The sequence below is a fragment of the Sus scrofa genome, chromosome 12, assembly GCF_000003025.6.
Source record: "Sus scrofa isolate TJ Tabasco breed Duroc chromosome 12, Sscrofa11.1, whole genome shotgun sequence".
In the NCBI taxonomy this organism is placed as follows: domain Eukaryota; kingdom Metazoa; phylum Chordata; class Mammalia; order Artiodactyla; family Suidae; genus Sus; species Sus scrofa.
Genome location: NC_010454.4, coordinates 4,050,842 through 4,121,150, shown reverse-complemented (window position 1 = coordinate 4,121,150; position 70,309 = coordinate 4,050,842). Strand labels below are relative to the sequence as shown.

Below are 70,309 nucleotides of genomic sequence, written 5' to 3'. Positions count from 1 at the left end.
GACCTTCCTGACGACTGTCTCAGGGACCTACCAGCGCCTGGAAACATCTCACAAAAATCCAGAAGCCTCTGCACCCCCGTTTGGCCAGACAACCCCGAGCGCCAGAACTTTCTGCATTTCCCTCCAGATGGCACCTACCCCACAGCAGTGAGGTGGACCTGACCCCCTGGTCCTCCATCCGAGAGAGTGGGGGTGGGTCTCAGCTCAGCAGCCCCCAGGGCTCCAGACAGCACCTGGTGACACAGCGGGGGCTCAGTAACGATGCCTCCATGATCGGCAATCGCCCTGCAAGCTGTGTGTGTTCTGTTCTTTTCCTGCGCTTCCATGAGAATAACGTGCATGGATTTTGGCTGCAGTGAAAACAATTGCTAGGATAATCTTTGCAGCCATAAGATCATTTTTTTTTTTTGGAAGTGCGGGGCCAGTTGCTGAAGACTGGCCAACAGAATATTCTGCAATGATGGAAAAGTCCCATATCTTCACAGTCCAGCAGGGTAGCCCCAACCCCCTGTGGCTATCCAGCCCTTGCAATGTGGCTAGAGCAAAGAAGAATTAAATCTTACATTGTGTCTCACTGCGGCTCATTTCAGTTTAAAAAGCCAAGCTATTAAACCAGAGGTATCCATAGTGGACGGGTCAGCTCGGCTGGCCAGTCTTATGTGCCAGGAGCTTCTAGCAGGGAGCCTGGGTCCCCTCCTCCAGGAGAGATGGTCTGTCTGCTGAGTTGACAGGTGCAGGCAGGGGGAGGGGCAGCTGGCTGCCAAACAGCTGGCTCAGCTCAAGGAGCGTTCTCATTCCCCCAGCTCCCTCCCCCCAACCCAGGACCTGGCACGTGGATGCGCTGGACACTTGGCAACTGCAGCCACTCCGCTTGCCAGCTCCCACCACCCGGCCCACCCTCCCTTCTCATTCAGCTCAGGGGCAGCAACTTCATTTCCCTTTGCCAAGATCAGGAGCCAGTGTCCTGGCACGTGCCAGCCCTGACGGAGTGGAGAGGAAGCAGCTGGCAAGGCCCGGCCCCACCCCCTCGTTGGGCAGCATCAGCATCCCACCCCCAGAACCTCAGCCAAGCTCAGTGCCTGGGCTCAGGGATTTGCATGTCCGACCCCAGAGGGTCCTCAGAGGCATTCTACTTGCCTGCACCTCTGCTGCCTCCATCCTGGGTCTTCAGCACCTGCAGAGCCCACCTGAGGGGGTTGGTGGGCATGCAGATTCCCAGGCCCCAAGCCCCCACTACCCCAGCCCAGAGATCGGAAGCTGGGCCTGAGAATCTGCATGCCTAACCCTCCCGCAAGGTTCTCCTGAGGCGGGTGGTCTAGGGACCACGTGGAAAACCCTAGATCTGCCAACCAGTGGGTGGCCGGACTGGACCCCGGCTGCAGCTCAGCAGACCCCGTGGGACAGACAGGCAAACAGAAGGGACTGACCGCCACCGTGGCAGCTAGTTGGAAGCTGCCAAAGAGGAAACTGGGCTCCTAGGGCTCCCCATCCTCTCATAGCCAGGACAGAGGGTCCTGGGCCCTGTGGCCCCTGTCCCTAAAGTCAGGGAGGTGAGAAACAGGCTGCAGGGGGAGGATGGAAAGCAGAAGCCATCTGACCTTGGCCTGACCCCACCCTGCAGGTGACCCTTTCTGGAAGGGCCTTGACTTGATCCCAGAGGGTCTGCTCTGATGGGCAGGTGCCACCAGGAGACGGGGTGGGGTGGGGTGGGGGGGACCACGGACACAGAACCGCAGGAGATGGGAGGGTGGAGAGAGAGGGAGCCTCCAGGCCTCCTGCCTTCTGCCTCTGCCCCCACTGCTCCTCCGCATGCTTCCCCCCCCCCCCCCCCCCCCCCCCCCCCCCCCGCCAAAAGGCCCCTGGTGGCTGTCTGCAGAGTAAATAAACACCAGGAACTACCTGCTGTGTGTGAAAAGGGAGGGGGGTGGGAGGATGGGAGGGGGGCGGGAAGGGAGGAAGGAGACAGAGAGGGAGGAAGGGACCGTTTTTTTTTTTTTTTTTTTTTTTTGCAAAGCTGGTGGAGGAGCAGAAAACAAATACTGAACAAGAAAAATGTCTCAAACACTGGTTTCTGCCCTCTCCCTAATGAGCCGGTGGCCTCGGGCCTCCAGCCCCTCTGCTGGGCGAGGGGCAGGGGACTCCCTCCCGGCCTGGACAGGCTCAGGTACCCTGACATCAGCTTGGACACCCTGGGATTCCAGCCTTCTCGCTGCCACCGCCGCCAGGGACCTTCTCCAGAAAGGGATGGTGTTCTTGGCGTCTGCCCTCCTCCCGGGCTCCCCAGGGGGCAGGGAGGAAGCATCGCCCTCCAGCCTCGTGCAGGTGAGGCTCATCAATCAGGACAGGAAAGGCTGCCAGGCTCCGTCTGAAGCCACCAGGGGCCCCAGCAGCCTGCTGCGCGCGTTGTCATAAAGTATGTTGTCACCTAGGGAAGGATCACACCGATGAAATATTTCAGGAGACAAAAACAAGAGGTGCATTGATTTTTCCACGAGGTCGCACAGCTTCTGGGAAGCCTCTTGTAACTCAGTTGTCGTGAGGTCTCCCCGGACATCCATTTAGCCTGTGATGTCAGCGGCCTTTGACCCAGATGGGCTGCTGCCTTCCCTGACCACAGGCTCTCCTCTGCAGAGGCCAGCCCATCCCCTGGCCTTCCCAGGGGACTCTGGGGACCAGGTCCCAGGAAAAAATTCCTCTCCCGACTCTCCCAAACCGGCTCTGAGAAGGGTCTGCCCAGGAGGCTCCAGGGCAGCCTCTGCTCATCAGCAAAATTTGTCGTTAGTTAAGTCCCTGACTTGTGCAGAAACACCTAGCTCCCTGACCACTGCCCGCATTCCCCAAACTGAACCCCGAGTGCTCTTAAATATTAATGGAAAAGTTAAGGCTGAGCAAAGCCAGTGCTTAGGAGAAAACTGCCATTGAAAAGACAGCTTGTGATTCGTGGTTCCCAAGAGGAGGGGGCAGGCCAGGCTATGCAGGGCCACGCGGGGGAAGCACCAGAGGCAGCCAGGAGAAACATAAGAGCCTGTATTGGGGTTCCCGAGGGAAGGGACGGGAGGGCTTAGGATGGGCTCGTTTGAGCAGTTCCAGGAGACTCTGGGGCTGCCCCTAGGTGTCCGGCTGGGATGACGAGGCCAGGTGGGGAAAGGGCCAGAATGTAAGAGCCTGTAGGGGAGGCGGTTGGAGGCACGAGCTCTCGACGGCCCTTTACTGCACAGAAGGGATCCCACGATCTCCTGCAGACCTACTAGGCACCCAGCAGACAGAAGTAAATGCGCAGTGAACTGAAGGTATCAGCGACTGTTACTGTTGGCTCCTGTTCTCCTCGGGACTCCCAAACATCCTTCTCCGAACCTTCTTCCCAGATGATAAGACTCATCTCCAGATGCTCACCTCTTGCTTCCTGCCAAGAAACAGGAAAGGGGCAGCGGATGTCCCAGAAGAGCCCGGATCAGTATCATACAGTCTCATCCTTACCAGCCAGAAACTTGGGTCTCACTCGCGATCTACTCACAACCTACCTGCTCCGTTTGAGTACAAATGGTTGGGTTTCACAACCCACAGCGCAGTCATCACGGGGGAGGGAAGAGCCAGGAGAGAGGGCAGACGCATCCATCCTGGTGCCAGCAGAGGGCAGATGAGACGGAGGAGGGAGCTGAAAACACGGAGCTCCCTGGCGACATGACAGGTTGGGGATGGAGCGTTGTTATCGCCGTGGTGGAGGTTTGATCCCTGGTTCTGGAACTTGCCATGGGCACAGCCAAAAGAAAAGAAAAGAAAGAGGGAAAGAGAGGAAGGAAGGAAGGAAGGAAGGAAGGAAGGAAGGAAGGAAGAATACATGAGAAAGCAAATGTTATGAGTCTGGGCCATTCTGCATGGGGTGGGGTGCAGGGGGCTTCTGCACAATGTACCCACCAGAGCGTGGATGGGACCAAGCGCGGGGCGGTGATGCATGGCCAGAGGCACCACTCCCAAAACAGCACGCAAAGGTTGGGGTGATTTATCATTTAGGAAGGTCATTTTCAACCGATGACGGTGACCTTGTGGTTGGTGGGAAACCTTTGGGCCTGGAGGAAACACTCCAGCAGCAGCACCTTCTCGCCGCGATGGAGGTACGTTCTACTCTCTTAGAAGCATCTGCCTTCTTCCTCCTTTCACACAAAACCTACCAAGAGTTTGGTCCCTACACACTCCTGCCCGGAGGGATCTCCTCCCAGGCGGGCCGGGCTTGGCTCTTCCCTGGACGGTACCTGTGAAGGTGGTTTCTGGGCTGCAGGGGACCACCAGGACCCAGGGAAGCTCCTGGGTTGGGGAAGGGGGTGATTTGAAGAAGATGGACAGGGAGGTTGGGGCCTGGAAATGACCATGGGCCCAGCCCGAGCCTCCCCTGCCCTCCCCGCTGTCGCTCTCAGCCGGCAGCTGACAGGGTGACAGGTCTGGGTGTATTTTTTCAAGTCTCCGGAAGAGCGGCCAAGGTCAGGGGTGAATGTGGCCACGAGAAATGGTCCGTTGGGATGACATCTGCAAGCCCAGGTCCCTGGAAGGAGATTCCCCTTCAAGGCCTCTGCCTGCACTTTGCCTGACCGTCGCCAGGTCTTGTTTCGAGGCATGACGTTCTGGCTCCAATGCGGCCTTCCTTTCTCGCTTGTAGGCTTTGCACAAAAATGCTCTTTAGTATTTTATTAGTGTTCCACGTGAGCGGGTAAAAAAATCGTTCTCTCTTTATGTTACCGTGTGGTCGGGAAAGGTGAGGAATCAGCCCTCCTTTCAGCTTGTTCTTATGCTGCCCTTGCAGGGGGCAACTCTGCCGTGTGGCCAAGACACACGACTTCAGCCTGACCTCGCACCAGCTTTGTGAACTAAGTGGGCCATGACTCTTCACTCCAGCGTGAAGACAGGCAACCGGCAGCTCCCAAAGGCAAATTACTAGTCCAGGGGCTCCCGGTCCCCACGCAGCCATCTCTGCGGGCCCCCCCGAAAGACCCCCTCGCTCCGCTCAGCTCCGGCCCCTGGGCCACCAAGCCCCTCCCCTTCCTCCGCCCTCCCTCTCCCTCTTTGGGGAACTTGCTCATCATCCCCGCCTCCCACCCCAAGATGAGGTCTCGCGAGAGCCGATTCTACACACCCACCTCCACGTTCAGTTGTCACGAGGGCCGTGCGAATATTTACACCACAGAAATGGGCAAAGGGCTGGGGTCCCCCTCCCCGCCCTCCATCCAGTTCCCTGTATCCCGTCTCTCTTCCACCAGCTGGTTCTGGTCAGAACCCGGGGCTTTTTCTCTCTCCAAGAGAAATGCACCCTTTCTTGGAGCCCCTTAGGCTGTGCAGGGCTGTGCTGGAAAAGGTGGGCCCGCCGCCTGGAGGCACAAAGAACCTCTCAGGGAGGAGGCGGGAGGCAGGGCCAGGAGTTTAACGGTGATGAGCCCTCGAGCTCATTTTCTTCTGCGGGTCGAGCCTCCTTCAGGGCCTCCTTGTAAATGCCAGTCAAACCTTATGATTTTCCTCTTTCATTATTCAGCGAGGAGGAGGCAGATTAAAAATACATGATGGCATCTTCCAGGTCGGATCGCTCAGCGTGGCAAGGGTGCTTATCAAGGGTCCTTGTTCCCGCTGAGACCATGTCTGGGAGGTGACGCTGGGCCCCCACCCCCAGCGACCCCAGCCTCCCCAGACCTCATCTGCTGTCTGGGAAACGCAAGCATAGCTCCTGCCAAAAGAGGCAGGGCCTTTGTGTTTTATTGAAAGAGACAGGATTTATTTTCCTTCTCCTTGGCCTCCTGTGCTTTGAGGTTCCTTAAAGCCGGAGGATTCAGGAATAAGCAAAGAAATCAGATCCCCCATCAGAGGGGCTTTCTGGCTAATTGCCTCGGCGGGGATGAGCTGGGCATCCGCTGGCGCTTTGAAATCTGCTTTCTCATTAGGCCTTATTGATCCGCAGGTGGGACAAGCCCCAGCTCCCCGCCCCTTTCATTTTAGAGACACTTCTTGGAGTGTCGCTCTTTCTTTGGACAGGGGTTCTGGGCAGTGGACGGGTAATGCTCGGGACCCCCCGGGCCGTGCTGGCTCTGTTGCCATCCTGAGCTCACCCCTACCCTGCCACCCCTGCTCAGGCCTCCCTGAGGACAGACCTGGGACTGCTTTGCCCCTGAAGGCACCAGGGGGTGGAACAAAGGCCCCTTGTGCCCTGGCGGAGGGCGTGCCTGGAGAAGGTATATCCCTTTCCTGCACCAGTGTGCTCGAGCCTGCACGTTCAGACCCGCAACAGCCAAATCTGCACATCTCTTTCTGATTCCATGTTTAGCGACATCCCGCTGGCAGTTTGAAATTGGCCTCAGTGGGAGTATTTACACCACGGAAATTGGCAGGCACCACCACCGGGGCTTGTGTATTTCTGGAGAGCCTGTTGTTGGGCATTTACCGGCACACCGCCTCACCCCCCACCCTGGGGCATAACCTGCCCGTCAGGTTCTTCTGCATGGAAGCAAAAGAGCAGGGCCTATCGGAGATGAGCTGGAGCCAGGAAAGGCCAGTGAGTGCATCTGCTTGTCTAAGTACCAGAGCAGGGACCTCAACAGTCCTGACCGGTGAGCAGACTTCTCTTTTTACCCAAACTGATGTGAACAGGGGCTCTAAGGCTAAGTTACAGCCCTAGCCCCCTGCAGAGACCCCCATGGGGTGAGACAGAGGAGAGAGGTGAGACCACAGAGACCTGTCTCCCCCAACCATCTTTAGTCCCCATGAGGAAGGGGTCTCTGGGCTCAGGGTTTTGGAGCAGCGAGGTTGGGGCTGTGATGGGCAGTGCTGCCAGCTGCTGGTGGACACAGAGGAAGATGAGGGAATTTAGCTCCAGTTAGGTCTTGCCCACCTTGGGCAGCCCAGGGAGGCTCCAGCAGAGGAGACGTGGTCATGCCCAGAAACCAGACCAGGACTGAGGGTCAACTGGGTAGCCAGGGCCCTGGAAGGAACAGGTGGCTCCTGGCAATCCACTCCTCTGGCCACGCCGACCCCCGAGTCATCCCAGAGCCATGAATCTCCCACAGCTCCTGGGACACAGCAGCCCAGGTGAGAGACCCGCCCACCTTCCTTTCAATTAAACGGAGGCTCTGGGAGGTTCCCGGGAGGATGAAGCCCCACAAACAGGTGACATCGCCAATCTCACCCCCCTGTCCTCTTCAATTTAATAAAGGGGCCCTAAAGTCGGATTACGGCAGGGAGCCCACGGCCTCTTTAAACCAGAGAATCTGACTCTGCTCAGGGGATATTTGCAATTGCCTCCAGCTTCCCCCTGAGCTCAAAACTTATGTGCTTTCTGTCTTTGCTAAATTACCACCTCCTCAGGTTGGTGCTGAGGGCAGTCCCTGCCGGAAAACCCAAGTGTCAACACTCTTGGCAAGACTCGGAGCCTGTAACTGGTTTGGAAATACTGAGTGGGTTGCTCTGAAGGCTTCAGGGGGGAAGGGGGGACTCATGTCAAATACCGAGGCCCCTTGATGGTGCGGGCATAGGTGGTGGCATGTGCCATTCATGTGAGCCCGTGGCACAGAAGTATCATGAGGATTCAGATTTGGGAACGCAGCCTCCAGAGCCCCAAACCAGCCCTCGGAGCCAAGGCTGCTGCCGGCATCTTCCAGCCACGCCGTGTCCCTTCCTGGGAGGGCCTGGAATAGTGCCAGCAATTGGGACTCACCGGGCACCAGGGCAGGCCACGCCTACACCTGCCTCTGAGGAATTTCTGTTGTCCAAAGAGCGTTCCCTGGACAGAGTGGCTGTCAGCAGCTCAAGGGCAGGGTCCTGTCTCGTCTCCCCCGTGAAAATGGTCGCCCAGGTCAGAGGCAAATCATGGAACCCGTCGGAGCCTTTGCAAGATGACTCTCCCCCGAGTCGCTACGAGCATGAGGTCATGACCTCTTAGACCTTCCCCCAAACCCCCCCAACCAAAGACTGCGTCCCACAACAGATGCTTCCTAACAGCCCCGTGGGTCCCCAGGGAGCATGGTCTCTCTCGGCAGCAAGTAACACACCCAACCTGCGCTGCTGCAGGTGTGCTCCCAGTGGCCACTGGCTGATAGGACACTGACCCTGGCTGCATTCCAAGTGCTCCGCAGCCACGTGGCTAGTGGCTCTTGGACAGGACAGACTTCGAACCATCCCATCACTGGAGAAAGTTGGGCAGCACTGGTCTCCACTCCCTGACCCCAAATCCCAGCGCTGCGGGAAACCAGCCGTGTGAACACGAGCTCATCTGGAAACCTCTCCGAGCTGCGGTTCCTTCGTCTGTAAAATGGGACTGATCGGCGTGATGAGGATTGAGTGAGATGCTGTGTTTTAAGCACCTGACATTATGCCAGGTGTGGCGGATTAAAAAATACACCCTCAGATTCTGGGGTTCCGCTCCCTTCGAGAGGCGGGGTTCAATTTCCCTCTTCTTGATCGAGGCCTGAACTGAGTGAGGGGCTGCTGCTGCACAGAATGCGACAGAGGTCAGGACGCGTCACTTGCAAGACCAAGTCATAAAAGCTTGGGACTTTCTCCTCCTCCTCTTCTTGAGCCACTCGTGCTGGGGGAGGTCGGCCACTTGGGGGTGAGGACACTCGAGCCGCCCTATGGAGAGGGTCACGTGGTGAGGAACTGAGGCCTCCAGCCAACAGCCGTGTGACCTAGAAGCAGCTGTAGATGACTGAGGCCTCGGCTGACGGCTGGACCACAACCGCACGCGTGGTCCTCCCCGGGCCAGCACCCCTCCGCTCAGCAGCTCTCAGATTCCTGACCCTCAGAAGTGGTGTGAGATCATAAATATTTGTTATGTTAAGCCACTAAGGTTTGGGGTAATTCGTTACACAGCAATAGGTAACTAATGCTCGTGGCCTATGGTCTTACTTAATTAATGGTAGCCATTCTAGCCAACTGGCCACAGCGCTGGCCTGCAGGAGCCCAGATCTGCTGGCTTGGGCAGTGGGGTCGCCCAATCGCTCTCTTTCTCCTTGCAAATGAAGAAACTGGCCCTCGGGCCTTGGATGTCGATCTGGGAGGATGGTCAGTGCCGCCACACCAAAGTGGTCATCTGACTCGAAACGCCAGCCGAGGAATAAGAAGGTGCTGGCAAACTGGGGGCCTGGGGCTCCCAGGCTTAGGACCAGCCCTGGGTCCAGTCCGCCTCCGGAAGCCCCTTCCGGCCCCAGAGGGCCTTCCCGGCAGGACCTTGGTGTCACCCTGTGCCCACCCTTTAGCCTGGAGGCTCCAGGAGGCTGGCCAGGGCCTGTGAGTGCATCCAGACTTTGCAAGGGGAGGAGGCCTGAGGCTGGTGGGGGGCGGGGGAGTGAGGTCCAGGGCTCCCACCTTTGGCGCCAGCCCATCCTTAACTCTGTCCTCCCGGAGGGTCACTCGTCCCCGGCCAAGCCACAGGCCTCATCACCTAGGTGCCCCCTGTCTGCTTCCTGGGACACCACCCAGCCAGGCAGGTGGATTGAGACTTGGGTGCACCACCCCACCCTACGCAGGGACCTCAATGCCTCTGAGCGGGCACCTCCACACCCCCCATTGAACAAGGACCCCAAAGACGGGGCACCCCCAAAGTAAGAAGACAGATGGGGCCAAGGTGGCCCTCCGCCCGTGATTCTTGGGGAGCCGTGGCGTGTGCAACCCGGGACTGCACACGAACATTCCGGTCCGGGCTCTGAGTCCACGTCGGGGAGGGAGGAGGATCCTGCCGGCAGGCACTTAACAAATTGGCCTGAAACGCCCCATCCCTGGCTCCCAGACCTCCGGGCACCAGAGAGGGTGAGGAGGGAAAGGCCCGAGCCTGGGCAAGCCGATTAATTGAAGAGGGAGTGCAGGGAGGGGGGCTGCAGGCGCTCCAGAGGCCCCGCCCTCCCGAAGGGCTATGCAAATCAGGGGCCCCGCTTTGCTTTTTCCCAGTAAGTGAAAGTAAGCCATCTACACCGGGGTTAACAATATATATTTATGAGATGTGGCCAGCTGCTTCTGTGTTTTCACATGTGTTTGTTGATGAAAGGTAACCTAAGGGTCAGATTATTATGTAAATAACTACTGAGGAGGTGGCAGTGACCCCCCCCAACTCCCCCCCCGAAGAGTCATCTCTGCAGCTTTCAGGGGGGACTAATGAATATTGGATCTGGTCGTGTGCTGGGCGCCCAGGCCTCTCTTTATGGAGAGAAGGGGCGGAACGGACAGACTCGTCTCCCTGTGGGCTCTAACCAGCCACTTCTCTCTCCACTCCTGCAGGACCGAAGGGAATTCAAATCCCTGGTCCCCTCCTCCCTAGCCCCTCCCCCGGCCTTCCGTCTACACACAGTCAGAGGCAGACAGGGCACCCTTGCTGTGTGCAGGTTACAGTATGGAAACCACTTCCATTGACCAGGCCCTGAAAGCATCAGTCTTGCGTCTCTTGCCCAGAAATCATCCCCAGAAAAGAGGAAAGAAAAAGGGTCACCACAGAGCATGGCCCCAGAGACCCAGGCGGGAGGCGGAACACAAAGTGGTGGGCAGGGGGCGGGGGAGCAGGGGCAGCCCCCAGCGCCCACCTGAAGCTGGACCCAGCATGAGGGGTGGCCTGGGTACCCGCACCCCTCTTGTCCTACCCCAGGAAGGGACAGCCAGCCTCCTTGCAAAGCAGCCCTGACACTAGGAGCAGCAGAGCCATGCCAGGTGCCCAGGGAGGGCAGAGCTGCGGGAGCCAGGGGTCTGGGAGAGGCTGTGCAGAGGAGACCAGCCCATCGGGGAGGGGGGCCCTCTGGCCATCCGGGGTTCTAGCACCTCCCGGCAGGCTGGAGGGAATGAGTCTGGCTGGCTTTGCAGCCTTTAACTGGGGGGCCCCGGGGGCCCCAGCACGGAGGACAGAGACAGCTGATCCTGCAGGTGGAGGGGCCGCCTGGCCCTGCCCGCCTCTCGCATTGTGTGCAGGCTCCCAGGCTCTGAGTGATGGCGTAGTGCCCCTGGGGGGAGGGTCTCTGCAAACGAGATACTGCGTCTCCCTAGACCTTCCTGAGTAAATAAAGGCTAAATATAAATAATGTGCCCACATTGCTCTCCGGCTCTGCCCTTGACTAGAGGGAACACGCTGAAATGGTTGATTAAGAATAAATAAAATTACGCTATTCTAGCTCCTCCAAACAGAAAGGCAGGGCTCCCCTCTCTCTCTGTGTGGCTGAGATAAAGCAGCCCCGGGAGGCAGCGGAGTCACTGCGGCGGGTTTATGGCCGTCTGTACAATTCACCCTGCACGCAGGCATGGAGCAGGCAGAGGCATTTTAATCAGTGATTGTCACATAGGTGGGGTCCTTGAGTGGCGTGGAATCATCTCTCCAGAGGAAGGTGGGTGTTTCAGTGGCGCGAAGCAGCTAACTCAGGATGGCTCACAGGGTCACCCCGGGAGACGAGGGGGCTTAAGGACACACATGAGCCCAGCCTGGCCTTCCTCTGTCCCCTCTTGGACCTGCTGACAAGCACACTTCAGCACCGCACCCTCCACCCTGGCCTCCGGCACGGGAGGCCACTCCATCACTGCCTTCTCCAAAGTGGGAGGCACCTCACCTTTCCACGCAGGTGCCTGGCTGTCCCTGGGCTGCACCGGCGGCAGGAGGGAGACACCCAAAGGAGGCAGCTTCCTTCTGGAATAACGACAGGCTGACAAAGCGCCCCTCGTGGCTGACACTTACCGAGACTTCCCCGAGTTGCCGCGTGGAACATGCACCACCGCCCCTAATGCAGGCTCCGGGGGTGCAGCCACTTAAGCAACGAGAAAGTCGGCTTTGAGAGCCAAAAGGACATGTCTGGAATCCACTGCTTACCAGCGGGAAACGTGCCTCCAGACTCAAACCTCGCTTCCATCAAAGACTGTGCTCCAGACCAGCCAGGCTGGATGGTCTGGGAAAGGGGCTGTGCATCCAGCAGGCGCCCAATCCGTACTCCTTGAACCAGACGTTTGAATTCAGCCGCGGCGTGGGCTTTGTCAGCGTGCATCCCGCTCTCAGGTTCTAGATGACAGGTGATGGACTCAGTCGCCACCTTCCTTTCCACCTGGGGGCTGCCCATCCTGGCTCGGCGTCCTCTGACTCGTGGGAAGCCTGTCCTTCCCCGCTGTGTGAGCTGGGACGGGGCCCTCCCGCCCGCCTGAGAGACGAAGGGGTTGTATCACGCTGAGTGAAAGGAGCCAGACACAGAAGGTCACACGCTGTACGATTCCATTTATGTGAAATGTTCAGAACAGGCAGCTCCGTGGAGACAGAAAGCAGATCCGAGTTTGCAGGGGCTGGGGCTGGGGTGGGGGATGAGGAGAGGCTGCTCATGCCTCCGGGGTTTCTCTCTGGGGTGATGGAACTGTTCTGGAATTAGACAGAGGTGCTGAGTGTCCAACACTGTGACAGTACGAAGGGCCCCAGAATTCTACAATTTAAAATGGGTTTTTAAAAAAGTAAATTAACAGTAATAAAACACGTGGAAAAACTGGTTAATTTTCTGTTATGTGCATTTCACTTCCATGTAAGAAAAACAGAGGAGAGTTCGAGGGGGACAGTCCCTTGAGCCCCTTCCAGGAGTGATCTTCCAGGGTTACAATTTTTTTTTGCTTTTTAGGGCCACGCTTGCAGCATATGGAGGTGCCCAGGCTAAGGGTTGACTCGGAGCCACAGTTGCCACCCTACACCACAGCCATGGCAACACGGGATCCGAGCCGTGTCTGTGACGTACACCACAGCTCACAGCAACGCCGGATCCTTAACCCACTGAGCGAGGCCAGGGATCGAACCCGCGACCTTATGGAGACTGTGTTGGGTTCTTAACCTGCCAAGCCATAATGGGAGCTCCCAGGGGCTATAATTTTGCGTGGTCCTGTCACTACTCCCCTCCCTTGGCCAGACACCCCTCAGCATCACAGCGGCGCCCTGTTGGAACAACGGATCAGCCTGCCGGCTCCTCCTCCCTGCGCCCCCACCTCGTTCTATTTTACACAGAACACTTCCAACCACAGCCTCCTAGGCTTGGAAATTGGATCTGCCAGGGCCCTCGATCATCACAGGGGAGCAGGAGCTCAGGCACCATAAATGAGGAGCAGAACACAGATTTGCTGATGATGGAGAGAGCTTTGGAGAAGAAAAACAACACGAACCAGAAGGAACCCGCGCTGGCCCAGTCATACAGATGATCCGAGGAAGTGGAGTGGACGTGTCACTAACACGCCTCGGTGATGATGACATGCGAAGGGGGCCCATCGGCAACCGTGGAAAACCAGCACGTGCTCTGCCACGCACGGCTTTAAGGCGCGCTGTTGTCTACGCGGGTCCACCGGTGCTTGCGTGCTGACACCTGGGCAGACCGTGAGAGGGGCTGGGATGTGCTAAGGGTCCCCCCCCCCAGTGGGTGAGGAAGCAGCACCGCCTTGGGCACAGAGGGACCTGTGTGGTTTGGGATTAGTTCCTAAACCTCTCTGAGCATCAGCTTGCTCCTCTTGGAGGTATTTTTACTTCCAAGGGCTGTGAGCACCCACATTGCCTTGGGCATTTGGCTAGAGGGAACGCAAAGCTTCAGCTCAAGTTGGAAGGGAGAGCTCTACCAGCAGTTAGCATCACGGAGAGGTTTTCCTAACCCACTTTGAGCATGCTCATCTCCCGGCCATCCATCCGTTGCTGACATCGGTCAGCTTCCGTTGCCGACCTGGCTCCCCACCGGCAGGGACAGGGTCTGCACCAAAGGCAAAAGGCGCCAAGTGCTCTCCAGGTGTGTCCAGGGCTTAGGAAGGACGCCCCTCTGCTGCTCCACTGATTCCTTTGCACAGAGTCTGCCCTAGGCTCGGAGGGGACCCCCCCCCTTCCTTTCACGCTGTTCCGTCCTCCATAAATGCCTTTCCCTCCTTTTGTCCAGCCCAAGAACTGCACAGACTTAAACCCAGCGCATTAGTCCTCCGCTCAGTGGAGTCTTCTTTGCCGCCCACCATCCAGGGAGGTGGGTTGCTTTTCCTGGCCTCCACTCCTCCCCACTTGCTGCCTACTGGCTGTGGGCATTGTAACCGTGGGTTTAAGAAGGAAGGACGGGGCTGTTGTCCAGCTATCATTCTCACCCCACCGCTCAGCACAGCCCTGACGCATGACCTGTGCTCAGTAAACATCTGTGGCGCGCATGTATGCATGGAAGATGGATGGAGGATGGATGGATGGGTGGATGGATGGACGAACGATGGGTGCGTATGTGACAGCACCCACAAGGAGTTGGTTCCTAGTTTTGGCAACCCAGTGTCAACCAATGGGAGTAGGTCATCCCAATCCAAGAAGACCCAAGACTGTTCTCTAGTCTCCTGGAGACCGTGGGAACCGACTTGACAACAGCCCAGGGGGAGCTTGTGTCTTCAGGCTGCAGCTTTCAAAATCCTTCTCCTCCTGGAGTTCCCATCATGGAGCAGAGGAAAAGAACCCGACTAGGAACCATGAGGTTGCGGGTTCGGTCCCTGGCCTTGCTCAGTGGGTTAAGTGTCTGGCGTTGCCGTGAGCTGTGGTGTAGGTCGCAGATGTGGCTTGGATCCCGCGTTGCTGTGGCTCTGGCGAAGGCCGGCAGCTACAGCTCTGATTGGACCCCTAGCCTGGGAACCTCCACACGCCGCGGGTGCGGCCCTAGAAAAGCAAAAGCAAAAACAACAACAACAACAACAAAACCCCACAAAATCCTTCGCCATCATCAAAGCCTGCAAATAAAATAGTAGCTCTGCCTAGCAACCTCAGAGGATCAAAGGCAGCCAGAGAAAAGCAAAATCAAATTACCCTGAAAGACAGCAGCCCCTAGAAGACACACAGCTTTCAACCCTGAAAGCAGAAAGACAGGAGCCTGCCCCCCCACCTCCTCTCCCACTGCCCTCCTCTCCAGCTGCCGGAGGTTGTCGGCTGGGGTTGCAGACTGGGGTGAGGAAAGAGAAGCCAAGCCCACAAAAGGCTTGGTTTGGCCCACGTCGTGCTTTTTAATGTAAAATTTGGGGTGCCAGCATCTAAAGCCACACGCTTTCATGTCCAAATCCAGCTTGTACGTCGGCTTCTCCAGAGAAACCCCTGGCTCTCTCCCCTATGACAGCAATAGACAGGGGCAGAGGAGTCGCCACCTCCAGACACGACCTTCTCCAGGTGACCCCAGACCCACCCACCTGTACCTGCCTGGCCCTGGAAGGGGGGTGAACATGCAACACGTCTGTTCCCCGGGACCCTCATCCCCGCAGGCGCATGTTTCCGAACCTTCCAAAGGTCCGGGGTTTGGGGGCCGCTCCCTGGCTTTCCCAGGATGTTGCCACACGATTTTTCTTCTTCTGTCTTTCTCACACATCTGAATTTTCAGACAGACCCCAGACCAGGAGCGAGATGCTAATTCCGTCATCCCTGTGACTCGTCTGTCTAAGGAGGGGAGGCCAGTGGGGGCGACAGGTTCATCCTTGGCCCGTTCTCAGCTTTCGAGCTCCACTGATGCTGCATCAAAGCCATACGGGCCGAGCTGCGCCTCTCCCCCCGTTGAAGGAGGAGACAGGAAACCGACGAGGGCCTCACCTAGCCACTGCCTGCTCCAGAAGGGGGGTCAAGGTCCCCAGGGGCTCCCCCAACACTTAGGCCACCTTCTCTGCAGGCCAAGACCCACCGACTCTGGACGCTGTTGGTGGAAGACCAGCTGCCAGGAAGAGGGAGGGGAGAGGAGAGGCGGCCTCATCATACCTGTTTGCACTTGGATGACCCAGTGGGGTTTGTGTGCGGGGAGGAGAGCCGGCGAGGGCTGTTTGTTCTGGGAATGGTTAATCCTTGTTCAAATTTATACCCTGAATCTTCCTGCAACTGTGTCAATGAAGAGTCAGTAACACGCTCCAGGCCGCCAAGCCCAACTTGGAGTAACTGACTCCCTTTGCAGGGTTCTGAGCACGGGATCCCCTCCCCAAACACTCACGCTTCCGGGGTCCCTGAAGCCCCCGACTTCCAGGAATGCTCCACAGGAAGCTGACCAGGCTCTGTCCCCACCACTCGCTGCTGCGTGAATTAGTCACGTTATACAGCTCTGTGTGGGTGGAGTCCACAGAGGGATTGAGCTGGCGCTGGCATGGGGGCTGCATGATGCTGGAGCTGGTGCCCGTCTCCGTGGGGCTGGTGTCCCCCTCTCTCTTGGGGGCATGGCTGTGCTTCCAAAGGTTCTGAGGCCCATTGAGGTAACTCCTGGTTTGATTTCCATCTCATCGTCTCACTCTGGCCCCCGAGCCGAGGCCCAAGGAGAATTCTCTCTACCGTGGATGCAGACAGACGCCGAGGGACGGAGGACAGTACCCGCCCCAGGTCTGCAGAGGCCCTGCACCTCCAGAGCCAGCCACCCCCCGCCTGCCAGACTGCCCTCGTCCCCCGAGACTGGCCTTGCACGAGGGCAGAGTCAGCCCTGCCCGTCATCTCGTTAGCGTGATTCAGAGCTAAGTGATCTGATTAAATGGGGCTTCCTACAGCCCAGCTGGAGGTGATGAGCTCCAGTGAGGAATTTGTTTTACCTCAAACTGGGAGGTTTAACCCCAGGAAGGAATAAAAGTCCCTGCTCAATTCCTTCCCCTGGTCCACGTCTCTTGCTGCCTGTGGATGGGCTGAGCTGATGGGCCATTTGCCGGGATGGTTGGATGGAGCCAGATTTTGTAACGGGAAATGGCATCTCTGGAGGCCACTTAGGAGAAAGTAAAACGTGAGCGAGGCAGGGGCTGGGAACCTGCCCCCCAGGAGGCACGCCAGCTGCAGGTGCCGGTAGGGCAGCAGTCACGCGGGCACCTCCGCCCTGCTCCCCATTGGAGGCACTGATCACCGGCCTTGTCCAGGCAGGCTTTAATGTGCCAGGGGCGCCCCAGAATGCTGGGTGTGGGGGGCAAGGGGCAGAGGGGCCTTGAGATCAAGGAATTTGCCCTCCCCCCACCCCCCACACCCGCTGCCATGGGATCTGGGTTTGATTCTGGCCCAGCTACTTATCAGCTAAGTGGCCTTGACCAGTGACAGTCCCTCTGAGCCTTAGATCTATCTATAAAAGGGGGACAATGGAATCTCCCACACAGCATGGTTCTGAGGTTGAAGGGAAGCGCCCCCTACAGGAGCTGGTACGCAGCAGGGGCTCAGGAGACGGGAAGGGGCTGGAGAAGCGGGGGCAGAACTCAGCCTGCGTGTTCCCGTGGCCTTGACCCAGCCACCCCAGTCCGGAACATACACCAAGGGGACATCCTGCCCCCACAGATCCAGAGACAGCTACCAGGATACTGACAGCAACTTATATGCAGTAGCCAAACGCTGGTCCAAATGCCCACTGATAGGAGAGGAGAGAAAGCAATCGCGCTGTGCGCGCCAGTGGGATGCCGAGCCTCCTAGCAGAGCAGGGGCACTTACTGGGCAGACTCAGGCGGTAAAGGGCCCCAGGGCGAGGCAGGACTTTGACGAACTGAGGTGACAATGGCCTCGTTGGGGCAGAGACACCCCCGACCTCCCAACCAGCACACGTGCTGGGGTCACACCCGCTGTCCTGAGTTTCTCTGCTCTTCGCTGATCCTTCTTGTCTGCAAGGTCACAGCCTGGCTCCTCCAAGGCCGTCTCAGCTTTGCCAACATGGCAGCAGGGGCAGGGAGGGTCTTTGCAGGGGCACAGGCCACCGGGGCCATGGGGGAGGAAATGGGGTGTTCCTGCGAGGTTTGGCGGGGCCGCCAGCATCCATAAAGGAGGCTGAGGGGGAGTGCGGTGCAAGCCCTCACTCTGCCTCCCAGTCGAGCTCACACTGGATGCTGCTGCTGCCTGAGCCCCTCTGCTTCGGGGGAGCAGTGCGTCAGTGATGGATGAGCCTTTAATTAAAGTAATGAGACGTTTATAACGGTGGTTATCTCCAAAATTAGGCCTTTTAGCAATTATTCCTGGGGAATGTTCCCCGGGTGGTTGGCTCCCTCTTTAGAACAACCGTGGGGCGGGGGAGGGATCTCGGCACCTGAGAGGGATTTTCCCAGCATCCCCTGGGCTGTGATGGGTCAATGGTGGGTCACGGTTTCCCTGGAGAACAGAACATGGCTTCTGCCTGAGCTTTCTCCCCAGAGGAGCAAAAGTTCAATGGCCCTCAGGCCCTGGCCACGTCTCGGGTGCTAGTGGACTTCAGAGAGGGCAGCTTTGGGCTCGGAAGCCACATATCTGGGTGCAAGTCCCGCCTTGACACCACTTGCCGGTTCTGGGCCTGAGGGCAAATCCCTGCATCCTGAGCCTCCCGGGCTGTTGAGAAGAACAGATGCCATAAGCTGAGCAAGTACTCTGTCACCTCTCAGGCACCAGATCCACGCTACATGGCTGTCATGTGCTCCTAATAGCATGTTCTAGAACATTCCTACTCGAACCCCATGTCAGCTCCCTCCCCGGGACAGGCTTGCACACATTAGCATCAGTCATCCGGGTTGATACCACAGAAGATGACCACGTATTGAAAACCAACAACCAACAGGCCTCACAGATGTCAGAGTGTGAGGCCACAGGAACTCTAGGAAGAGGCCCTTCGTGGCCAGGAAGGTGCGATGGGGGCTGAGTCGTTACCCGACCCGGGCCTTGGTTTGCTCCCTGGGAACCTGATGACGGCGGCCACTGGCCAGAGCACGGCCCAGAGAAGGCGCAAGGATGGGATGTACGCGCTCTTGGAACTGCAAAGGGTGAGCCCAAGCGCTCCCACCACTCAGCGGGGAAAGGTCACAGGACCAAGTTCAGACCCAGCAGCCATCTGCCCCAGGCCCCTCTGACGGTAACTAACAGGGAGCTCATCCAGAGACCAGAGACAACTGCATGTGCCCAGATCACACAGCCAGCCGTGGTCTGGGGTACAAAACACAAGCCTCTTATTTCCTGAGGGTCTTATCAACATCTGCACTTTGGCTATTATTATTACTGGCAACTTATCCCTAAAATTTATTAAAAATTAACCATGTGCCGGGACTATTTTAAACATTCTCATGCATCATCACATTGAGTCTTCCTAATAACCCTGCGATTATGGCTGTTGTCACTCCTCTGTAACTGATGGGAAACAGGCACAGAGAGGCTGAGAAGTCTCCCTGGGGTCACACAGCAATGTGGACCCAGACCTGGGTCCCTGCACAACATGGCTTCCTACCCTCGAGGCCACGCCAACGGGGTGGCCTATCCAGCCACTCTGGCTGGAGGCGGAGGGACTCCTGATAAGCAGGGGTCTCTCCTGATCCAGGCTTCTGGAGTTCTCCAGGCTCGGCCCTCCCCCTGCCTCTCCTGCCCCTCACCACACAACCCCTCCATCCTGGGCCTGCCTTTCACTGCCCAGGGCCCAGGGCCTCCCAGAGGTCAGCTTCTGTTCGATGGGAAGGTACCAATGCACCCACTCCGGGCTGGGGGAGGGAAGGGGTGTTGTCACCTCTTTGGTCACTTGTATGTTCACCCCTGCGCCCTAAGCCCTGCTCGGTGCTGCTCTGGATGCTGGAAGTGCAGCCATGGAGAAGCCAGTGGGGCCTGCCCTTGGGAAGCTGGTGTTCCAGAAGGGCGTCCAGTTCCCCACTAGCCGAGCCAGCCCTGGGGCTGCCTGCGGTGGCCAACCAAACACTGCCCTCCAGGAGACAGGGCGGAAAGCCAGGGCCAGGGTGCCTGCCTGCTCTTCCAGCAACAACAGGGCACTGTGAAGGGCAGAGGCCCCGGGGAGGAGCGAAGGAGGGCCAGCCAAGCTGGCAGCGGACAAGGTAAATGACGCCACAGAGGCCTACGGCACAGGCACGAGGCTGACCTCTTTGTGCGGCTGGCAGGAGGGCACCGGGCCCCAGGGGGTCCCCTAATCTAGTGGGTATGACCGCCCCTGGGCAGCCTGGGTGATGGGATGGACCAGCCCCCGAGGAGCAGGCGCTGCTCCCCACTCTGCCCGGAAGAGGCAGGAGAACCAATGGCAGGGCTGGGGGTGGATTCTTGCCTGGGAACGGCTGCCAAGACGCCAGGGCCGGAAGCTGCCCCTCCCACATCCTCTCAGTGCCCTGGCTTTGCAAATGCAGGAAACTGCCAGCTTGGCCTGGGCAGATGCTGCAAGAAGAGCCAGCTGCCCTCACGGTGGACTGCTGTGAGCGGCTGGGGAGCATGGCTGTCCTGCTGAGAAGCAGCATGGAAACCCCACCCCAAGATGCCCAGAGAGTAGCCAGTGGCACAGCTGGCTGACTCCGCCTGCGGGAGCCCATGCACGGGGCTCTACTCAAGACCCCCAAGGAAGACCCCTCGCCTGCAGACGGCGCTGGGCTCAGAGCCCCAAGGAAGGGGTCTGCCCGAATTGTCCTCCTCCAGGACCGGAGCCTGGTCACCTGGAGGGGCCTGCACCACCGCCCCCCCTCCGCCCCGTCAATGTGCTTTTCCAACAATCAGAAATGAGGGCGCCCTGGGAGTCGAAGGGTTTGATCAAAAGGACAGGAAGGGGCTGTAATGGCTTTTCCATCGCACAGCAGCTGGCCGCGCAGTTAACGTGAACTTCCACTTGAGAAGGACAGTTACAGGAAAACAGCACATGCTCCAGGGCCCCTGGTTCGCGGGGGCTCTAGATGCCCACTGAGGGGCCTCGCTGCACGGTTTGAACAGGGCAATAGCCCTGGCCACAGGGGACAGACCTCCTGACCAGGGGCTCCCAGAATCCGTGTGGCCCTCTTGTGTCTGCACTTGTCACCAGATACCCCCACTCCTCAACCTCCCCCTTGGAGGATCAGTATTTACAGACACGCCTCTTGTCCCCTGCACGGCAGGACTCTCCCCCCACAGGAGGGCCTTGGTGACCCAGCAAAGGCCCAGAAGAATGGGGCACGTGGAAAATGGGAAGAGCTTCTCCCCTGGGTTCAGTGTGGGGGCACCCAGTCTGGAGGAGGTGGGCGAAGGAAACGGGGGGGGGGGGGGGGCGGAGACTGAGAGGAGACTGCCCTCCCCCCGCCTCCTCAGAGTTAGAGAGACCAGCCCTGGCCGTGGGACCTGGTGGGAGAGGAGGGTGCCCGCCTGTCTTCTTAGAGAGAGAGCCTTCAAGCAGGGGTCTCGGAGAAGGCCCTGTACTACTCCCCGAGCCTCGCCTTAAGCTAAATATGCTTGGGGCTGCGGCAGGAGGGCGCGGAATCACCCAGCCTCTCGTTACCCTCAGCGCCCAGATCGGCACGTTTGTACACGGGGCACCTCTGTGCCAGCTCTCAAAATGCGCTGCTGTCACACTCCACGAGTGCAGGCGGTGGAGGGGGGGCTCGGAGAGCCGCCCCCTCCCCGACCAGGGACTCGACTCACCCACCATCAGTGCCCAGCCCCCTTCTCCCCCTCTCTCTCACACCCTCCCCGCAGGGGATCCGTGGGGGGGTGCCTCCTGTGCAGACCCCAGCCCCAAACCTCTGACTTCTGGCCCCTGGCGGGCTCTTCCCAGAGCTCCCCACCTCCCTGACTTAGAGTGGTATTAGCAGGAGCAGGCTTTTTCTCTCTCTTTTAGTCAAAATCAATGGCAATGACAGAGTTATAAAGCGAGCTGTGGGGAGGAAGAAGAAAGCGCCCGGTGTCAAAACTGATGCCGGGCGTCTTGGAGAAAGCTATTAGGATCTCAGTTGCCTTAGGGTGTGCTGCTCGGCGCGGGCGGTGTGATGTCAGCGAAACCCACTGGCAGGAGCAGCCGTCTTCCACGGCGCGCCTGTCATTAATGTGGAAGGTGGCACACCGCAGCCATGAGTCTGGGGGCACAGGCAGGGGGGTGGGAGAACTCCACTGGGAGCCTTAAAACGGCCTTTCTGGGAAGAGGACGGGGACCCCCCGGTTGGTGGCGGGGGGGTGTCTTGGGGTCTCTAAAGAGGCAAGCCCACCCACCGGGCCAGACACAGGGGCTGGTCCTTGCAGGTAGAAGAATCCTGGAGGGCGCAGGTTGGAGCGAGGATGCCCAGGCCAGGTCCCTTTGTTTCCTCCTGTGATTCCTGCTGGCAGGAGGCCAGCACACCTGCGCGTCGCCTCCCCCTCGGGGCGCCCCCTGAGCTGCACCCGCAAAGGGAGTGAAGGGGTTGCTGAACCCACCACCCACTTGGGAGAGTTGGGGTTGCCGAGGTCCCTGCCGCTTTGCCAGAATCCCTTTTCATCTCCCCCCTGAAGGAGGGCTGGGGGGACAGCATTGACCCTGGGCCCCTCCCTGCTCCCTGGAGACAGAAACAAACTGCGATTGGGAGGGAGGGGCGTGATGGGGGCTCATGTGGCTTCAGACCCTCATTACCCAAGAGTCTTGGGCAGCGACCTGTTCGCTCCTCTGTAAAGGGGGGGTGTTCACGTCTGCTCAGGCTGAAGGCGGGGCCACCCCTCGCCCCTCCTCGCCCCTTCCCCAAGGCCCCGCCCACCAGGGAAACTGCTGCAGAAAGCCAAGGAGAAGGCGGGGAGACCGGGCCTGAGTGGGACGGTGTGAGGCTAAGATTCCCACGAAATAAATACACTTTGCTAATTGGATTACTCAGCCAGTAGAATATACTACTGGATTTCCAACATGATGCTAATAAATTGTGTGAAGAACTTAATCATGTTAGCATCCCCACAGCTTGTAAGAGATGAAATTAGAAAATCAGGCAAAGTTGACATCCAGGCTCCCGTAAGCGGTCCAGACGCCCGGAGCTTCCGTGCGCTTCTTCTCTGCGCCGCTGAGGTCCTAGATGCTTCAGTGTATGTATGGTACCAGGAGTGGGGGAGGAGGAGAGGAAGATGCAGGGGTGGTGCTTGGGCCTTGTCCCAGGACCAGGTCCCCAGGAAGGACCCATGGGGCTGGAGCAGTGGGGGCAGAGGATTGAGGCCGAGGAAGGCTCCTCGGAGGGCAAAAGCAGCCCCAACTCTCCGTCTGCATCCAGCTGCGTCCTCCGTGAGGTCTGGGCAGGACCAGGCAGCAGAGGTTCCATTATGGTCCATGCACACAGCAGCAGGACCCTGCCAGCTCCCCCCCACCTCAGTCCCCGCCTCCTCTAGGCAGAGACGGCCCCCTTCCTGGTGCCTCTGACATGTGTGTCTCCACCACGTGCCCCTTCATGCAGGGTGACACTGGGCTCCTGGCAGCCATGGTGTGGCAGGCAGGGTCTGGGCTTCAGGGGAGGGAAGGGGAAAGGGCTGAGCCGTGATGGAGAAAAAGACCCCTCACCTTCAAGAATCCCCTTGGAGGCGGCAGCGGGGGTGGGGGAGGCTCTTAGGAGGGCCTCCCCTTTCACTTTCTAACCTGGAAAACAGACCCTGGTGTAAGAGAGCTGAAAAGTGAGGACCACATCGAAACCTCATGACTTCTGCCCTGTCGCCTTCCCCCCACCCCTGCAGGTGTCAAAGGACAAGGCAGCCCTTCAGACAGTGTGCAAATGCACACAGGCACTCGGGGCACACACACACACACACTCAGAGTTGCAGGTGCACCTCCGCACATACACCTGAAGTCAGCCCCCAAACAGGAGCATCTTCGATGACCCGAGCCTCATGAAAATAATACCCGGCTCCGTGGCAGCATCCAGCTATAAATGCAAATGTTCCTCTAATGCTCCAGGTTCAAGAGCAACACCTTAGAGACAATTCTAATTTGCATAACAAAATTCAGTTCAGGCAGAGGGAAAAAAAAATCTCTGTTTGCTGCTTCTTGGTAATTAGCAGGAACAATTACTGCAGCATCCAGAATTTCCAGCCCCAAAGCTGCCTGTGGGCCTCACCTGAGCACCTCAGGAGACAATTTAGAGAAGCCAAAATAAGGCCATTGTGAGGGACGCTCACCCTGGGGCACGAGAGGCTCCAGCCAGAAGCACGCACCTGGCCCTCCTCTTAGGCAGCCACTCCCCACTCAATACACGGCCAAGCTCACTCCCGCTCACACGCGCCTTCCGGGTACACTGTGTGCCTCGCGTGCCCGTGTCAAGGGATGAAGATGCCAACATGAGGACAGGACAGCCCCGTCTTCGAAGGCAGCTCAGAGGAGGGCTGCTTCTCCCTTCCTCTTGTTTAATCCACTCAGTCATTCTGTGTCTTTTGATTGGAAAGTGTAGTCTCTTTACCCTTAAAGTCATAATTGATAGGTAAAGACTTACTCTTGCTATCTTGTCCATTGCTTTCTGACTTTTTTTTTTCCTTCTTAGGGCTGCACCCGCGGCATATGAAAGTTCCCAGGCTAAGGGTCGCATGGGACCTGCTGGCCTATGCCACAGCCACAGCAACACCAGATCCAAACCGCATCTCCTACCTACACCACAGCCTGTGGCAACGCCAGATCCTTAACCCACTGAACGAGGCCAGGGATGGAACTCGCGTACTAGTTAGGTTCTTAACCCACTGAGCCGTGGCGGGAACTCCGTGCTTCTCTCTTCTTGGTAGTCCAGCTCTCAGGGAGGGCCAGGTGAATAATGATCTGGGTTTACAGACTAAAAAGAGGTTGGCCAGGCAGGCGTGTGTAACAGGAGCAGAAAGAATGTTGATCCAGCCACCGTGACCTAAAGCCACAAAGGCAGGGACTAGCAGGGGACACTGGGGACTGGCAGGGGCACCAGCCAAGGAGGGACACGGCAGGGGACGGGCAGCAGCAGGTCTGAGGCTGGGCCTGGGCCAAGAGGCGGCCCCGGGAACGGAGGGGGGGCTGGGTGGGGAGAGGCAAGGCCACGGTCACCTGCCCTGGGAGGGTGCCCTCGTCCCCTCCAGGTGAGGAGGACGGCCCCTGCCCCCAGGCAGAGATCTGGAAGGGAAGGGAGGAGTCCTGGACTCCGAGGGGCAAGGATCCCGAGGACCTGGATGCGCGGAAGGAGGCGGAGGGGAAACGTCCAGAACGAGGGCGGGGGTGAGAGGACAAGGAGGCTGGGGGAGGATGAGACGCTCCTGAGATGCTTTGGGGCCCCCCGAGGAGGAGGGCTCGGACCTAGAACGAGGAGGGGACATCCTTAGACTTCTTGGTGCTTCCTTTCCCTAATCCCTCGGCCACTTCTGTCACTCGCCTCTAAGATTTCTGTTCTTAACCTCCTAAAACCGCCTTTGTTGCCTCTGTTGGGTGGGAAAAGCGGAGGCGCCATGAAGCCACCGGAACGGCATTTTTCTCCTTCAACCCACATCCCAGCCCTTGCAGCGCAGGGGGGAGGACTGAGCGGCCAGAGAGACAGCCCGCCTCCCAGCTCCGCTGGTTCTGCCCTGCACAGCATCCCGGGTAAACGCAGAGACGTCTTGGTGACCATTGCAAATAGCAGGCAGTGACGTCATTTGCTGCCACTGGAGGTAAGATGGTGATATGAGCCATTTAAACCCCAGGCTCCAGGTTAGAGTCTACCAGCAGGAGAAAGGGGAGGAAGGGAAGGGGAGGGAGGGAAGACGGGGGACGGGGGACGGGAGGGGGAGGAAGCGGGGGAGGGGGAGAGAGGGGACAGGAAGCGGGAGGGGAGAGGGCGGGAGGGGAGACGCAGAGGTGTCTGGGCGAAGGCCAAGGAGAAGAGAGTTCCAAACAGAAATACGTTCCAAAGAGGAAACGTGGAGCTCAGAGGGCTGGACGCGTTCAAAGAAATTCTGCCCCAGCGACTGAAGAGCCAGCAGCCTGAGGTCAAAGAGAAGAGGCAGACGCAGCTCGCAGAGGCCGGAGCCCGCATCCCTACCTGCGCAAGAGACCCAGTGATTCCGTCTTCAGGAATTTTGTGAACTGGTCGTTAAACCCGGCAATAAAAACATTAAATCACATGCACTCGCAAACAAATAAATCTTATTAAAAACAACGGCCACTTCCTCGTTATTTCCCTACATTTTATCATTAGCCGTGCTCCCAGGAGGACTGCTGTTTCTGGGAGCTGATTGGCTGAAATAGCATAGAATCCTGTATCTCCTTCTACCTCTGCCTCCGGGGAGGTCACGTCATTCCAAACTGGCTGCAGGGGGAGGTTGTACACCAGGGAACCTGGCCGAATCTACGAATCAGAGCTTGATTCCTATAGGTTTGTTGACTGGCTGGACTTAAGAACGTGATGGAGAGACTGCTAATACAGAGTCAAGTGGAAATGGGCATATTGCCATTACCCTGTGGAGAGCAGCAAAAAGATGATCAAGTTCAAGTTGAATGGTAACCATGGGTTGGCTCTAGATGCAAGCGTTCAGCAAAAATCAGTGAGAGCGCTCTGAGGGCCAACTCCCCTGACAGAATTGACAATAAGGAATAGTGTTTACTTTATGATCCCTTGTGAATTCGTGCAACACATCCTCTCTATCATAAATTTTTCTTTTCTTTTTTGCTTCTTAGGGCCACACCCGCGGCATATGAAAGTTCCCAGGCTGGGAGTCCCATCGGAGCTGCAGCTGCCACTGCAGCTCACAGCAACGCCGGATCCTTAACCCACTGAGCAAGGCCAGGGATCGAACCCGCACCCTCAGGGATACTAGTCAAATTCGTTTCCGCTGATCCATGGTGGGAACTCCCTTATCAGCAAAATTCATGAGAAACACAGACATTGGTCTTCCAGAGGGCTGGCTGTCCAACGATAAGAGCACACCACTCTCTGGAAGCCATTCCTCAGGATGCACTCCATCCTGGGTTAAAAACGTAACACCCTTCCCTAGGACTGAAAGCACAGAGGGATCCGTCATTGGATTTGGTTGGGGGGGCCCCGGTCCAAGGCAGGGAAGAGCAAGGCCACCAGCGAGCACCAGGGACACCGGAGAGGAGCTGTGAAAGATGTCCCAGCACCGTGCGGGCAGCCCCGATGGGGTGTGAGGGTGATGGGGGGTAAGAGGGATGCGGCTGAGAGTCAGGGGCAGACCCCTCTCACCACTCCCACAGCTCACGGGCACGGCCTGCAGTGCTGTGCTCCTGTACACGCGTCTCACTGACCGTAAGCCGTTCTCCTGGGATCGCGGCTGATCAGAGACTCCTGCGGTGATTTGCTGAGACCAGCAGTTGACCTTACTTCGCAGGCGCCTCCCGCCCACAACTCCCGCATCAGGGCCTTGCGCAGCTGGTCGACCAGTTGTCCGGCACCTGCCTTCTGTGGTTCCGGCCAAGGTCATTCTCATTTAGCTCATCCTTAGGAGCAGATGCAGTCACCTCTGAATTCCTGCGGAGGCCACACTGTCCACGGACCAAGAATCAGACTGGGCAGCGAAGGCTTGAGGTGAGGTTCTGCCTGCTGACACCCAGCCCGGAGGGGGACACCCCTCCAGAGCCAGCCAGAAGGAATCACATGCCCCCACAGATGCCGTGAGCAGCTGGCAACAATTCACTGCTTTGTCTGAAGTCCCTGTGTGGTGCCTGCGCGGTGGACTTTCAGCCCCTTTGGTGCCTCTGAAGCGCAGGAGGTGGCACTCGAGCCACCAAGGCTAACTAAGCATGTTTGCCCAAGAAATCCAGATAATGCTCTTATCAGGTGTGACCTTTACCATATGGGGAACACTGTCTGTGACAAAAGTGCTATCTTTTAAATGGTTTTCACACCAGGGTATCAGCCATTAGTCATGAGGCATGCGGGGGGCTGCTGGCTCTGCCCGGGAAATCCTGGAGCCCCGGGTTAGACCCCGGCAGGCTACTGGCTGTGCGAGCCTTCACTTCATTGAGACAGCAGGGCCTGATGGCATCCTGGCCACCTCCCCCCTCCCCGGAGAGGGGGTGGGAAGAGCCTCCCTTCTCAGCTTCCCCGCAGCAGGGTCAATGGGGTCCTTATTTGGAGGTGTCTTTGTATCCTCAGAGCTGATAAATGTCTCGATGCCTGATGCCTCCGCTGAGGCTGTGTGTTTAGCGTCAGCTGCCCTCTTCCTCTCTCTGCTGCTGCAGCCTTGAGCATTGTTCGGTGAGGGGGTGGCTGGAGCTGGCCCACCCCCCGCCTCCCCCCACACGCCTAATTGGAGCGACGCGAGCGCTAGAATTCAGCATGAATTCAGGATGCTCATCTCCACAAGGGCATCTTCCCATATCAGCCGAGAACACCTGGACCAGTCCGATTAGGGAGCCACCAGCCACACGGCACTCAGGAGTGTGAGTCCAAATTGAGAGGGGCTGGGGCATAAAACGCACATTGGATTTCAAAAGCTTCGTACAAAGACAAATGCAAAATAGCTTATTAGTCATTTTTATTCTGATTGCATGTTGAAAATAATAATGCTTTGGATATGTTATTCTTTTTTCTTCCTCTTTTCTTTTTTTAGGGGCCACACCAGCCGCCTATGGAAGGTCCCAGGCTAGGGTCGAATTGGAGCCACAGTTGCCAGCCTATGCCACAGCCATGGCCACGCCAGACCAGAGCCACATCTGGGACCTACACTGCAGCTGTAGCCATCTCAGATCCTTAACCTGCGAAGCGAGGCCAGGGATCAAACCCACATCTTCATGGATACTAGTAGGGTTCGTAACCTGCTGAACCACAACAGGAACTCCTATTATTAATTTTAGTTTTGCCCATTTCTTTTTACTTAGCTATTGTGGCCACTAGAAAATTTTAAATGGTAGATGTGGCTGGCATTATACTTCTGCTGGGAGCGTAGCTACAGCGAAACACACACCCTTGCGGAGACCTGGCCTGGGTTTGGGGAAGATGGATGGATGGGAGGGCAGAAGGGAAGGCCCGGTCCAGGCCCTGGGGGTGGACACTCCCAGCCTCATGGCGGGGGGTGGGCAGTGCTCACACAGCCATCCATGCAAACCAGCATCTTCTGGGGGGAAGTGTTGTATCTGCCAAGCCCGATGCTCTGGCAAGGATGAGTCATGACACACTTCATCTTAGGACAGGTACTTAGTGATGTCCTCGGAGACAGACTGGCCAAGGTCACCAGGGCCCCCTGAGTCCCCCTTTGGAAGGCACCTGGGGTGACCTCAGCAGGGAGCAGATGGTGGGTGTCCACCCCAAACGGCCAGCAGAGCCCCACCCCTGGGTGATGCCCAGATCTTCCCACCCTGCATATTAACACCTGGATCTATCCTCAGCCAGAGCATACAAGAATTCCCAGGAGAGGGATCAAACCTGCGCCATAGCAGGAACCTGAGCCACTGAAGTGACAACGCCGGATCCCTAACCAGCTGCACCACACAAGAACTCCTCAGCCATGTCTTAAAGTGAACAGGAGACAAGCACCGAGGAGCTGTTACCATTGCACCAGCCACTGCCTGACACCTTCAGGGTCCTTTCCAGGCCACACACACCTGTAACTCAATTTCCTCTCCATCCGAAGAAGCACCTGGAAGCCCACGTACCCTCCCTGTGACGGCGGGAATGTTTCTCAGCCAGTGTCGTCCTGGGTCTGAGTCACACACAATGAAGAGGAAGAGTCTTCGGGGCCGGGGAGTCTGCAGGGATTTACCCATGAACTTTGGGGAGCATCCTTGTCCGTCAGACTATGCTGGGTGCCAGGGGTTCAGAGAAGGATGCAAGTCACCCCAGGTGGGCACCATGGGTTCCAAACAGAGCAGCGAGTGAGAGGAGAGACCCGTGAGACGCCGGGGGCTTTTAGACTGATCTGAGGACCTAGAAATGTGTGTGCAATAGAGGGAGGAAAAGAGACCTCAACTGCCTTAAAGGGCAGATTACAGATTACACCAGCCAGAATGGCCATCATCCAAAAGTCTACAAACAATAAGTGCTGGAGAGGGTGTGGAGAAAAGGGAACCCTCCTACACTGTTGGTGGGATTGTCAATGGGTGCAACCACTGTGGAAAGCAGTATGGAGATTGCTCAGAAAACTAAACATAGAACTCCCATTCGATCCAGCAATCCCACTCCTGGGCATCTATCCAGAGAAAACCACAACTCACAAAGACACCTGTACGCTGATGTTCATTGCAACAGCCAAGACATGGAAACAACCCAAATGTCTATCAACAGAGGAGTGGGTCAAGAAAATGTGGTACATATACACAGCGGAATATCACCCAGCCATTAAAAGGAACGAAATATCGGCATTTTTAGCAACATGGATGGACCTAGAAATTATCATGCTAAGTGAAGTCAGCCATACAATGAGACACCAACCCCAAATGCTTTCACTGACATGTGGAATCTGAAAAAAGGACGGACGGAACTTCTTTGCAGAACAGATGCTGACTCACAGACACTGGAAAACTTATGGTCTCCGGAGGAGACAGTTTGGGGGGTGAGGGGATGCGCTGGGGTTGTGTGATGGAAATCCTATAAAATTGGATTGTGATGATCATTGTACAACTACAGATGTAATAAATTCATTGAGTAAATGAAAAATAAATAAATAAAATAAAGAAAAAAGAAAAAGAAAACAGAGGAGGGAAGGGCATTAGATGAGCAAATCTGCAGGGAAGAAGGCGGGTGGAGTGTGGGAGGTGCGTGGGGGGGGGCTCCAGGCCGTCTGGATTTAGTGGGCAGTGAAGGCCAAGGCCGGGAGTGACAGGGGACAAAGCTGGAAGAAGAGAGGGGCTTTGCATGGCACACCCAGGAATCAGTCTTTCTCCTGCAGGCAAGGGAGGCCCCCCCGGAAGAGCTTTCAGCGGGGGCAGCAAAGGTTAGGTTTAGATTTTGCCTACACTGTTCTGGCAGCCAGGGCATGGCATCAGATTAACGTCAAAGGGACGAAGTTTGGGGCCTGAACCCAGCAGATGCGGGTGTTAGGACTGGGAAAGAGGTAAAGACCCGAGGACTATTTAAAAGATACCATCGGCCAGACTCGGGGTCAGATTCAACGTGGGGGTCAAGGGAGATGCCCATCGGGGGGCACCCCAAATGTGAGCTCTGCTCTCCAGACAGCAGACGACCATCAGCAGCCTCAAATCCTATGGGCATCCTGTGGGCAGAGGCAATGCCCACCGACATCCCGAGGACAGAGCGGCCCCGCGGCCACCCCCGGCCTCCTGCCAACCTCACCCTGGCCATCAGAACAACCCGGGGCACGGGGTGACTCCCCAGCTGCCCAAGGCGGCAGGTCAAACCCAGCTAAGTAACTAAATAAAGATATGATTGTAATGATGATTAAATTGAAGCACCCCATTAATTTCATGGGCGAGGTGAGAAAACACAAGATAGAACAGCCCGAAACTCATTGTTTGCCTGGCCCCAAGACAGCCCCGTGCGACGTCTGGTTGGGTCTAATTTAAGTATGTAAATTTAATGGTTCAGTAAGTAAAATTGCCTTTATTGTTTGGAATGGTTTGTGCAATAATTTATGGGCTCGGCTGGTTCATTTGATGGATCTTGGTGATGGAGGAGGTGACGGCCGCGAGGCGAGTATTGATATAAAAAGTCAGGGACAGCGTGGGGGGACATTCCGCCTATGTCCAGAGCACCGTAGTCCCAGCCACCAAGGGCAGACGGGCGGCAGCCGAGGCGTGAGAAACGTGCGTCCTGACCCGGAGAGGCCGGCTGCAATCAGCCAGGGCGGCTGCAGCCTCGGATATTCTGCAGAGTGCGTAGGCAGAAGCCCAGACGAGCTTAATTCCTTCATTCCTTGGTTTTAAAATGCATCGATGGCTCAGTGGTTAACGAATCTGACTAGGAACCATGAGGTTGAGGGTTCGATCCCTGGCCTCGATCTGTGGGTTAAGGATCCGGCATTGCCGTGAGCTGTGGTGTGTCAAAGACATGGCTCGGATCTGGCATTGCTGTGGCTCTGGCGTAGGTTGGTGGCTACAGCTCTGATTAGACCCCTAGCCTGGGAAACTCCATATGCCACAGGTGCAGCCCTAGAAAAGACAAAAACACCAAAAAATAAAATAAAATGCATCGATGGAGTTCCCATCGTGGCACAGCAGAAATGAATCCGACTAGGAACCATGATGTTTCGGGTTTGATCCCTGGCCTCGCTCCTTGGGTTAAGGATCCAGCATTGCCGTGCGCTGAGGTGTAGGTCACAGATGCAGCTTGGATCTGGCATTGCTGTGGCTCTGGTGCAGGCTGGCAGCTGTAGTTTCGATTAGACCCCTAGCCTGGGAACCTCCATATGCCACCAGTGCGACCCTAAAAAAAGCCAAAAAAAAAATGCATCGAGTGTAACGTGGCACCCAGAAATCGGGAAGAAGCGGGAGTGCTCCAAATGGGCAAACATCTAGGCATTTTGGTGTTTCATCCACCAGCCACTTCTGACCCAGCCCTGCAAGCTCACCCTCCAGCTGGACCTGGCAGGGTGGGTTTCCATGGCTAACCCTCCCCCAACACACACTCCACCTTTTCCTGGGGCAGCAGGTGTTGCTGGGGACACGGGAGCTGGCCCTGATGGGTGGAGATGGACCAGCAAATGGGGCAGAGCAGGGACAAGTCCTAGGTGAGCCCAAGCAGGGGCCAGGGCTGCAAAGTCAGCAGGAGGACCAGGATGAGGCGCCACATGAGACCCAGTGTCTCTGTCTCGCTAAGGATGGTGCCAACACATAGTATTAAGAAGATCAAGGATTGGGAGCCAGGAGCTTGAGGCTCTTCCAAAATTGCTGGATTTAGGAATTCCCATTGTGGCTCAGTGGGTTACAAACCCAACTGGTATCCATGAGGATTCAGGTTCGATCTCTGGCCTCGCTCGGTGGGTTAAGGATCCACTGTCACCACAAGCTGCAGCACAGGGCCCAGACGCAGCTTGGATTCCGAGCTGCTGCGGCTGTGGCGTAGGTTGGCAGCTGCAGCTCCGATTCCACCCCTAGCCTGGGAACTTCCATGTGCTGCAGGTGTGGCCCTAAAAAAAAGAAAAAAGAAAAAAAAAAAAAACAGATAAAGAATGGGAGCATTTTAATCCAGGTCCCAACGATACAGTGGCTCACGCCTCTCGAAGGAAGGATGGAGGGTGAGGGAGAGGGAAGGACTGGGGTGTGTCTGTCGCAGCAGTTAGCTCGGCTGCAGCCTCCCCGCTCTGGGGGGGCCCCGCGGGGACTCGCTGAGCTAAGCCCCTCGTGCTCGTCCCAGTTTGAGGCCTTCCGTCCTAAGCCTCCTCCCCATCAGGGTGGGTATAAATAAGCATGACCACCTCTCAATTTTCCACGGCTGATTATCCTCTTGGTGGATTATCTAAAGCCAGTTTTTGCTTCCAGACCAGCATGACGGCACCCAGCGGCCCTCCCCAGCCCACCTGAGTGAGCAGGCTCAGAGCTGAAGCCGCGTGTATGCTCTCTGGCCTCCGAAGGATGTGCTTCCGGGGGACCAGCCGAACCACTGTGGACGCTCGTGCTGTCCTCATGAGATAAAGCCAAGAGTTTTCCTCCCTGGCTTTGTCGAGCCGTCAACAGAAGAAGAAAATTGGAGTTCCCGCCGTGGCTCAGTGGACGCGAATCTCACTAGCATACGCGAGGACGCAGGTTCGATCCCTGGCCTTGCTCAGTGGGTTAAAGATCTGGCGTTGCTGTGAGCTGTGGTGTAGGTCGCAGATGCGGCTCGATCCTGAGTTGCTGTGGCTGTGGCGTAGGCTGGTGGCTATAGCTCCAACTGGACCCCTAACCTGGGTACTTCCATGTGCCACTGGTGTGGCCCTAAGACAAAAGGCCAAAAAAAAAAAAGAAGAAGAAGAAGAAAACTGCCAAATCAAGCCCCTCACATTCGTTTCCAGCTCATTTTACCCCATGAGCAGATGCCCCCCATACGGACTAATTACAAACTGCTGCCCCCATCTGAACAGTGATGAGGACCACTGACCCCTGCTGAGCGCCCACCATGTGCCCAGCCGTGAGTCGGCTCAGGTAGACTGTTCCGGTCCCAGGAGGCAGACTCTGAGGCAGGACTGGAGTCCAAGTCATTTAATCAAGGTCAGGATGCAGGGAGCACCTCTCAGGGAGGGGGAGGGGATGGGGAGGTGGGGACTGGAGGCAGCCAATCAAAATGCTTCGTGCATCCCATCACCCAGGCAGGCAGCAGCGGCTCCATCCCCTAGGTCTGCTTCCAGGGGCACCGGTCATCACCACTCCTGTCCTGACCTCTACCCAGGGGGCCCTGTCTCGGGCATCAGAGTAAACGGAGGTGACCGTCCAGGGGCTGCGGCTGGGGCACCAAAAGGGCCCATGACACCTTTTCCCCGAGAAAAAGTAAAGCTCCACAAGGTTCCCTACCCGAGGCCATGCAGCTGGTGGCTCTCCTCCTCCCAAGCCCCCTGCCTGGCGACGCCCCCAGGTGAGCCTGCCCTTGTGGGACCCCCGAGGCTCCGAGCTCCCAGGCTCTGGGGTTGGCAGCCTGCCTCCTGCGAACACGTCCTGGCTCCGCTATCTGTCCCAGAGGAAAGGCACCTCAGAACCTTCACGTGCCACCCCCGCCCCAAGGTCAAGATGTAATCATGGCAAGGACTTGACCCTGAAAATCCTGTTTTCTTCACCCACACAAAGAAGAATTGACTGACCCCCAAAAATCCAGCTGACAAGTGCCGGCGAAGGCATGGCGGAGTCGGAACCCTCAGACACTGCAGGGGTGAACGTAAGAAGGCTGGAGCTACCTGGCCAAACAACGAGTCAGTCCCTCAATAAGCCAAACAGAGAACTGCCCCAGGACCCAGCAACTCCACCCAAAAGCACTGCAAAGAGGTGTTCAGATAAACACTGGGTGATGGATGCTCCTGGCAGCTGAGAGACACAAACCACCGTCATTAGCTGGTGAGCAAGTGGATTTTAGCAAATGGGGTGCAGTTATTTTAGCATAAAAAGGAATGAAGTCCTGCCGCTGGCCACCGCCTGGATGAACCTTGAAAACATCCCGGTCAGGAGGAAGCCAGACTCAAAAGGCCACCTATTCGAAGAGTCCTTTTCTATGAAGTGTCTAGAACGAGCAGATCTACAGAGACAGAGAGCAGACTGACGGTAGCAAGGGCTGGAGGAAGACAGGAAGGCAGGCAGCGTAACTGTTAACCTGGACACTTGGGTCCCTTCTTGGTGGGTGCTGAACCAAAAGACACAAAGATGGGGAGAAGGAAGGAGTTATTACTTGCGGCGACTTAGGAGAACACGGGGGATCTGTCCCAAAGCAGTGTCTCCTGGGGGTGTTTTAAGCTCAGGGTGCATGCATATTCATGAAGGGATTTGAGCGGTGTATGCATATTCATGGTGGTGCTGGAGCAGAGGAGAGTTCAGCCTAGAATTGGCGCGAAGGTCAAGGGTGACTTTGACCTTTAGCTGGTCAAAGTCAGGAGGGTCTCACTCCCTGGCTGGGGTCTTCGTGCCCGCAGAGCTCAAAGCCGGGGTCACTGCAGCGTGTGTCCTCAGGAGGAACTATGCCTCTGGTTTATCACTGAACTGTTGTTGCCGGACTGCATTCCCTTTGTTCCCGAATATTCTCTCACTCCCAGAAAGATCACTGATTCCTGAGACCCCTTCAAGGGCAAAACACCGAGGCCAGGCTCAGGTCACAAAACGGTGTGGGTCAAAAATGGCTTCTCTGGAGTTCCCGTTGTGGCTCACCAGTAACAAACCCGAGTAGGATCCGTGAGGATGCGGGTTCGATCCCTGGCCTTGCTCAGTGGGTTAAGGATCCGGTGTTGCTGTGAGCTGTGGTGTAGGTGGCAGCTGCAGCTCCAATTCAACCCCTAGCCTGGGAACCTCCATATGCCACGAGTGCAGCCCTTAAAAATATAATAATAATAATCCCCCTAAAAATGGCCTCTCATGTCAAGAAAGCCATGCCTGGTTCTATGCTTGCATAACGGCTTGTTGTGGGCGTTCCCTTTGTGGCAATGAAAGGGTTTGGAACCAGACAGGCATGATGGCTGCACAGCACCGGGCATGCACCAAATACCCCTGAATTGTACTTAAAATAGTTTAAGTGGGAACTTCTATGGAATGCGTTATTTTACCACAGTAAAAAAAAATATATGCATATCTGCCCAGCCCAGAAGAAGGCGGGTGCGATGGTGAGATTATAAACATTTACTGCACATAATTCAAAAGGAGCCCTTGAGAAGCACGTGAAAAATCATGACGCTTTTTCATACTCCAAAATGGAGCCTGGGGACCAGCCCAAACCAATAATAATAAAATAATAAGACCTAACAGCTGTGGGGATAAAATCGTCTCTTTGACTCACATATGGATAATCGGGAGTTAACTCTTAATAAAATAATAAGCCGCAGGAGCGATGGGGATAAAAATTACCTCCTTAGCCAACGGCCAGAGACCAGATTCATAAGGTAATGACTCCCTTTTTTAGTTCCCTCGTTTTATTGCCTAAGATGTAACCGGAGCCGGGCTGTCCCCCAACTTTCAGGCGAAGGTAGCTGTCCATCAAGATGAGAAATGTCATCATTTAAGCCTGTGCCCCCCGACGAGAAGGTCCACGTAGTCAATGAGGAGGCCCGTGGGGTGGTGATTTACACCACAGCTGCCGGGGCGGCTCTCTCCGAGACATTCAGGGACCTCAGGTCACCTTCAGTAGCCGGGGCCCCCAGGTCCCACTCGGCTGCTGAGTGTCCCAAGCAGACAGCATCACACCTGTTGGGGTCCTTGGTGAGCCTCTCCTGATTGAGTCAAAGGGCAGAGTCCCCACGCAGAAAACACTGGAGGAGAAGTGGCAGGGGAGTAAAATCCCTGATATGCGACGTCTACAGCAGAACTCAGGAGAGCAGGGACAAAGTCTGGGGGTCAGTCGTATCCCGTTTTGCTGCGGTCACAGTCGCCTTGAGGCATGTTTTGTTTTCGGTGCGCAGTGGTGCTTGCTTCTTTGCAAGGATGCTCACCTGGGACTGGGTTTTGAGGGGTCCAGGTGGCATTAAGGTTCCCTTGGACTTGCACCCAGCCTGGGGCTGAGGACCCACCTCAGCCTCCTACAGGCTTAAGCCAAGGCCCTAAGGGCTGAACCCCGCCCTCCCCACCCCCAACCAGGGAGCAGAGGTCAGGGTGCCTGGGCTTGGTCGATCCCTGAAGCAGGGCCACTCCGTCTGCTTGAGGTCCAGCCTCGCAGATGGCCGGTCCCTTCTCCACTCCTCTCCCCCCAGGTACCCTTCCCGGATACCCTGCGCTGGGCTTTCTGCCTCTCGGCCACCGCCCGTCTCCACACTGTTTTACTTTTTAATTTTAATAAACACCATCTGAATAGCAACACAGTTACACCGTGGGGGCAGCAAGCTGCCTCCCCGACTCGGGTCCACCGGGCCCAGCGAGGCCAGCAGAGCTTCCTTCTCCAGGGAACTCGGGAGATGGCAGAGGCTCCAAGCTCAGGATGACAGCGGGAGACGGCACAGCGCATGCCCACCGCCCACACGCGCGCACATGCGCACACGCGCCCCACGCTCGGGAGCCCACACACCCACCTCCCTGGCATCCAGTCCCATTAACTGATTGCTTCTCCCCGTCGTAATATTCGCGGCTGTTCAGCAAACCTCCTTCTTTTGTTTCTGCTTCCCACCGTCCTTTTGAGAGGGGCCCGTTTTGATTAATATTAACGCTTCGCCCCAACCCCTTTCCCAACCATTTGAAAGGGCACTTCCTCTCTTGGGCAGAGGCATTGATCAATTGGCACAAAGCAGGGGGCGGGGATCACTACGGAGGGCGGGCAGAGGGAGCAGATTCCAGAGACTTCGGAAAGCCAAGATTTGATATCTTCTTCCTCCCCCGCAATTCCCCCTTCTGCTGCCCAGACCGAACTTCAAACAGCGCGGCTGGAGGGGCTCCTAGGACACGTGGCCCCGTGCCTGAAGCCCACCAAATTACCTCTGAAACAATGTGCTAATCAGCTGAGCAGGGGATGGTCGCCTCCGGGCACCATCCTGCTAATCCTGTTTGGCAGTCTCCTCCCCCCTGCTCCCCACGGCTCCAAGCCCCCTGCTCTGGGTGGCAGCCCCCTCGTTCAAGAAGCCAGCCTCCCTGCCCGCTAGCTGGCCTGGGCCAGGGCACCAGCCTGGGGTGGGCGGCGGGGCAAGCCCCCACCATCCCCGCCAGCTCATCCTCCGCCTCCCCTCTCCTCCCTCCGCCCCACCTCTTCTTTCCTCTCCCCAGAGCTGCTGTAACTGACATTTTCCATCTGACAGGTTCTGTTTTCCCTGCCTCCGGTTGCCAGGGAAACAAGCAGAGAGGACCGCAGCCAGGGAGCCGTTAGCTGCCTTTTTAAGGGGCCCTGGACGTAAACAGCCACTTTTCATAATGGGCGCCGGGCACAAAGGTTTAAAAAAAACAACAACAAAACAACACAGAAGAGGAGGCTAAAGTGGGGGGCGGGGAAGTCAAGGGAAGGGCCCCCACCGAGTTAATGAGAAAGTGAAGGAAAAGATTTGAGAAAGCCTCACACTCCTTTGGACAAAACCAGCAACCTTCCGGGAAGTTCTGATTCTCTCCCTGATGTGCAAAAAAGGCAGACACCTGGCTCCCAGTCGTCTGAGGTCCTGCTCCTAAGATTTTTAAGACCAGGAACCTCTGCAGGCAAAACTTTGGCTCCATGGAGCTGCATGGGGCTATTAGGACTGAAACCACCTCAGGGCTGAAAGATGCTCTTCCCGAAATGATGGGACCGTGCAGGCCTGTCCTCCCACGGAGGGCTGTTAGCACACCTGGCAACTTTGGCCTCTATCTCTTGAGTGTTTCTGACTCCCTCTCCCCGGCTTCACCTTCCTGCCCAGGTGGGCTTCTGCCATTTTCCCTGAGCCTTTGCAACCGCCTCCTAATCGGTCCCCACCCCACCACCTCCTCCCCCAGCTCCCCTACGCTCTTCCCACCCAGCAATGTTTTCTTTTCTTTTCTTTTCTTTTTTTTTTTTTTTTTGTGTGTGTGTGTGTTTGCCTTTTCTAGGGCCACTCCGAAGCATATGGAGGTTCCCAGGCTAGGGGTCTCATCGGAGCTGTAGCCACCGGCCTACGCCAGAGCCACAGCAACTCAGGATATGAGACACGTCTTCAACCTACACCACAGGTCACAGCAACGCCGGATCTTTAACCCACTGAGCAGGCCAGGGATCGAACCCCCAGCCTCATGGTTCTTAGTCGGACTTGTTAACCACTGAGCCACGACGGGAACTCCCAGCCACGTTTTCTTATACACACCTGTCCCACAGGGGCGCCCCCAGTGATGTCCACCTGAGCACACCTGCTGCAAAATCCTTAGCCTGCCACCAGTACCCTTCACCATCTGACCTCGACCTAGCTTTCCAACCCCCTCTCCCGTCTGCATCCTGAGTCCTGACTGAGCCACATGGGGCCCTGAGGCCCAGGGCTCCTCCACGTCCCCGTTTGCTCAAGCTAGAAGCCTCTGCCTTCCTACCCCGCTCAGCTACCCAGGACCCAGTTAAAATGGGAGGGACCCCTGCCGCCCTCCCTGACCTCATTGGCCCCCCCCTCCTCCATATGCCGCTCAGCTCTTTTGTCGAGCACCCCACCTCGGCTGTGGTTACAGGTCCGTTACCCTCCCAGGTCCAAGGACTCTTTGAAGGCTGAGAATCAGCTCGCACCTGGCACAGTCCATTGCATGTGGCAAGTGCCCCATAAACATTATTCTTTTGTCCTTACGGTGCACCCCACGAAAGAGAAAGTCAGATCCCCTTGGAGTAGAGAGGACTGGTGATACCACTCAGCAGCAGCATCCCAAACACACCTGCACGGCAGGTGCGCCTGCCCACGTACAGACCACATTCCTGCCTGACGGGAAGAACCAGCCAATTAAGAGAAAGAGCCCCCTTTCCATGGGTTCATTAAAAAATCTTCATGATGAAACGTTGAAAAAAAATGTAAAGGATTAAAAACAGATCTAACTTTATTTAATAAGAACAAGGACAAGGGAGAAATAAAATAACACTGTCGTCATCCCACAGCCCAGACACGCCATCTGAGGTTCTAAAAACGTGACGGGGAAAGGGCACACTCCCTGGAAAAGCCTCGTTCTCGGCACATCAGCACTTGTCATGACTCTGCCACTCTCCTGAGGCCCTGGAATGAACTGGGATTGTCTGGGAAGCCCCACGGGGCAGGTAAATGCACAGGATTGCACCTCAAGGTGGACAGCAGACCTGGGGCAGGCGTGGTCCTGGCCACAGGGAAAGGCCCCCAGAAGAGAGAGCTGGCAGGCTGGGGAGGGGAGGGTACGGGGTGAGGAGACAGACAGCCTTGGGGACACTGGTGGGCAGACAGGAGGGTGAAGGAGTCTGTGTCTAGGAATGGCAAGGTGACAGATACACAGCAGTGTTTGAGAAAATCTGATTTGATCAAATCCGAGGAGACCGAAAAGCAGCAGCCAGGGGCCCGTGAGAAGCTGCATGTGGTGCAGCCGGGGGCGGGGGGGGGGGGTGGGAGGTGGGGGGGGAGAGGCCACGTTGTGTTAACGGAGGGCTTGTGGGTGATTTAGACTTTTTCAGAAATTTAATGTTGTTATGCTATTTTCACACTTTTTTTTTTTTAAAAGGAGTTCCTGGAGTTCCCGTTGTGACTCAGTGGCAACAAACGTGACTAGTATCCATGGGGATTCGGGTTCGATCCCAGGCCTTGCTCGGTGTGTTAAGGATCCGGCGGAGCAATGAGCTGTGGTGTAGGTTGCAGACTCAGCTCGGATCCTGCATTGCTGTGGCTCTGGCGTAGGCTGGCGGCTACAGCTCCGATGAGACCTCTAGCCTGGGAACCTCCATATGCTGCGGGTGCGGCCCTAGAAAGACAAAAGACAAAAATCAATCAATCAATCAATCCAATTTTAAAAAAGACTCAGGGCAATTGCAAGAGAACTGTTGTGAGATCAGCCTGCAGGAAGCTGAGAGGCCTAAATGGGGTGAGGGAGGGGTGCCAACCCACTCGAGCCCGCTGGCTTGGACCCAGAGCACCCTCCTGCCTCAGATGCTCTGGGCGTCCATGATGGGGACGTTTACACAGGCCTGCTCCCCTTCTGTGGGTGCTGGGGTTCGGGGTGGCCCTGTGGGCCCCCCAGGAGTACAAGGCAGCAGAGAGGGGACCACAGCTCTGAACTGACAAAGCAGGGGATGCAGGGGCCACCTCGCTACACGATGCAACCCACAGAAATCTGCGTTTCTTTCCAGGAGCAAAGGGAGCTGATCTTTGATGAATGACAGGTTCATCTCAGGAAGCTCAGCCCCACCCAGCATCCAGAGGGCCACCTTCCGGGGAGGGGGCGATGAGAATTATTCTGCACCTCATTTGCATCATGCTTTTTAATTTAGCAGAGTGCTTCTCCGCGTCCTTTCATTTTGTCTTCCCTGCGGTCCTGTAAGAGAAGCCAGGAAGACCTGGGCCAACCCCTCCTCTATGTGCCGAATGCTCGGCCACTTCATTAGGCAGATGGTCAAGTGGTGGGGACAGAAGAACCATGATTAGCCTGGGCAGGGCTCCCTGGAGGCCGTGCAGCCGGTGGGGGGCGCTGGGGACTTGGGCGGACGGAACCCACCTGCTTTCACCTTTCCAGGTGGAGACGGCTTGCCCTGAGCCAGCCCAGTGTCCACAATGCCCAGGGCTCCAGGTCCAAGCCCACCACCCACCTGGAGAGGCAGCTCCACGTGGGTGCCCAGGGGACCCCTTGGGGCACGTTCATCCTGGGGCACCACCAGCCCTCTGTCTCTTTCCTGGATCAAGGAGCACTGCCCGGCCAGCCCCTCTCTGTGGGTTAGATCCAAAGTAATTGCCTTTGTTGGGTTAATCGGGCAAGTGCCCCTCTGATTCTTTTTCATGCAGCAGATTCCTGTGTGTTGCTAAAAATACAAACGCATGACTCACAGCGTCTGAGGACCATAACGGAGAGAGAACACTGCGAGGCCTTTCTGCGCCTTGGAGTCAGGCCAGGGTATCCGCTGAGGTGGAGGGGCTGCGAGGCAGCACTGTGCTTGCGCCCAGCGGCAGAAAGAGGAGGGGTCCGGGCGGCAGAGAGCTCCGAGCTGCCCGCAGCATCTTCAGGGCGTGACCCCGCAGTTGAGAAAACCTGCCGCGTTTCTTTGTGCGCTTCCCCTGCTCTGCTGTTTGGGGCTTTATTGTGTGAAAGGTTAAGATCTCGATACGCTGGTTCTTGTTTACGGTTCTACCTCCCACCTGCTCACACCAGCCTTAGGGAGGCAGTGAGGGTCTCCCAGATGTGTGCCCAGAAGTACCCGCTGCCTCCAGGCCCTCCACAGCCCTGCGCCAGTGGAGAGCGGGTTGCCGGAAAGATCCAGAGAGTGCCAGCCTCACCCAGGATAAGCAAGACAAACCCCTTCCCTCCGGATGCCCCAGCGCCGCGCAGCTCCCCTAGCCGTGCCCTGGGAGCATGTGCCACCTTCTGTGAGGGTTGCCTTCATTCGCTTCAAGGACAGGCCCTGGGGCCAAGAGGCAGCAGCTCATGACCTTGAAGCAATGGGACTTTGGAATCAGAGACACTCTCTCGGGCACACTCTGCGTCCTCCTCCAAACAGGGGCATCCATAGACACTGCCCGCTGCCCGGAGGTGATGAGATGAGGGTGGAAGAAGGCGAGCATGCAGAACCCACAGCCCAGAGCTGGTCTGGAGAAAACTCCCGACGCCTCACCACCGATCGGCATAGGCTGGTACCATGCCTGCGTCCGAGCTCCCGCTCTGCCCTCCCACACAGGCCCGTCCTCACCCCACACCTGGGTCTTCTGCCCTCTCCTCCCTGGGCACCTCGGCCTCTGAGTCACACACGGCCGCTGAAAAGCAAAGGCGGCTGTCCCCGCCCCGGGAAGCAGCGGCTGAAGAAAGGAAAGCCACTGAGGGAGTTTCCTTGGCATCCAAGTCCCTCCCATGAATCAGGGTTCTCTTCCCATTACTTTATTCCAGGCGACCTGCAGGGTCACCTCCCACTCCCCTCCCGGGGGGCAGAGCCAGCAGGCCCGCACGCAGCGGGGAAGGGGAGAGGGGAGGGGTCTGGCCGATGCCAGCGGGCTCCCAGGGACATCTCTTGCGTGGCTGGAGTCTAGGGGCCCGACATCCCTTCCTCTGCCCAAAGCCTTTCCTCAGCGTCGCCACCTCCTTCTCGCCGAGGCCAGGGCAGAATGAGAGTGCAGCCCCTCCCTGGAAGCCTCCAGCCCTGGCCGGGCGGGAGGGAGAGTGCCCGGCCTCAGGTCAGCGGTCAGCGCTGGCGGCTGGGGTCACACCCGCGCCCGTCCCTTCTGGGTTCATCTCTGGGCTCAGTGTCCACACAGAGCAGGATGGAGCCTGGTCCCCGGACTCCTCTCCCCAAGGCCTCCAAACACCCGGGAAAAGCTTAAAGGCAGCTGTTCACAGCAAATCACATTAAACAGCAGAACGACCCGGCTGGAGATCTGGTTGAGGGCGCTCTGACCCCCAGCACCACCACACGTCCCCCCCCCCCGTTAGGAGAGTGGGTCGCAGCCACGCCGATCCATTTTCCTGCAGCCAAGCCCCACGCTCAGGGTACGCAAGGCGGGCAGAAGAGCCCCTAACCAGACCTCGGAGGGCAGGAGAGTCTTCCCACGTTGAGCAGAAAGAGGTCAGTTTCATCAAACAGTCGGTCCCCAGACTAGCCGCTCCTGGGCTCGGGAGTTACGTAGGGTTTTTAAAAATCATTAAGACGGGGGACTGTTTGAATTTGATTTTTATTATACTGCCTGCCAGAGTAGGTTCCACTTGGCCTGGGATGGGTCTTCCCACCAGCATTCCCGCCTCACCTTCAATCCATCAGCCTCTAGCCTGGTGGCGGGTCACGTGGTGGCCGCCCCACCGCGGGGCCCGGAGTCCCTGCACTTCCCTCTCAGCCCAAGCCCGACCCAGTTCCACGGAAAATGCTCAAAACCCCCTGAACTTAACAAAGTGTCACCCACGGGAACTGTCATAGACCACTTCAGGGGGACAAATTACTCGAAGCTTCACGAGGGACAGTTGGCAGCAGATATAAAATTTTTAAGTGGCCAAACCTGTTGACACGGCCCTTTTCCAGGTTGACCTCAAGTACAGAACATTTAAGAAGGTTTATTTCCGTGTTGTTTGTAACAGCAAAAGACACTGTGAGCAACTACGCATCTGTACAAGGAAAACCCAAAGATGCAGTGAGCCAAATGCAAGTCACAAAAAAAGGGGGGTTATTTTTGGGTTTGGGTTGGGGAAGAGGCCAATTAGAATATCTCTTTTTTAGAGTTCAAATAGCATATTCAAATTGATCGCCTATAATATTTCTTACGGGTGTTTTTTTTTTTTGGTTTTCTTTTTTTATGGCTGCACATGGAAGTTCCCCGGCTGGGGTGGAATCGGAACGGCAGCTGCCAGCCACCGCCACAGCCACAGCCACAACCACACAGGCTCTGAGCCCCATCTGTGACCTATGCTGCAGCTTATGGCAATGCCAGATCCTTAACCCACCGAGCAAGGCCAGGGATAGGACCTGCGTCCTCACAGAGACAACATCACATCCTTAACCTACGGAGCCACAACAGGAACTCCTATTTTCTTACGTTTTAAAATATGTACTACAAAATAATAATTTAGAAATATGGCTTTTTCCCTCCCGCGTATTTTGTGAAACAACCTCTTCCTGCTCATCGTCAGCCTGTGTCCTTGTCACCACCACATCCTACTTCCCCTGAGGGGTCAAGCAACAACCTTCAGAAGGCACAGTGTCACTGGACAGTTGATCCCACGCCGCTGAGACCCAGCCACTTCCTACGGGGACAGGTGTTTCACTTTGGTTTGACTCATCCACCTTGTCAGGGCACAGTCACAGCTTCCACAAAGTAACCACTTGCAGTACTGTACTGTACACTGGTATTTCAAGTCTTGTTTACAGAGGCACTGATGGAAGGCTAATAGATCGAATACAAAATAATTACTGATGGGGAGTTCCCGTCGTGGCGCAGTGGTTAACGAATCCGACTAGGAACCATGAGGTCACGGGTTCAGTCCCTGCCCTTGCTCAGTGGGTTAACGATCCGGTGTTGCCGTGAGCTGTGGTGTAGGTTGCAGACGCGGCTCGGATCCCGCGTTGCTGTGGCTCTGGCGTAGGCCGGTGGCTACAGCTCCGATTCAACCCCTAGCCTGGGAACCTCCATATGCCGCGGGAGCGGCCCAAGAAATAGCAGCAACAACAACAACAACAAAAAAAAGACAAAAAAATAAAAATAAAAAATAATTACTGATGGAAGGCTAATAGATCGAATACAAAATAATTCCTGTTTTTAGAAACTCTTGCTGTCTGCTAAATCCCCCGCAATGAGTATCTATCCACAAGGAATTCCCTTCATCAGAATGGGAAGACTATACACCCTCGAAAAAGAACGTGGTAGACCTCAGACATAGAAAAGCATCTGCAGTATGTCCCAGAACGAAAAGAGCAAATTATGGAACAATATGTACAGTATCATCCTGTGTTTAAATACATGCACATGTTAGTAACTGCATCGAGTGATAGAAATTAAAACAGAACATGTTATGAAGAGTTATTGTCAAGACAAGTAGGACTGTAAAAACGTGCCCTTTTCTGAAGGGCTGGAATTGCCTGGGACGTGGGAAAAGTATTCTAGCTCCTTTATTTTAGTCTTTAATAAATGAAGGAAGTACGTTGTAATCTCTAGTAGGACAACAGCTAAAAGAGCAGTAAAAGACAGTTTAACAAACTAGTGGTGGAGGAAGTGAAATAACTGTGTCTCCTTGGTTCATCCAAAAGAAAGCAAGAAAGGAAATCAAATGGAACACAGACCAGGTGGTACAAATATAAAACCTGTAGTACAAAGGTAGATATAAACTAATACACTGGTAATTAGATTAAACGTAAATGGATGAAATATTCCAATTAAAAGACAAAGATTGTCAGATGTGACTTTAAAAAAAAAATCAAACTCTATGTTCCTCGTAGAATCACAGAATGTTGAAAATAAAAGGATGGAAGACAGGTCAGGTATATTTCTGGCTCCCGTGAGCACCCTGGGGGGCCGGGGGGCCTTCCAGGGCTCAGCCTTGCTCCCCCACCGGGCTGGTGAATCTCACACGGGCCATCTGATGCCTCCTTCAGGATGCGGCAGGCATCACCCTGCTCATATTCTGTCACCAAACATGTCACGTGGCCTTCCCTACCTCAAGGGAACAGGAGGCACAGAAGCCACATGCTCAGAAGGAGCAGAATCTGCCACACGCACCGAGCAGAAGCGCAGGACACAGTGGGTACAGCCTTCTGACTCGGACCTCCATCCTTTTAGAGGTCCTCCAGGCGGCTGTGTGTCTGAAAGTCGGAGAGAGACACACCTCTGTAAAGTTAACACCTGCCAGGTGCTGGCTGCCACCGGACCCAGAAAGCTTCCTTCTGAGGCTTCATTCAAACTTGTCAGCTGAACCGGGTCACAGGCAAAATAAACCGTGGGCCAGGGAGAGGCAGACGGCCAAGGAGCCGAGGGGAGCAGCCGGGCACACGGCCTTAAAGGCCTCTCGCTGCCCCAGCAGGTACTTCCAAGGCTGCTTTACGAACCCTGCTCCTGGCTAAACTCATCTCCACGCTGTCCTGGCAGGGGGCTAATCCGGTTGTGAGAGGGCGATACGTGGAGGCCAAGGTCACGCTTCTTCCTTGAACGGCCGGACATCTCATTAAGGCCAGTGGCCACCATGTGTCCCTGAGTCGGGTGAGCATGTAAATGAACTGCCAGAAACTGGACTCCGTGCTCCCTCTCCTGTGTGTTGGCCTTGAACCTCCTTAAGTCCAGTTCTGCTCAGGTTACCAACAGGGGTTTCGAACGTGGAGGCAGAAAGGGTAGCTTCAGGACACTTGGGGCTAGGGCAACTCTGGAAGATTCCAAGTGCTCAGAACCTTCGCAAAGTCCACCAGGCAGTGGGATGGATGTATCAGACCTCGGAGGGCAGGCGTGGCCTCGAGATAGAGACTTGGGAACCGGCTCAGTATCTGTTGCCGGGTAACCAGCTGCCCCAACTTGGTGTAAAACAACCACTTTATTAAGCACAGTGCGGGGTGGGAGGGGGGAGTGTCAGGAATTCGGAAGGAGCTTGTGCCTCTCCTGGAATATCTAGAACCTCGGCTGGAAAGACTCAAAGGTACAGAATGGCTGGGGCCAGAATCCACGGGAATCATCTTCCTTGGCGCCCGGTCCAGACGGCACATCGGGGCCTGTCCATCCGAGTACCTTCCCCTCGGGGCCTCCATGGGCCTTGGTTTCCCTCTGAGGGTGACCAAGTGCTAAGAAGCAGGGTCCCAAGAGGATGTCAGGAAGCCACTGTTCCAAGGGCCCGACTGAAGCCGCCTGGCCTTCTCTGACCTCGTCTCAGAAGTCACATGATCCACGTTCACGGACTCCGTGGATGACGAGGGAGTCATGACACCGGCCTAGAGTCAGGGGGCTTGGGGACCAGCCCTCGACGGGAGAGAGATGGGTTCACGCTGCAGGTGACACGTGGGGAGGAATGGGGGTCCCCCGGGCGACCAGCACGAGGAGGGATCTGGATCGTGGAATCGACACACAGAATGAGGTGACAACCAGGGCGGAGGGAGGTGGGGACGAAGAAAAAGGCTTGCAGGGAGGGAAGGGCCAGAGCGAACAGCGTCCCCACCACCCGTCCAGGCGCGAGTTTCCGGCTCGCCAGCTTGTCTGACCAGCCATTGACACGTGGGCGTCTGAGTTCCCCGGCGTCTGGGACACGACAGAGAAAGGAGTTCTGAAAGTTTAAGATGTTGATTCCTTTACATTGTTCCCGCTGGAATGTCACTGAGGCTAGCGTCAGGGTGGGGGGTCAGGGAAGGGGGTGCTCCCGGAGATGGAAGCAGAGTCTCCCATCCCAGCCCTGACGTGGACGGGGCTGAGAGGGGCTGTTGGAAGGAAAAGCAGGCGCCCGACCAGCGTCTCCTCTGCTGGCCCTGCTCCCCCCACCCAAACAAGGACCCAGTGGAGCTCCTGGGAGAGACCGCGTCCCTTGCCTCCATCTCTCCTCACCTGCGCACACACGCGTGTGAACACACACACACACACACACACACACACACTCTCCTCCAGATGTGACCAGGGCTCTCACTCCATAGACGCAGGAGCTTTCCCAGATCAAAGGACAAGCAGCAAGAAGTGTGGGCTTGATTCTTTATCCAATTACCACTTGTCCCGGAGCCCAGGATCCTTGGGCCGGTGGAGCAGGAGGGCGGGCGGGCAGGAGGCGCTGAGGAAACCCCAGGGCGAAGCTCATTAGAAGCAGCGGCCAGGACGTCCCACTCCTGGGAGCCACTCCCTCCCAGGGACAGACTCGGGAATTCGCCACCCGACCTTAAGGAAGGTCACCTCTCCCCCGCCCTCGGTGGAGTGATGAGAGTGTCCTGCGCTCGGGGAGTTGGGGGTCACCTGCCTGGCATCTCCCCACACCTCTGGCCTCTCTGTGCTGCCCGTCACTTATTCGGTGCCGGCCTCAGTGCCCACATCTGTGAAATGGGAACTGTGACATCATACACCTTCAAAGATTCTTTTTGGAGCATCCTACGGCAATGCTCCTGCAGGCATCTGTAAATCATTCATGCACGTAAAATACTGCGTCATTTCAAAAGGTATTCTCTGTGATGGAGAGGGAAAAAACAACCCCCTCTGGGAACTGTGAGTGTGAGCTCAGGACAGCTGTGAGCAGGGCATGCAGCGAGCTCTGTGGCCCCAGAGCCGGGGCAGCAGCATGAAGGGAGGCTGGACTGTGGGCGGAGACGGACCCAACCCCGCAGGACTCCGCCGCGGCCCGGAGCCAGGGCTGGTCCCTCGCCTCCCGCCTTCCCCTCCAAACGGTTTCCAGGAAAGGCACTGTTGCCATGGGAACACATGTCCAATTATTCTACTTGCAGAAAATCACTCATCAGCCAACTTGGCTGGAACATATTCTGTCTCCAGAGCAGAACTGCCTCTTGTTTTTCTACCTCAGCCATGACCAGATCTGTGAGCAAAGAAGCAGAGAAGCAGGCAGGACGGGGTGGGGGGGACACTCAGGCCACAGGAAGGAGGGTCTTTGGACCAGAAAAGGCAAGGGGCTGCGGGGAGAAGCAGGCCCCTTGGTAGAGCATAGACGGGCTCCCGAGGCCTGCAGGTTGGTGGGCAACTGGAGCCTCCAGAAGGGGCTGAGGGACAGCAGGTGGGCCGGGGCTGAGGGCATCAATCCCCCTCCACCAGCATTACCGAGTACCCGCCCTGAGCCAGGCTCTGCTGGACCCTGGGCAGGAAAGGATGCTTTCAACACCCCTTTATGCCTTCAGTGGGGAGATCAGAGTCAGAGGGGGGTGGAGAATGGCCAAGAGATCGATAACAATAAATGACCAGGACACAATAGAATATGTTCCGAGTAGTCAGAAGTAGCCCAAGGAGGTGAGAGAGAATGGAGGAGGGTAAATTCAGAGGCTGGGTTTTGATGTATGAATAGGAGTTTGTGAAACAGATCCGGGATGAGGCTGTATGCTCTGGGCAGAGGAGACACGATCAAGGAGCAGAGTCCTGGAGTAACAAAGAGCATTCCATTTTGTTTTGTTTTGTTTTGGCTGCACCCACAGCGTGTAGAAGTTCCCAGGCCAGGGAACAGCAGCAGCCACAGCAGTGACAACACTGAATCCTTAACCTTCTGCGCCACAAGGGAATTCCCAGCGAGCATTCTGAGAGCCGGCTGCTGAGCGCTGCCCCAGTGGGGCGCTCAGTGGGGAGGAAGATGGATCGGGCTGGATTGGACATTGAAGCCACGTGCGCAAGGAGTGTGGCCTCCGGCCTGTGTGCAACAGGAAGAAGTCAGCCTGTTGGCGTTTGGCAGAGGCAGACAGGACAGAGAGAAGAATGGAAGGACAGGACACCAGCAGGAGGCGGTATAAAAGGATAAAAGAGCATTGGCAGGTAAGGGGCACAGAGGGCCGAGCCCAGGACCAGAACTCTGCCCGGTTCTCAGCTCCGGGAGACAGTGTGGCCACAGCCTTAACCAAATGGAGACACGTGGAGGGCGGGTCTGGAGGAGGGAGCGGGATCAGACGGGATCAGTGAGGCGCCCGGGCTCAGAGCCAGACAGCCTGAGTTCAAATCCCAGCTTAGCAGCATCCGTGCGGCCTCAGGCAAATCACTCATCCTCTTGGAGACCCGTTTCCAAGCCCCACGTCCCTGGGTCCTTGTAAGGATTCACTGAGGTCCACTCGGAAGGGGTCTGTGAGGACGCCAGCGGCCCTGAGCCCGTGGCGCCCAGGGTTCTGGGTCAAGGTCTTCCTGCTGCTCCTGCAGCACGTGGCCCCCTGCACACCCGCCTCTAGCACACAGCATGCGCCCCTGGGCTCACGCTGCCCCTTAGACTTTGCACACGTGAGCAGGTGTCCTTCTTCCAGAGTGGCTACCTGGGCACCCACCGCAGGAAGCCCACCTGCCTGCTGTCCCCAGCCTTTGGGTCCCGCCTTATGGCTCTGGGCTGGTTGACTGGGCCTTAATCCCAGGGTGGCATGACTTCTCGGGGACAGAGGCCTCTCTCCCAGGTGGCCACACGGTTGAACTTGGTGTTTGTGGGTGGCCTCCTTCCACAGACGACCTCCTGGCCCTGGGGGTGGAGCGGTCATGTCTCCGGACCTGCTTCTTGGGTCCCAGAGGGTCCGAAGAAATGACTCACCTCTACCACCTCCACCCACCAGTGCATCTCAGCCGGACACGCAATTCGCTCCCCCACGCAAAGCAGTAACGGGGGGGCGAGCTTTCCAAAGGTGCTGCCCCAGCTCAGCCTCCCTCCTTGGCACAGAGCTGGCCTGCGAGACCCCCGGTAAATGACTGTTAGTGGACGAATTCATGAACGAACGTAAAACCCCATCTCTAAGGCAGCCCCGATTCTCCCCCGCGGCCAGCATCCATCTGCGAGGAATCGGGCGTGTATGTCTGAGCAGGGACCCCGGCTGGGAGCTGGGAGGGACTTTCTGGCCAGTGTGCAGGACCAGGGAGCATGCGTCTGGCAGGGCCTCTCAACCACGGCTGGTGGCGGGGGCAGGGACTGGCCAGAATCATGGTGTAAAATTTAAAACACAACCTTGACCCCAAGGAGTAAAGGAGGGGCTGAGACAGCGGGACCCTCCCATTGGGGCAGACGGCCCAGGGCCACTCCCATAGAGGGATCGATCCGCGTCTAGGGAGTCCCATGGGGTCGTCCCCACCCCACCCCAATACATCTGGGACCACCCAGGGAGCCAAGGATGGCTTCTACAATCCAGAAATTCCTCAGTTCCCAGACCACTGGGGACCATCGCCGTCTGCCTCTCCCTCCTCCCAGAGCGAGGACCTCTATGCTGGCCTCACGGGGCCTTTCCTCGTTGGCATCTGCTGGGGTGGCCCCTGGTTTTCCAGCCATGGGGCTTCCAGGGTCTCAGAGGCTCCGCACAGAAACCCCAGCCCAATTTCCCAGACCGTGCAGTGGTCTTCTCGAGACCCTTGAGCGGGGAGGACACCATGAGTTTTGGGCTTTGCAGAGCCATGTTTGAAAAGCCACCACTTAGAGCTAAGCGACCTTGGAGAAGTCAGACTCCCAGGACTGAGGTGTCCTGTCTATTCAGAGGAGGAGATGACACCTGCTCCCCTCACCCCCACGCTGACACACCCACCGCAGGGAAGGGAGACAGGCTGGCAGCACCTGACACAGAGCTCCCCTGTCCCGGCCCCCAGAGCCCCCACCCCACCTGCTCTGTGGCCTGCTGAGCCCACCTTCTCAGCCCCCAACTAGGACCTGGGGCCTGACAAAGGATTTCTGGGCTCCTGCTTAGAGGTACAAGTGAAGCCAGACTGAGAGCCCCTGACAAACACATGAACCAATGCCACCCTGACCCCAGGGGCTGGCCCCCCGGCCTCCCCTGTCCCCGAGCCGTGATCCTGACACGCGATCCTGGACACAGCGACGCCAGGGCGCAGCACAGCGTCAGGGCAACAGCAGCCCCTGAAGAGAACCCAGCCCAGCGCCACCGACCCCAGGAGCAAAGTAATGCCTGGAAGAATGGCACTGAACACTCAACAGACCCTCCAGGTAAAACCAGACAGACGCCGACACCGAACAGGTCCCCGGGTTCAGTTACAAATGACTCTATTTGGGGGAAAAAAGGGGCAGGGCATCGGCACAGAAACCACAGCTCATTTTTGTTTATTTTTTCTTCGGGCTAGGCTCTCAGTTCCACGGAATCATGCCAGCTTCCTTGTGATTTTATCGGAAAGGTGGGCAGTTTGGCTCCACCGCGACCCACAGGGCAACATCTTCTGGGTATCGATTCTGCTGCAGTGAAAAGGAAGCCCTTCCTTTGGAAAACAGTAAGAAAGGTGGATAATTAGCGCACGCTGGTTAATGGATCATTTCAGAGGGGTGAGCCGGGGTCAAGACACCATTCTGCATATATTTGCATTGAGCTGAACTTCTTTCCCCTTCTCTTCGGCGATTTTTTTTTTTTTTTTCTCCTGTTGTAAGGTCATTAGCTTCATTGAGATCTAAGGAAAACAAAGAGGGTCCGTGGGAGAAATGGCTTCCGGGGAGGCTGTGGATGCTGGGCTCCCCCCGCACCTCCCCAGACAGCCTCCAGGCCCCCAGGGGCCCAGCCTCCACCTCCGCTGGCTTCTGCCCTCCCTCTGCCAGGCGCGCAGGCAGGTGGGCTGTGTGTGCACTTGTCTGTGTTTCATTTGTTACCCCTGTTGCAGAGGACAGGAGTCCAGGCGTTCCGGACTGTTATTCCTATTGGCTGCTGTCAACCAGGACAGTGGCCTCGGAGTGACCAGCCCAGAGGAAGAAGAGGCTGCGGCAGGCCCTGCCCTCCGGGGGTTGATGTCAGGGCCCAAAGGAGAGTGGGCACCTACTAGTAGCCCCTGCGCTCTGCAGCAGCGTCTCACGGCTCATCACCTGTTTTATACAGAGGTGAGCACGCGCTCTTCCCACCCGCCCGGTTCTTCCCGCCCCACAACGGCGTCACCTACCTACGCTGACCCTATAAGTGGTTTTGAAATCAGTGAGTCTGTTTCTGGCTTTTTGGGTTTTTTTTTTTTTTTTTTTTTGGTCTTATGTCTCTTTAGGGCCATACCTGTGACATATGGAGGTTCCCAGGCTAGGGATCGAATCAGAGCTGAAGCCGTCGGCCTATACCACAGCCACAGCAACCCAGGAGCCAAGCCATGTCTGCGACCTACACCACAGCTCATGGCAACATGGGGTCCTTAACCCACTGAGCAAGGCCAGGGATCGAACCCGCAACCTCATGGCTCCTAGTCGGATTCGTTTCCGCTGTACCACGACGGGAATTCCGTTTTGTTTTTTATTTATTTATTTTATTTTTAGGGCCACATCCGTTGCATATGGAAGTTCCCGGGTTAGGGGTCAAATCACAGCTACAGCTGCCGGCCTACCCCACAGCCACAGCAGTGCCAAATCCAGCTGCATCTATGACCTATGGCGCAGTTCACAGCAACACCGGATCCTTAACCCACTGAGCAAGGCCAGGGATCGAACCTTCCTCCTCGTGGATGCGAGTCAGGTTCTTAACCCAATGAGCCACAATGGGAAGTCCCTGTTTTTAAACACGTTCTCTCCATTTTTATTAGATTTCACATATAAGTGCTATCATATGACACCTGTCTCTCCCTGACTTACTCCACATAATAATAATAATGTCTAACTCCGCCCATGTTGCTGCAGATGGCATTATTTCATATTTATATGTGCGACTGCTTCACTTCACTGTACACCTGACACTGATACAACATTGTAAATCAACTACTCCAATAAAGTGAATTAAAAAAAAGTCCATTATGATAAAGCATGATAATGTGAGAAAATAGAATGTCTACATGTATGTGTAACTGGGTCACCATGCTGTACAGTAGGAAAAAAAATGTATTGGGGAAATAATAATAAAAAAACATTTTAAGAAAAAAAAATAGTCCAATGACCTGAAATAATCATAATAAAAACAACCAAAAAAATCAAGACAATGGGAGTTCCCGTCGTGGCGCAGTGGTTAATGAATCCGACTAGGAACCATGAGGTTGTGAGTTCGATCCCTGGCCTTGCTCAGTGGGTTAAGGATCCGGCGTTGCCATGAGCTGCGGTGTAGGTCACAGACGCGGCTCGGATCCCACGTTGCTGTGGCTCTGGTGTAGGCCGGTGGCTACAGCTCCGATTTGACCCCAATCCTGGGAACCTCCATATGCCGCGGGAGCGGCCAAGAAATGGCAAAAAGACAAAAAAAAGACAAAAAAAAAAAAAAAATCAAGACAGTGAAGAACATCCTGTTATCTTAAAAAAGGGGGAGCAGTTAGTGGGCAAGAGACAGAGGGGACCTCGGTGCAGCCAGGGGTCCAGGCCTCGGACAGCCCCGCCCCCCAGCTCTGGGCAGGAGCCTGTCCTCTGCCTCCAGGCAGCTCTGGGCCCCTGGCCATTTAGTGCGGACACGGCGGCCCAGTCCTCAACTCCTGTGTGCTGTCCGCAGTCCCTCCGGTGCCGAGTCAGCCTCACTCAAGGCCCCAATCCCTGGGCTCCCGCCTCTAAGCCGCAGCTGCTCACAGGCCCCCAATTCTTGGCGGCGGCGTCCCCTCCGTGGATCTTGCCCTGACGCCACGTGGCCTGCGCAGGTCCCTTCCTCGGGCAGACGCAGGAGTGTGGGGGCGGAGATCCGTCTGGGTGTCTCCTGAGCAGGGAGGCCTGGTCCCCGTCCAGGACCTTGGCCACAATGGCCAGTCCCTGGGAGGGAACAGTGACCTTCGCAGAATGGCAGCCACGGTCAAGGCCACGATGTGGCCGTCCACATGGCCAGCAGAGGACTCAGGCCGACAGCACAGGATGCAGGGGCGGTGGAGCCAGACCCCACCTCCAGGAGGACAGGTCCACAGCACCCCCCGACCCTGCCCGGGCCAGCCAGCCCCAGCGGGGCACCCCTCTCTCCAGCCAGCGCCCCCCACTCCCTGCCCACAAAGCTTTCCTCTGGGGAGTGCTGGGCTGCTCAGAGAGGAAGCTCCACCCTGATTTCTCATTGTTTTTACAGAAAAGTCAGTTTCTGCCAAAAGGGAAAAATTAAAATGGGAACGGCCTTTCCCTGCGCCCCTCTGGGAATTGTTATTCTCTTCATTAAACCCTCTGCTCTGGTCTGGCCGCCGCTGAGCCCAGGCTGATCCCGGGCCTGGCACGTTCTTTCTCCTCCTTGGCCGAGGCAGGCCCCCTGCTGGGAAGGCCCAGGCCCCCTCGGTTTGGATCACGAGGCAAGAAAAGAGGTGGGACCAGTTGGGAGGGTCTTGGGGTAGGGGGGGCACTGCAGGGAGAGAGCGACCGGCCAGGGACCCCTCCAGACCCCAGCCGCCCCCGAGAGGCCACAGCCATTCTGGACACACAAGGCAGGGCTCCCATTTAGAAAGCCCCCCAGTGAGCTCCTGTAGCCCCGGGGCCCTGTTCTCGGAGTACCCCCTCTTTCGCAAGGTCCAGACCCCCTCCCGCTCCAGGTTGAAATCTACCAGCTCCCGCGCTCCCTGTGGCCACCCACTCACCATCCAGCCCCTGGGCTGTAGGCGGCTTATATTCTCTTTCCAGTTTGCTCTGACTCACACGGGGTGGGGGCGGGGTGGGGAGCAGCTCTGGGAGGCAGGCGTTCTTCTGCACCCCCCACCCCACCCCACCCTCTACCCCAGAGGTCCCAAGGGTAGCTAGTCTTGCGGTCCTGCCCCAGCCAGAGCCCTGGCCCTCCCAGCCCCGCAGAGCCAGGCACTCTGTCATCCATCCTAGGCAGTCCCACTCTGTCATCTGTTTGCTTTGTCTTTTTTTAGGGCCGCACCCAAGGCACATGGAGGTTCCCAGGCTAGGGGTTGAATTGGAGCTGTAGCGGTCGGCCTACACCACAGCTCACGGCAACGCCGGATCCTTAACCCACTGAGTGAGGCCAGGGATCGAACACGCATTGTCAAGGACTCCAGCCAGATTCGCTTCCGCTGAGCCATGATGGGAACTCCCGTCGTCTGTGTTTAAGTGCTGGCCTCTGCGGCTCAGGGAGGTCAGGTGCGGAGGGAGGCACCTGGGCCAGCATACCTTGACCTTGACCTGCCGGAGCCTCCACGCACTCAAGCTAGAGAACGGAAGACTTCCATCACTCCCGCCACCCCCAGAGGCTGGCACGGCTTTATGAGGGTGACAGGGATGCCCGCCCACACCGCTGCAACCCTCGCCACTTCTGGCTCACCGACCGGACATCCCACTACCAGCACCTGGGTCTCTGTCTCAGCCCCGAGAGCACAGAGCAGAAGGACCAGGGGGTCCACACCGTCTCCCCACCGAAGCAGCCACAGTCAAAGCCCAACCGGATTAGGTGGGGCACAGTCCAGCCCCCCGGCTCTGGGGAGAGAGGACCTCTGTCCCACAGTGTCCCCCAAGAGCCCCACTCATCCCCCCACTGCCCTACCGATGCTCCCTGGGGGGGGGGGTCTCCCCAGATACGCCGCGGGACTCGAGCATTTGCATCAGGGGCAGCCTTGGAGGGCTCTGCAACACGCAGGCGGGGGGGCAAGGCCACAGGCATCCTTTCCTTGCTCCCGTTCATACGAACCACACGAACCCGGGCACTGGCCAACGGTCAGTTCGCTCTAAGTCAACAGAGCAATGGGCTGCCAGAGACAACCCATCATAACAACCCCTGTCCATAGAAACACAAAAATGGGGTCCGGTGAAACGCAGCTGAATATCCGAGGAACGACACGTGACTAGTGCCCTCTGGGTGGTGACCAGTTTTGCATATTCATAAATTTGCTTGGGCCTTCCTGGCTGCCTGGAGATGGATGCCGGGTTCTCGGAACCAGGGGTAACATCATACTGGTGTCTTTAATGAAGGCGCTAAACAAAATCATTGGCACAGATTCATTTTCTATTTACAAGAGCCACGATCTTATTTTTTTAATCAAAACTGTCCTTTATCCAGCTTAGCTTGTCGTTTAGGGGAGACGACACAGCTCATAACAGATGGTATGTGACCTCCATCTCCATAAAGCTGGGTTTTTTAAAGAACGTGGCAGTTTTCCCCACAGCCTGTGCCAAAGAAGGGGATCAGACTCCTCTCCAAAGAAGGCCGCAATTTAACTTCTTCCTGATTTCTCTAGATGCGGAATCAAAAGGTGACTCTTGGAGGTCGCGTCGTGACTCAGTGGTTAATGAATCCGACGAGGAACCATGAGGTTGCAGGTTCAATCCCTGGCCTCGCTCAGTGAGTTAAGGATCTGGCGTTGCCATGAGCTGTGGTGTAGGTCGCAGACGCGGCTTGGATCTGGCGTTGCTGTGGCTGTGGTGTAGGCCGGCAGCTTCAGCTCTGATTAGACCCCTAGCCTGGGAACCTCCATATGCCACGGGTGTGGCCCTAGAAAAGGGGAAAAAAAAAAAAGTGGCTCTTGCTGGCCCACCTCCAGATCGGGCAGACCAGGAGCTCAGGGAGTGATACGGAGTCTAACCCACAGACCTTCAACCCGGCGGGGCGGGCAGACTCGACGGGGCTGAAGCGTTTCCAGGAGCCACAGCCTGTGGCAAGGGGACAGGTGTCTCTCCAAATGTCCACAAGAAAGCTAATCAAGCTTGAGGACATGAGAAGCACAGGAGAAGCAGTGCACAGCCAGCCAGGTGCCAGAGCCCCATCGCATGGGGGGCACCGAGGTGGGCTCAGCCCTGATCTCAGGCAGCACCCTGAGGACCGTGCCCCCCGATCTGGAGCGTGGGTGGGAGGCCAGCCCTTCGCCTTCTCCCCTCCCCAGCTCCCCAAGGGCTCCACCCCAGAGCAGAGCAGGAGCCCCCAGCACCCGGTGTCCACCAAAAGCCCCAGAGGGCCCGCTCCCTCTGCAAAGCAGGCTCGCCTACCACCACCACGCTGCTTGTCAGAGCCTGCAGCCCCCAAGGGACGCCCCTGCGGGACGTGCCAGCTGGGCGATGGCCTCCAAATTTGGGCGGTCTCTCCTTTTCTTATGAATCACTCTCCTTGGCAGACGTCTCGCTGCCACCTTCACCGCCCTCCGTGGATATTAACTAATTAGCGTAAATACGGGAATGCAGAGATCACCTATTAGCAGGCTGCTGTTGATGTCAGATCATTAAAGGTGATGAAAAGCACCCCCCCCCCCCCGACAGCGCTCCTCTGGGACCGGCTCCAACCTTCTTCCCTGCCAGTCTGGTCTCGGGGCCAAGAGAAGCACCGTGAGGTGAGAGTCCCAGGAGTCTGGCGTGGGTAAGAAAACGCGGCTCCTTCCGTCCCCGCCTGTGGACCCTGTGGCCGTGGCCAGTCAAGAGATGCGATGGCCACTGGGTGTCCACGGAACCTAGGATGCCCGAGTGCCCTCAGCACTCACCCAGGGCCAGGGACGACCTTCGTCTTGGGGCCTCTAGAAAGACAGCTGTGGGCCTGGGAGGGTCACGGGAGCCCATGGTTCCAGGTCCTGCTGGGACACTGACCAGCTCAGCATCTCTGGAAAGTCACTTGTTTCAGTCAATAAATACACCAGGGCATTAAAAACAGGGATTCCCACTTGACAGCAGAGCAAAGGTACCACAAGCAAACATCACCAAGGGGGACTATAGTCCATGCAAAAACTTCTGCAGAGGAGACTGTCAACGAAATGAAAAGGCAACCTACCGAACGGGAGAAAATACGGGCAAAATCTTCTATCCGATCAGGGGTTAATATCCAAAATATACAAAGAACTCGTACATCTCAACTGCAAAAAAAAAAAAAAATCCAATTTTTTTCTTTTCCTAGGGCTGTACCTGTGGCACATGGAGGTTCCCAGGCAAGGGGTCGAATCAGAGCTGCAGCTGCCGGCCTACACCACAGCCACTGCAATGCCAGATCGAGCCACATCTGCGACCTACACCACAGCTCACGGCAACGCCGGATCCTTAACCCACTGAGCGAGGCCAGAGATCGAACCTTCGTCCTCTTGGACACTAGTCAGATTCGCTTCTGCTGAGCCATGATGGGAACTCCAGCAATCCAGTTTTAAAATGGGCAAAGTGGAGTTCAAAAAAATACCTGTACCCTATGTTCCTTGGGCATTATTCACAATAGCCAAAATATGAAACAACCTAAGTGACCAGCCACAGATGAATGGATAAAGAAATTGGGAGTTCTCTTTCAGCACAGAAGGTTAAGGATGGGGCCTTGTCACTGCAGCTGCTTGGATCACTGTTGTGGTGCAGGTTCGATCCCCAGCCCAGGACCTTCCACATACTGCAGGTGTGGCCAAAAAAAAAAAAAAGAAAGAAAGAAAGAAAGAAAAGAAATTTCAATACACACTCACAGAGGAGTATTGTTCAGCCATCAAAAGAATGAAATCCTGTTCTTTGCCACAACATAGATGGATTTTGAGGGCATTATGCTTAGCGAAATAAGTCACACAGAGAAAAATGGGGGAAAAAAAAAGAAAAAAACCCTTAGACACAGCACAGATTGGTGGTTGCCAGAGGCTGTGGGAGGCAAAAATGGGTGCAGGGAGTCAAAATACACAAACTTCTACTTATAAAATAAATAAGTCATGGGAACATAAGATCCACGTGTCGGCTATAGTTAATAACACTGCAGAGTTAGTGACACCGAAGGCGCCTAAGAAGTAAATCTGCAGCCTCCTCATGACAAGAAACTGCTTCGGAACCTGTGTACGGCAATGAATGTGAACTAGACGCCACGTGATGACCCGTTCACGGTATTTACAAATATGGAAGCCGGACATTGTACACCTGAAACCAGTATGATATTGTAGGTCAATTAGACCGCGATTTAAAAAAAAAAAAAAAAACACCAAAAAACAGAGATTCTTATCTCTTTAGCCAGTCTGCCCCGAATCGGCCACTCCTTCTCTTCCCCAAGACGTTGCTATGATCCGAGACAACTGGGTCAAGGCAGTAGCCTCCAAACAAGATCCCATGCTCTCCCTTTGGCGCTGTTCCCCCCCACACACACACACACCCCATCTACACAGCGTGAGGTGTCAGCTCAGCTCCCAGCCCCGGCAGAGTAAGAACCAAAACCCTTACACCCCCTCTTGATCACGTCCACCGGCCTCCTTGCTGTCCTCGGCCCCATCTGGACATCAGCTCTCGGGGCCACGGCACCTGCTGCTCCCTGGTCCTTGAACCCGCTTCCCACAGGCATCGGCAGGGTGCATTTCCTCACCTTCCCCGAGCGGAGTCCCCCGCCTCACCATCTGCAACCGGGGTCGGCAAACTTTTTCCACAAAGACGCAGAGAGCAGACAGCTTCCCTCTTTGTGAGCCGTGGCCTCTGCGGCAACTCCTCCACTCAAAGCCGTCGCAGGCAACACACAGAGGAAGGAGCGTGGCTGTGTTCCAATAAAACTTTATTTATATTTTCTTAGTTTTTTTTTTTTTAGGGCCACACCCATGGCCTGTGGAGGTTCCCAGGCTAGGGGTCGAATCAGAGCTACAGCCTACACCAGAGCCACAGCCACGCAGGATCTGAGCCACGTCTGTGACCTACACCACAGCTCACGACAATGCCAGATCCTTAACCCACAGAGCGAGGCCCGGGATCAAACTTGCAACCTCATGGTTCCTAGTCGGGTTCATTTCTGCTGCACCGCAACGGGAACTAGCAAACTTTGTTTATAGATACAGGCTACCGTGAGCCAGAGTTGGCCCGTGGCTGATCTAACAGAACAACCCTCAACGTCCTCTCTGCTCTCCCACTGCTGCTCTTTGCCTCGTGACACCACGTGCATCTGCCTCTTCTTCGTTATCTGCGTCCCCCACTGGACCATCAGCGGCGCCAGCACAAGGACTCTATTTCTTGTTCAGTGCTGTGTCTCCAAATCCTAAAATAGTGCCTGGCACATCATAGGTACTTAGTGTATTAAAAACAGAGAAATAAAAATGTCACGCTATTAGAGTTCCTGGCCTGGCTCAGCGGAAACGAATCTGACTAGGAACCACGAGGACGCAGGTTCGATCCCTGGCCTCACTCAGTGGGTTAAGGATCTGGGGTTGCCATGAGCTGGGGTGTAGGTCACAGATGCAGCTCAGATTCGACCCCTAGCCTGGGACCCTCCATATGCCATGGGTGCGGCCCTAAAAAGACCCAAAAAAAAAAAAAAGGCACACTATTAAAAATGTAATGAGAGTAACAGAAAATCATAGCTAACATACAGAGATAAGTATATCTCACTCACACACATACACACACACACACACACACTGCGCTTATATGCCAAGACAACAGGAGGAGGAGCCGAGGAAGGGTTAAGGAACCTGCTGGAGATCCCAGGGCGAGGACAAACACAGTTCCCGAGACTGCGTCTCAAGCCCTTTCCAGTGAAACGAGGTCAGAACGGATCAGGACCTGCTCGCAGGCCCCACTCTCACGCCCCATCCCCATCTCTCAAGGGAGGCAGACGTCTCTCTTGCCACCTTGTGCTCCACCCGGAGTCTCCGGCCCGGCCCTCTGGGCAGCCACTCCCCTAGAAAAGGCCACCAGAACAGTCCCCACCCCCCTCAGGGGCCCTGGACCGCTTGGGCAAGTCTCCGGACATTCCCTGGGAGCTTCTGCCTCTGCCTGAAGCCCCTGAAAGGGCATGAGGACTTCAACTCGGAGCAGAAAAGAGCACTGGCAACTCTTACAGCAAATCTGCCCCGAGGGTGACACTGCAGCTTTAGCATTCACCATGATTGGCTGCCAAGGATGCCGAATAGACCTGAGAAGCGCTCGCCCTCCAAAATCCCGGCAAGAAAGGCGGGGGTGTCTCCCTGTTACTGTTCTCCCACCTTCTTCTCTGTCCTTCCCCCCAGAAACCAGTCCCCAGTCACCTCCTATATTCATGAAGGCGGCTCGCGACCCCCTTCCACCTGCCAGATGCTGGGGGGGCCCCCATTAGCCTCCGGGGAGGCCATCCCCTGATTTCAACAAAGACTTGGTCTCCAGATCACATCTCTCCGGGGCCACGTTCTCTACCAAGAGCGGAGGAGGGCCAGGTAGGATTAGCAGGGCCTCTAGACCCGGTCCCGCAGGCTCCCGACCAGAAGATCCATCCGAGCCTTATTTGGAAGGGAAACTCTCCGAGTCTCCAAGCCCCGTGAGTCACCCAGCAGGAATGCCTGCGACATTTCATAACAAATAATAACAATTCCTTACCTCCGTGGGCCTCTTAACAGGCGGTCGCATTAGCTCATTCGACCTGCACAAACCCGTGAGTAGCTGAGTCCGAGGTTTTATCGATAAGGTGTGCAAAGGGCAGACAGCCTTGCCCAAGGTCCAAGCCTAGCTGGACGTTCCAGGCTTCTGGTCTCATCCCAGGGCTGCTCAGATACCTCTTCCTCATAGGCCAGGCCTCCTGTTTCTCTGCTGCATAAGCCAGTGCTAAGGCAGCAGATCACTTAACGAATATGCATCAAGACTATTTTATGCAAGAAACTGAGCTAAGCAGTTTACTGTTACTGCTTCACGACAGCACCATGACTTGGCAGCTTAAGAAACCAGTCACTTCTATCTCCCACCTCTGCGGCTCAAGAGTCCAGTGGGTCTTGGCTGGGTCCTCGGCTTCTGTCTCATCTGAAAGCTGCAATGAAAGTCGGGGCTGTGGTCTCATCTGAGGCTCAAGTGGGGAAGGGTCTGCTTCCATACTCCCTGGGTTGTTGGCAGAATTCGGTGACGTCTGTCCTGGTGGACTGATGGCCTCAATTTCTCGCTGGCTCTTGGCCAGAGGTCACCTTCACTTCCCAGCTGGTTGTTGGCCCAAGGCTGTTGCAGCTCCTGCCACGTCCGCCTCCCCAACATGGCCCCTAGCTCCATCAGAGTCAGCAAAAGAGAGAGCCCTTCAGTGAGATAGATGACGCAACTTTATATCCTGTAACCACGGAGGTGACATCCTATCATCGCTGCTGGATTCTCTTGGTTGGGATATAGAGTCACGTGGGTCCTGCCCACACTCACACGAAATCATGGGCATCCATTTAGAGCCTCTTCACTGCATCCTGCATGCCCTGCATCTCTGTCAGGACGTCTTCAGAGCCAGGGTGCTCACCAGCCCACAAGGCAGCCCATTCTGTTCGGATGGCACTTGAAGAGTTAGAAAGGTCTTCCTAGAATCCAACCCAAACCCACCTCCCTATGACTTTTACCCACTGGCCGAGGCCCCGCAGTCTGGAACACACAGGTGACGTCTAACCTGGCAGAAGGTGAGCTCGGGGAGGGCAAGGGTTCGCCGCATCCCCCAAGAGTTCCAGGCACAGCAGAGGCATGGGGTGACAACGAGTTAAGGGCACAGAGCGAGCACATGGTGCAGCAGGGCTGTCCCGGCAGCTTGCTGACTGGCTTCTGATACAGAGGCCGCTTGGCGCGGCAACTTCCTCATCCGTGGGTCTCAGAGGCCGGACCTCCACAGCCTTCCTGGGAAGGAGCCTTGAACCTTTGGGAGTGTGGCCGTTTAAGAGGAACTATTCCAATCCCATCCCTAGAAAAAACACAAGGTCACACAGCTGATAAATGGCAGAGTCCGTATCCGGAGCCAGGCCTCTTGCCTGTATCTTTGCACATGACCAACCTTGGGCCAAAGATGCCGGACAGGCGTGGACCCTGCATCCTGGGGGTTTGCCCCTGAAGGCTATTTCTCCACCTTGAATGAACTGTCTGGACCCCTGGCCAGGCAAACCAGAGGTGAGCCACCACACCCTCCTGGGCGGACACAGGTGAGCAGAGGGCCTCACCTGCCACCCTGTCGTCCCCGCCCTGTTCGTTCTGCTGCCCTGCCTTTAAAGCGTCCTCCTCTCCCACGAGGGTTCTCCTCTTTTGCCTGTGCCTTCATGAAGGTTCCATCAACATCACTGATTAAATTCACAGTGTGAGACCTGCTCAAGGTTCTATCAGCAAAAAAAAAAAAAAAAGACGGGGAAGCCTTCAATGATATTTCACACGGTGACCTACCGGTGACTTTCATTTTCACCTCTCAGACTGCTCTGCCTGGAGAGGGTGTTCAGAATGATGAAAATCAGTCACAGCGGGTTTTTGCTGAGCAGGGACGCTGGCGAAACTTTTCAGCACAGCCCCATCTCAGGTCAGCCTCTCCACAGCCCCGTGTTGGGGGACCAGCTGTCCCCGTCTGCCCAGGACTGAGGGCATTCTTGGGACAGCAAAACCAGGCCAGTCTTGGATGGACCAGGACGGCCGGTCCCCCTTGCACGAGGTAGCCTGATGTCCACTGTCTCACGGACGAGGACACGGAGGCTTAAAAAGAGACTTAAAACTCTGCTGAGAACCCTAAGGTGGGCCCTGGACCATTTCTGCCGAGGAAATATGCAAATAGCTACAACACACATGAAGAGATGCTCAACCTCATGAGTCATCAAGGAAATGCAAATCAAAACCACAGCGAGACACCACTTCACACGCACCAAGGAGGCTGGAGGGTTTTTTTTGGGGGGAGGGTTTGGGTTGTTTTTTTTTTAAAGAAAATAACAAGTGTTGGTGAGGACACAGAGCAATTGGAGCCCTCACGCTTTGCTGGTGGGAATGTAAAATGTTTCAGCCACTGTGGAAACAGGTGGACGGTCCTCAAAAAGTTGATCCTAAAATGACCGCACGACCCAGCATGCGGCTCATAGGAACGTCTCATCAGAAGAACTGAAACGAGACAGTCAGACAGATACACGTTCACACCTGTTCACGGCGGCACGCGTCACAACAGCCCACAGGTGGAAGTGAGGCAAACGTCCATCAGGCAATAAATGGATAAAGAAATTGCGCTCCATCCACCCAGGGGACTAGTATCCAGCCTTTAAATAACTAAAGGATCGATACGCACCCATGGCTGAACCTCAAAAACTTCATGTCAAGGGAAAGAAACCAGTCCTAAAAGTCCACCTCCTAGATGAGTCCATCTATAGAGACGGGAGGTAGGTTAGCAACTGCCCGGGGCTGGGAGCAGGGATGGAGAGTGACCGCCACGGGGTCCAGGTTTTATGGGGGGGGGGGATGAAAAATGTTTGGAACTAGATAGAGGCGGTGGTTGCAGAGCGTTTGGAATGCACTAAACGCCGCTGAACTGGACACTTTAAAATGGTTCATTTTGTGTTGTGGGAACCTCACCTAAAAAAGAAAAATTTCAGGTCACACAACCAACGCACCTCAGGGCTGGCACTGACCACAGTCTGTCCAGCCCTGTGAGCCTGTGCCTGTGGCCCCTCTTCCTGACCAGGGGTCTCTGCATAGCCGGGAAGCTGCCCCTCTTGCCTCCTGCTTCGGACACGTTTGGCCAGGACCTATTCCACCTGTTCTCTCACCCCGATGGCCAGGCTTCCACTTCACCACCTGTGCAGGTCCCCACGGCCTGCCATCGGGTCATTGCAGTGAATACCATGGGGGAATGTTTGCCATTTTTCCCCAAACTGCTGCAAACTGCCAAGGAAAACCCAGCTGGCCGCCCCCAGGGAGAACAGGACCCAGGCCAGATCACGGCCTCAGGTCACTCATTTGAACCTTGGTCCCGCCTCCCAGGTGGTAGGTGCCAGCAGCTCCCTCCTCCCGCCCCCTGCCTCTCCTGCCTCCCCACACGGTGGGGCCCCTTTCTGCAGCTGCACACACACCACCACCCCCCGCCCCGTTCCCTGCCTGTGCTCACCTGCGGTCAGGTAACAATGCCACTGTCCCCAGACAACCAGCGAAGAGACATTCATCGCATCTCACTCCAAGCCCTCAGCAGCCAGAGAGCCGAGAAAACCATGATGCTGGTCTTAGAGGGGAGCTTCCTGCCTTCTCTGTGTGTAGGGAGGTAATGAGAAGCAGGGGGGTGTGCAGAGAAGTCACACCCCACCCGCAGGCCGTCCTCTCCGAGGAGGACGTGGAGGACGGAGCCGCTCAGACAGCCTGCTTCCTGGGGCCGAAGGACCCGTGTCCGCTGAGGACGCCTGGGGTCCCGTCTGGCAGCTTGAGCTAAAGTGGGCCCGGGAACACGGCCACAGTTCCCACCCGTCCGGGGCAGGATCTGGGTGCCCTGGCTCGCTTCCCTCCCCGCTACCCACGGTGGCCGGAAGAGAAGCGGGGTCTGCCCGCAAGCGCGCATGCGCGGGGCTCCGGGGCGGGTGGGACACGGCCCGTGGGGGCGGGGACGCGAGAGTGCGGCTGCGCGTGGGGTCCGCCTGTCCCAGCATCACCTGGGGCCTTAGGGAAATGCAGAGTCCCAGGCTCTGCGCCGGTGTCCTCTGGGGTTGGCCCAGATGTCCAAGGTGGCAGCGCCTCCTGGCATCTCGCCCGCAGGGGTTTGTAAGGAGCCCACTCCCTCCTCCAGGCCCCCGGTAGGCGGCCCCCAGCCCTTCTGCCTGCACCGCCTGCCCTGATGGAGCTGACAGGTCAAGGGTAACCCAGACCATGCGCTCAGCCAGGAAAGATGGGGGCTTCAAAGAGGAACCTGTCATTGTCTCCCAGAGGCTGCAGCTGAGGGCGATGGGCTCCTGGAATGAGCACGGGGCAGGGGTCTCCAGTGACCTTGGACATGCGGCTTCCCCATGGGGCTCCAGCTCTGTATCCTTCTCCGAAGAGCAAGGGTGTCGAAATGGTGCCTCTGAGGTCCCTCGTGGCCGTGACATCCCATGACTGTGGCCACCTTGTGGAGACACTGTGGCCCCTGTCCCCTTTGGGGGTGGGCTTCCCATGGCATGAATGCAAACCCAGAGTGGACCTCCTCAGCTGGGCCCCAGACCCCATTCTTGAAGGTTCCTGTGGCGGCTTCTATTGGGCACATCAGCTTTTCGTAGGAGACATTGTCTGAAGTATAATATGCAAAAAGAAAGGCGTAAAATGTTGTGTCCAGATCTGTGAATGTTCACAAAGTCACACACCTGTGTGAGCAATACCCGATCAAGAGGAAAACATAGCCCCCCCCCAGCTTGCTGGTCCCTCCCCCTCCCTCCTATACACCCTTCACTTTTCATCATAAGCATCACCTCTTCCAGGGAGGCTCCCCGGTAGGCTCAGAGCCTGCCCTCTCCTTATCTGTCAGGGAAGTCACTGCAAACCATGAGGGGGTCGCCGTGGGGGTGGTCAGGCTGGGGTAGGAGGGAGGCTGGTGCCCTCAGAGCACCAGGGCTCACCTGGCACCAGTCTTTCCAATCTTTTGTCAGCAGTTGCCTGATCCTGAGTCACTCAACACATGGACTGCAGGACCCAGAGGCCAAGTCCAGCTCCTGAGCAGCTTTCAGAAGACTGAGCCCCCAGTCCAGCCCAGCCGACCTCCTCCAGGGAAGCGGCCACGCTGCTGGCCAGAGTGGGGGGCAGCCGCCAAGGCCCCGCCAGCCTCCTTTGCCTGCATTTGCCTCGTGGCTGAGCCCTGGGTGCCAGCGGGAAAGGAGATGAAGGAGGGGGGGGGTGTCTGTTTCCCATTCCCTGGGGAGGAGGCCAGAATGCTGGTGTATATGCAGTCAACCCAAATCATCTCAGAAAGAAACAATGGGAAAAAACAGTCTGACCCAGCTCCCCGGCTTTTGCATTTTGTGCTTTGGGATCTGCAAGGACCCAGGGCACCTGAGCTGTGGTCTCGTGGCGGAGGTCTGCTTTCTCTGAGGTCAGAGGGCACTCATGGCAGAGACCCTCCCCACCTGAGCCCGGGGCAGCCGGTGCCTGCAGAGCCCACCGTCGGCTCCTGTGAGCGGGGAGCCAAGCGTGTCCGGCCCTGGCCAGGCTGAGACGAGCATCCTGGGGCATTGATGCAGACCTTCTCACCCCCCCCTTTCTATCTTGTCACCAGTTTCCAGCAGGGTCTCTGCTCACTGTCCTCGCTGCTTCTGCCCCATCTCACTGTTATCCAAGCGGCAGGGGGAAGCAGGAGCTGGCGGGTTTGCTGAATAGAGAACACAGATCCAGAAGGGGCAAGATGTGGCCTGACCCCCCGGGGGGGCTGCAGTCTTAACACGGAGACCAAGATGGGCACGCCCAACCTGCACGGGGAGACGGAATAAATGAGGCCCATCACGGCATTAGTTTTCAGATGCATATACATGCGGTTGCGAATAATCAAATACAAATTGATTTTAAACCACTGCTGAATTCAAAGTAGCTTTTTGTCATTGTGAGTTTGCGCCACCGATGAATCCTAAAAATAAAAGCACGCGCATAGGAAGCGATCCTCAAAGAGTCTGACATTAAAATGCAGCTCACAGACTCACAACAATGGGGCTCCCCTGTGCTATGGCACATCCTTACTTTTTGCTGAAGAAAACACAGTTCAGGGAGGTTAAGAGCCCTGGCCAGAGGCGCGCAGCCTGTGAGGGTACTGGTGGCAGGACCGACCCGGTTGCTGACCTCAGCACGGGGACCTGCCATCCCTCCGCATCGCCATTCCTCTTCTGCAGAATGAGGTCTTTGGAAGGATTGGATGAAATACTCTGGCCCAGTGGTTGACGCAGTGCCCGGCACTTAGCAGATGAAAGAAAAAGCTCATTACCGGTGTTAGTGTCTTTGGGGCATTTATAGTCCGAAGCTTTGACTATTCTCTGACCCCGGCCACACACACACATCGAAGTTGTGTGCCACGAGGGCGGGCAGTACCGTCCCCTTCAATGCTACCCATGCCTGCGTCCATGTGGGAGCTGCGAAATAAACATCCCTCAGCCCAGAGCCTTGGCTGAGAGCTCCCATAGCAACCAGCCCTTTCCCCCCTGTGGCTCTGCCCTTTCTGAACTGCCTTCACCTGGTCGCAGGACTGCGTCCCATATCAAAGAGCAAGCAAAGTGGGGGCTGTGTGGGAGTTCCCGTCATGGCTCAGCGGTTAGCGAACCCGACTAGCATCTGTGAGGACGTGGGTTCGATCCCTGGCCTCACTCATTGGGTTAAGGATCTGGCGTGGCCATGAGCTATGGTGTAGGTCGCAGATGTGGCTCGGATCTGGCGTGGCTGTGGCTGTGGCTGTGGCCGCCGGCTTCGGCTCCGATTGGACCCCTAGCCTGGGAACCTCCATATGCCGAGAGCGGGGCCCTAAAAAGAGAAAAGACCAAAAAATAAAAATAAATAAGTGGGAAGAATGGGTTGGAGGAAAGATGGTTGGGTGGCGGAGGCCGTGTGGGAAGACGGGTCGGTGGGTGGATGGATGGACCATTTGCTTAAGATACTTCCTCGATCTACAGAGAGAAAAGGGTTAAGCAGGAGAGTGAAGAAACCGGGTATAATACTCCAGATGACATTTCCAGAACAATGGAACACGATGCACGGCCACCCAGTATTCTAGCAACTGGGTCCACCCTCACAGGTCAGCCCTGCCTTGGCGGTGAGGCCTGGGCACCGATGCGAACTGGAAAGCCCCCGTGGACCCGCACCCTCGTCCCAGGAGCGAACCACCTCCTGCCCTGAGCGGTGGAAGGCTCACGCGGAGGAGAACCTCAGAGGGGGCTCCATCAGAATAGCTGTTGGAAGAAGAGTTTTCTCTCAGAAGGAGCTGCAGGCCCTGACCCTGGATAAAGGTCGAAGGTCAGGAGGGAGCCTGTCCCTCCCCCAGTGCAAGGCCAAGGGCAGGTGTCTGGGACTGCGGCCACTTGGGGAGGCAGTGGGTGGCTGCCTGTGGCTCCTCTTGCCTTGGTCTATTTATAGCCCCGGCTGCTTGTTTTGTGTATTTGTTTTCTTGCTCCCACATCCCAGGAGCCTGTGGGCTTTGTTCCACCGGAAGGAACACGTGGCTTTTGAGATGCCTCCACCTAAGACCCCCCACCTTGATGTGACAACGGAGAGCCTCCCACACACTCACCCGCCCAAGCGTGCGCACACCCCAGGTGACTGCTCCCGGGTCAGGGCCCTCCTCTCCCTCCCTCTGCCTCAAGCCCCCCACACACACCTGTCACTCCCCACCCCTAGCCCGTCAGCCCCCCCGCCCCCAGGACCAACGCATCCCTTGTTTTACATGAATGCCTGTCTCTGCAAGGTCCCCACTGACGTCTGATTTTGCAAATCAAGTACTTTTAAGTCTTGAAGTTTCAGGTCCTTCTTCAGAGGAAACTCTGGAGCCGGTCTGGGAGTAAAGAATTCTTTTCGCAAGCAAAGGCCTGGGGATGGGGACCCACAGCTTGGTCATCCCCTCTGTGGTCCATTTGGTCAACGACTCGTCATGGGACCTGGCGTTTTTCCTGCCAGCCCAACCACGGGCTTGTATCCAGGCTCCCCGGGGCACGCAGAGCCCGGCCCCATCTCTCCCCGCGCTCTCAGAGCAGGTGGCAGGGCAGGTGTGCCTGACCCAGAGCAAGCTCTCCAGCCTGGTCCCCACTGGCCTGGGGCTGTCACTCCTCTGTGGAAGGAAAGGAGAAGGGACCCTGCCACCCGTTAGTAGGGGTGGGGGGGGGCAGGCCACTCAGTTTCCCCGGGGACCCTGGGCGGGAGCAGTGAGCCAGGGGTCAGCGGACCCAGTGCTGGGGACTGTCTGAGCCTGGAGCTGCCCACTTGGGCAAAGGGCTTCAAAGGTCCCTGCAGGTGGGGGAAGCTTAAAGAACATCAAGAAGAAGGCGTTCCCACTGTGGCTCAGCGGTAATGAACCTGACTAGTATCCATGAGGCCTCGGGTTCCATCCCTGGCCTCACTCAGTGGTTAAGAATCTGATGTTGCCGTGACTGTGGTGTAAACCAGCAGGTGCAGCTCATATTCGACCTCTA

The 70,309-nt window shown here is 56.5% G+C and overlaps 2 long non-coding RNA genes across 4 annotated transcripts; one reads left to right on the top strand and one right to left on the bottom strand.

Moving 5' to 3' along the window:
• On the bottom strand, positions 11,250-65,782 carry LOC102162292. 3 transcript variants are annotated; one of them, XR_002336963.1, is made up of 4 exons: positions 65,305-65,751; positions 61,824-63,141; positions 11,807-12,340; positions 11,250-11,626 (listed from the first exon to the last, which is right to left on the bottom strand). It is a non-coding gene; the product is annotated as an uncharacterized LOC102162292 (long non-coding RNA). The 3 variants fall into 3 exon arrangements; XR_002336962.1 differs by lacking the exons at positions 11,250-11,626; positions 11,807-12,340 and adding exons at positions 51,760-52,171; positions 58,318-58,399 and having other exon boundaries at positions 65,305-65,782; XR_297626.2 differs by lacking the exons at positions 11,250-11,626; positions 11,807-12,340 and adding an exon at positions 51,760-52,171 and having other exon boundaries at positions 65,305-65,779.
• LOC102162206 lies at positions 47,927-51,986 on the top strand. Its single transcript, XR_001298565.2, has 3 exons — positions 47,927-49,576; positions 50,245-51,719; positions 51,854-51,986. It is a non-coding gene; the product is annotated as an uncharacterized LOC102162206 (long non-coding RNA).